The sequence below is a fragment of the Myzus persicae genome, unplaced genomic scaffold (genome assembly GCF_001856785.1).
Source record: "Myzus persicae strain clone G006 unplaced genomic scaffold, MPER_G0061.0, whole genome shotgun sequence".
Classification (NCBI taxonomy): Eukaryota; Metazoa; Arthropoda; class Insecta; order Hemiptera; family Aphididae; genus Myzus; species Myzus persicae.
This window is the reverse complement of record NW_019102056.1, coordinates 14,365-72,325: the sequence shown is the minus strand read 5'-3', so window position 1 is coordinate 72,325 and position 57,961 is coordinate 14,365. Positions and strand designations below refer to the sequence as shown.

The following is a 57,961-nucleotide window of genomic DNA, read 5'->3' as shown; positions in this document are numbered from 1 at the left end:
GGATTTGCCTAAAGTCAAATGTGACTACGCTCCTCGGTATAGCAACAATAATTTTGTCCATGAAAAATAATTGGGTTTCTATATTTAAAAAACCTTCCGTTTCGAATAGTCGATAATCCTGAAAATGGGCAACAATCGAACGCTGTAATAATAATCATTTATGATTTATGTTACAGCAATCTGGAGAGGAACACAAACATGTTAGAGGTTACAATGGGTACGTCAATAAAAATAATTTTAAAAAATCCAAGTTATTATTCTACAGAAAATGTATTTAATGATTTTAATATTTGCCCCTTGTTCACTGTAAAATAAATGGCAAATTTTATATTTTATGGAATAATTGATATTAGAATAATATAACGATAACGACAATAAAATACAGTGAAATTTCTATCGAACAAAGTTCCATCTAACAAGACTTTCTGTTTAACTAAATATTTTTGAGAACCAAATTGTTTCAATTCGTATATTTGACAAATTTCTGTAAAATACAAATTTTCGTAATACTAGTGAGGTTTGACTTATACTACTTATTTATTTAAGACAAATATTTATTTGATTTATGAATTCAACAATAATTAAGATGGATGTAGTAAACAAGTAGAAAAATAATAATATGATTCTAAATATGATATGATATATTATCTTATATTTATTATATAATATAATATATACATATGCAAACAAACAGTTTTTCATTACATTACACACATCTTCTTTAAGCTAATTGCTAAAATTGAAAATATTGAATTATTAATTCTTTTAATTTTCTTAAGGTATTTGAAAACTTGTATTATAATTTCATGAACTGGACCTTTACAAATACATACATATACATACTTATATTAACAGTAAAATTAAATTATTTAAAAACATACATTATTCAAAGTTGAAAGTTCATCAATATTATAAAAAAGAAACTAAATTTAAAAAAATGTTTATGGTTAAAATAAACCACCATTCAATGAAATCATTATTTATGATATGTGGAACAGATGCAGCTACTCGTTTAGTTCTGTAGATGTTGAATATCAATTGACATGACGACATCAGATTTATTTTATTATTAATATGCTTATTAAATGTACACCTTGTCTGTATACCTGCCATATTATTAACTTACAACCTACTTCGGGTCTCATTGTATAGATGGTTTCTTTCAAATAAAAATTATAAATACCTACTAGTTACAATACACCAGTATTATATTAGAATATTAAATTACCTATTGGCTATTCAATATTAATTCATTGCCATTCATTTACATCTTACAATGAAATATATAAGTTTAAATTTTGAACATTTATACGTAATATTTTTATGATATACTAGATATTTATCAATATGCGTCAAATACAGTGTCGTTAAAAAAAATCTATCTTTTGTAAGTATTATTAGTTACATAAAATGTTTTAAATTATAAATCGTTGTTAAAATATTAAGACAAATAAAATTCTTAGAAATTATATTACTACCAAGATTTCCCTACCATTGACAACTATTTTTAAAGTAATTTTATTGTAAATCAGATGAAAATTACTGACGATTTAATATTATATAAATTACTATATTAAATGAAGGACATAAATATATTAATACAAGTATTACAATTATTATTTAAATTTATTTGTGTACGTCATGTAAATATTTTAACCGTCAACACTCATTATTCCGTATAATATTAACGTTATTATTAATTAATTACTTTAATTTATTACTAAACAACATTTAACTATTTTTCGTATTATTGTTTTGAATGCCAATCCAAACTTTTTTTTTTTACATCCCGAATTTCCGAAACAGATATTTATTTGATCATTTTGATTTTTAAATTGTAAAAATAATATTTTACTTTAGAATATGAAATTTAAAAAAACGAATGAGTGGATATCGCTCTGCTCTACATTGTGTGTCTAGAAGGTCGTAGTAATAGATGGTATTAAAGTTAAATTCAATGATATAAAATCATTGCATACGAAAAACGATTCTGAGTATGTCAGTCTAGGATATTTTATATTGTTATTACTTATTGTTAATACGGTAGCCGGTAAGTAGAATTAATATTATTCTTGAATTATCAGTGATGCTGGAAAAATATTATGTATACTTATGAAAAATTTGGCTGTTTTTGTAACCAAATTACAACAGAATGACTAAAATCGTTATTCTTTGTGTTAATATGTAATTTCCTCTACATTTTAACTTAAAATAACTATAAAAAATCTGGGTTTACGTTTATTTTTAGATTTTTTGGTTACAGAATTAACTACTTACATGGAATCTTGTCAATCTTGTCAATCCTTCGCTATAAAATTTGAACATTTAATACATTTTTAACTACAAAAATATCATTTTTCAATTTGAGAAATGTTGTCAAAATTTGAACTTTAAATGATTGTAAAACAAAAACGAGCGTTCATTTTTAATATTTTTCAATTGATATTGTAATAATATATCAAGAGTCGTGTATTACATTTTCACGATTTTTGACCCAACAAATAAAATTTTATTGACTTTTGTAGAAAAAAAAATTAATCAAAAATTAATATTGAAAATGTACTTTAGCAGCTCACAACAAGTCAAAATATTTTGAACACTTTATCAAGTATATGAATTGATAAAATAAACATATGGCGTAAATTTCAAGTATCTACAGTGATTTGTTTTTGAATTACAACAAAATAAGAAAATCACCATATGAGAAGTCTAGTCAATGTTGTACAAATTTCAACTTCAAATGCTCTTAAAAATGTAATTTCACTTTCCGGTAGAATTTTTTTTTTTTTATATATGTGGACAAAAATTTGTATGTTATTTTCTAACTTAATATAATATGCACATTTTCTTTAAGTTTATCGAAACAAATAATCAAACATTTCATATATGCCTGTAAATAGTTCAACATGTATCAAAATATTTTGAAAATTGTATGGTGTATAGAATATACTAACAAAAATATTCAGTGAAAATGTCATGTATCTATGGTCATTTTTTTTTTTTATAGTTACACTAAAAACCAAAATCGATTTTTTCAAAAACTGGTTTTACTTAAATATTCCCGCTTTTCCTTCATTTTTTGTTTGTTTTTCCTGTCGCTTTTGAAAACTATTGAGAACTCTCCCGAATGCCCCAACAAGATTCACTTTCCTACAAGAAAAGTTGCTGTTTAAGAAAATCGAAGCACTTTTACTGCCCCAATTCGTGATGACAGACACAAAAATTTAATTGATAAACAAAAAAAAACACGTCATTGTAAAATCAATACATTCATCTCTCCGCTGAGAATCTAAAATGAAGTTGTTACTTAAAAAAATAAAAACCATACATCGATAACAGTAGTAATAAATAGGTACATTATTTTTTTTTTTAATATGATTCAAGAATAAATTTGAACTTTGAAAAAAAACTTTTTACTTTTTGATTATATTATGACTAATATGTTCTTATTTAGTATTTACTATTTATAAATATCATAATTACGTTAAATTAAAAAAGGTCTTTATATAAAAGACCATATTAATTTTGAATAACAAATAGCACTGAATATTTTTTTTTTAAATACTTACATATTTTAAAATATTTACTACACTGAATTTCATTTAAACAGGATAGGTTGTGCAAGTACAAGAATTACAGTTGAATAGATTATAATTATACCCATGTATCCTTTATAAGGTAATTAATACCTATAACTGAATTGTATAACTGTATAGTATATAATATAACTGAATACTAATATTTAAATTAATCTTAACATATATTAACTTACTGAAAAATTAAAAGGTTTAAAAATTATATTATTTAATTTTAAAAAACTCATGTAATAAATATTAATCCACCACTACAATAATAATTACATATTAAAATTCCATGTTTGTATTTTGTATATTATTCAAAATAATTTGTATATTATCTACTATTTATTTATTTTATTTTATACTCATACTTTGTAAGCTATAACAATTACTCATACTTACAATACTGTGATGACTATAAAACAATAAAAATTAAATTGCATTATTTATTACATATGTGTTATTTTCGTCAGTACACATTTTACAGTTTACACTAATAATTATTAGTTGTTCATACTTTTAATCTGTTAATAAACTATCTCTTACTAAGTAGCCTATTAAAACAAAATAATATAGAGACTTATCATTCTATAGATGTGTTATTGTTTATTCAGTACGGATAGATAAAATTGAATTCTAATCTGCACCTAAACCATAATATTATATATTTGTCCTATTATTATACTAAACATAAACACAACAAATACAAGTACAACTTTCATTTTGCCAGAGAACAACAAAACCTTCTTTAGTATCATAATATATTTACATATTATTATAATATGTGTTATTATATTGGGCGATATAAACGCAAGACTGAAATGGTAACAATTATCACCATATGTCTCCAGCTTGTCACAGATGACACTTGTTTTACTTCTTATAGGTGTGTCCACGACCATGAACGATTTGACACTCGAGTTAATTTATACAAGATTACATAAGTGAAGCTACAACTATTAGATCAATATGAGCTGTTGAGCAGTATTGTTCATACCGATTAGTTGATTTGGAGACACACATGATGTATGTAAAAAGAAAGGTGGATGTGTAATGTGTATATTGTGTGTCATAAGTACAAGGCGTTTTTTATACAAAAATAAATTTTTATTTAATTAAAAAAATAAAAATTGTATGAAAATACTATAAATTATTTGAATTTAAATTAATGGAATCATAACTGAATTTAATAAGCCGATGCACTGGGAGGCTTTTTGTAAGCTGATGCACTTTGGCTTTGGTAACCTTGTGGTGACTTATACAATTGACTGGCGGAGGAAGATTGTCCGTAAGATTGTTCACTTGCTTCCGCACCATATCCAGATGGGCCCTGTGGTTTTTGATAGCTTGGTTGTTTTGGTGCTGAAGTGGATGATTGTCCGTAAGAGCTGGGGGCAGAAGTCTGTCCGTAAGATCCAGAAGCGGATGTTTGTCCATAAGATCCAGGAGCGGATGTTTGTCCGTAAGATCCAGGAGCAGAAGTCTGTCCGTAAGATCCAGAAGCGGATGTTTGTCCATAAGATCCAGGGGCAGATGTCTGGCCATAAGATCCAGGAGCAGATGTCTGGCCATAAGATCCAGGAGCAGATGTCTGGCCATAGGCACCTGATTCTTTTCCATATGAAGACGAAGCACCATTTTGTCCATAAGTAGACTGTTGTTGTTGGTATGCTTGTTGTGCAGCTTCCTCGGCGGCATTCTGTTCTAACGATTGAAGAATTTCAGCTGGTATTGGTGGTGGTGTAGGTAAATGAGAGCCTTTGGGAACAAATCCATTTTCATCAGCTGTGTAAGTCACTGTAATGAGTTGTCCATCTTCTCCGGGATAACTGAAAGATCCATAGACAGATTGAATACCTTCTGGGCCACCTGGCTTAAGTTGACCATACTCAGATACAGAAATACCATTGCCGGTTTCGTAACTAGAAAAATATTTATGTTATTAAATGGTTATTATTGATTATTATCTTTAAAATATTACCTGTATGAGTAAGAACCATCACCAAGATTTGGTTGGTTAGACTGAGACAGAATAGGGATAACTTCAGGTGATCCAGCGATGTTGCCTGGTGCAAAAGCGTTGTATCCATTATTACCTGGCTTGTAAGGATCGACTGGTGCACTAACGGGTGCACTTGGTCCTTTAACCTCAGGTGGTCCGGCGATATTGCCTGGTGCAAAAGCGTTGTATCCATTATTACCTGGCTTGTAAGCATCGACGGGCGCACTTGATCCTTTAACACTTTCGTATTCAGATCCAGATTTTTGGTATAATGTAGACGATACAGGTTTCGGGCGGGAACGTTGGCCATATGATGATTGAGAGGCTTGTGATTGGTATTGTGATGATGGTGCAGATGACTGGTATTGTGATTGCGATCCAGATGATTGGTATGATGGTGCAGCAGTGGATTTTGAACCGTACGATGCGGATGAAGGTTGATAACTGGATTTTGCACTTTGTGAATATGTCTGTGCAGCTGGTGTAGATTGATAAGAAGAAGCAGCAGTACCAGATTGGTAAGATGCAGCACCAGACTGGTAATTAGATTGTCCAGCTTGAGAGTATAGCTGTGAGTTCAGAGCGGAAGATTGGTAAGACCCAGAACTAGATGGGTAACCAGACTGTGCACCTTGAGAGAATGCTGGTGATGCTGGAGCCGATTGGTATGAACCAGCACCAGATTGGTAACCAGACTGTGGGTTTTGCGAGTATGATGATACAGCTGGAGCAGATTGGTAAGATCCAGCGCCAGACTGATAACCTGACTGTCCAGCTTTTGAGTATTGTAAACTTGCTGGAGTGGACTGATAAGAAGAGGCACCAGACTGGTAGCCAGACTGGTAGCCAGACTGTGCACCAGATCCTGCGCCAGATTGGTAACCAGAGAATGCATTCGTTTTGTATGCGGGGGCTGAGGTTGATTGTTGATACGATCCAGAAGTAGATTGATATCCAGCAGCTCCGCTACCTTGATATCCAGTTGGAGATCCAGATGAGTATGCTGAAACTTCAGGGGATTTTTGGTAACTACCAAAATTTCCTTGATAAGGTGAAGGAGAAGAAGGTGTGCCCGGAGATCCATAACCAGAAGATGCTTCAGACTCATAGCCTTGTGGATGAGCCGCCGCAAAAGCGACAAATGCAATAAATAAAAACTGGAAAACAATTTTTGATACACATTAAAATATATTTTAGTATAATAACAAAAATAACACATATTGTATACATAATTATACTTTAAGTATAAATTAATTTTAAAAATCCTACTGTCTGATACACTTATCAAAATTAATATTTACCATAGACTACTAAAAAACATAGAGAAATCTTACATCGTTATCAATAAAAATGTTTCCAGTTAAAAATATTGATATACTATAACTTTTTTAATTTATTTTTAAATTTATTTCTGACAGTCAAAAAGTTACGAACAAAGTTAGTTGGTATTTAAAAAAATTACTCATTTTGTATGCTTGCAATATTATTTTAATAATCAAACTATTTATGAATTAAAATTCCATTTTTATGCAATTAGACAATTCTTAAAATAATGTTTACACATTACTAATTACTTTATTTTTTAAACAATTTAATTTCTGAACTTGATCTATCTGAAAAATTTTATTAGCCGGTATTAATGAATAATAGTCTAGTCTAGAAAAGGTCATTAAAAATAGTAATCAATGAATTCCAGTATACGGTTTAAAATGTTTAAATAAAAAAAAACAAATTAAAGTGTTTGTTGTATACATAAATTTAATATCCTTCTTGGCTACCTACCTTCTTAATTATAACTTTACATTATATATATTATGATTATAACAATGTGTAGCTACAAAAAATTAATAAAAATGTGAAATTTCTATAGGTACCTATTAAATAATATTTTAAGTAAAATAAAATATGCACATATAAAAAAAAAATACCAATAAAACATTTTTTTGTCTTATGCTAATATAGTCAGTTTATTTATAGTATTAAAATATTAATAGTAATTATTAAATAGAGGGTTTAGGATAGTATAATCATCTTAGTGTGTATGTTTTTTAAAATTTATATTTTGAATAAATTGTTTTTGCATGCGATTTGAATACCTACCTTAATTTAAATATTTAACCCAACAGCGATATTATTGAAATAAACAATAAGCAAAATATAAACAATTGTATGCGTTTAAAATCCATTGAATTTTATAAATCCTACTCTACTGGATGAATTCAAATTTCACCACAGAAAAAAATACCACAATTTATTTGTATGTTCATTTCGGAATAGCATAATTCTAAAAACATTTAATTATGTATTTAATTTTTGTTCTACTATGGGCCATAAAAACTTTCAAGTAAAGTTATCTTAATCGTAATTATTTTTATAAAAATTGAAGAGAGTAAACGAATTAATTTTAAAAAAAATTCTTTAAAGTATGTGGCTGAAAGTACCTATGTAAAATACGTTTAATGGTTATCTTTCAACGAGTTATACACAGGCTACAAGACTATACTATAGAAACTAAGTGTTAAGACTTTAAAATGTCCGGTTTTTATAATAATAACTCAAAACCAATTCTTTTAATGTATAACTGTTTGTTTCAAGCAGAAAACTTTACCGTAATGTGAAACATTATGAGCATAAGTATACCTAGGTACACTACTACACTATAAGCACAATAATGTTCAGCGAGAAGTACGGTGTACGTATTATTGTATGAAATGGCTGCAAACGAACGACGGAATATATTTCGCGTTTTTACTTCCTGTTTACGAGAACCGAGCACAACACTGCAGTTAAGATTATAATATAAAATTATGTTTGAAAATATGTAATGTGCCCGTACGCTAAGGAGTAGCTGCCGTGTAGGTGTTCCGGCGGTACTATGCATACGTACCCACGTGTGTTATTGTAATACATTGAATATAATAATATTGCTTACCATCTTCATGTTGTCGGTGCGAAATTGCTTGTATGGTGTGTTGTACTCGAAGTCGCAAGTCTCTGAAATCCAATAGACGACGATAACTGAACTGACGATGGATCGGTACCCGACGTCTATATATATGACGATGAGTCGGGACGATTGCCGAATAGCAGCTATGGTATACGGTTCGCTAGCGCGAAGGAGGTGATGTTCGGCGGCGGCGGCGGCAGTGGCGCTGCCCCTACCCCGGTGACGCCCTGTGGCCAATCCGATTTTGACTTGTGAAGAGAGTAATGTAATTTTTTTTATTACGATTATTATTATGATTATTTTTTATGACGTGCCGCCGACACGACGACGTCGGCCAAAGACTAATTAGAACGGCCGCGCGCGCGCGTGTGTGTGTGTGTGTGTGTGTGTGTGTGTGTGTGTGACAGGTGTAGGACGATAATATAATAATATTACATATGTGCGTACCAATATCGCATAATAATATTCTGCCTTGATCATCCGATTGATCAATGGGTATATGATGTCTGACGACGACAGCTCATATATGACCCAGTTCGATGCTGCTCACGATGATGACACCAGGCCGTTTTTTTATGATTTACACGTACACTATATACCTAGTGCGTACTATATACACCACGCGCGTGTTAGAGGATTGCCTCGGCCGTGGATAATCATAATGATATGATCGTCGACGCATTCCGATAACGCCTGGGTGATCGATAAACGTATTCAGTCGGATATTTTCACGGCTTGGTGTTTCGGAACGTGGCTCAAGTCGCCAAAATATGTTATCAAAAATAACGGTCTTAATAACGACTTGGCAGCCCACATAATATTATTATCTCGCCCACGGCCCATGTCGACCGGAACGCGCAAAAATGATGTTTGTTTGTATTTTTATTTCAATTCGTAGATCGTAGCCAGATTAACCACGCCATAACGATTGGAAAATATGTATTTCAAGTATAATATGCAGACTGCAGCGTATTTATCGACTTTTCGTGAGGTAAACAAACCATAATATAGTGATATTTAAATTAATTTATTTCTTATTCTCTCTATTTTTAAACTTTTAATGAGTGGCAACATAATATTATAATAATATTTCTCTTTTTTCTCGTTAACAAACATAACCAAACGCTCATTTATTAATTTGATGAGAAATCGAAATGTTGATGTTTTGTTTTTTGCAAAAGTTTTTGTAACCATTGTTCTTTTTTGGAGTACCTATGTGGCTATGTCATAGTACTAGTGTAATATAAAATATATGAGTATAATGTTACACAATAAGGATGGTTGAAATAAAAATGCAATAGTTGCACACTGACGATGGCTTTTCGAAAAACTTATTTCCATGCGAATGGATCTGATTTCGTATTAACGCATTTTAAAAACCGGTTACATTAGTAAGTTATTAAATCAGAGATGTCAATGTATGATAATCGGTAACATGGAAACGATTATTTAATAAAATAATATCATAATATTATAATATTGCCATAGAAACGATAGTTTCCGGTTAAATAGGCATTGTCCTGGTCGAAATTCTTAGGCTAATCAATCGTATGTGCATACTATAAACACAAATCTGTTTGGATCTTGCATACATTAAAACGATTCATTTCCACCCATTAACCTGATAAAAAAACACATTTTCGTGGAAATACTATGATATATGAAATTTGGACGTTTGTGTTTTTTGGAAAATATAAATTGATACAATGTATATAATATATTATGCCATAGGTACTATGTACAAAAATGATATGAATGATATAAACACGAGCACTGTTCAATGCTCACACACATATTATAGTAACTTATAATAACCTCTTCGAAGCAACTTAGGTGTAATAGCTGTAGACATGTCATATTAGCAGTTGGTGATTATCCTAATGATTTCTACTACACATGTATAATGGTACTAACGTCTTTCAATTAAGATCGTAAATAAAAGGAAATTACATAGGTCATAGATTAATTTTATTATTATTGTCGACCGGGCAAAAACAAATTATTTTAACAGACACTGTAATCGTTAAGCCGAACAACACAGACAATAATTCATGTTTCACATCGAAATAATACTTAAATAATGCGGTCATTTTTTTCAAATTACCAAAAAACATGTATTTTCACATTAACAATTTAATGTTAAATCACGGATACTATATTCTTCTATTTAAAAAATCAGTATGAATATTATATAGCCGTGGCCTTCAATCTCGGCCCTAATCTCGCTTCGCCCATATATCGACGAAGGGTAGAATATATTTTATCTGTATAGTATAGGTACTGGTACTTTTAAAAATTGAAATGAAAATGCACTGCACTAAAAAAACGATCCTTAGTGGAGTATAATTTTAGATAGCTATTGACAGCTTTTATAAGGTACTTTTAGAGTTACTACATTGAGAAAATTACACCTACAAAATATCACAACTTCATTGTGTTTTTTATTTGTGAATTCTAATGCAACTTTTGAAACATTTCTCTGACCTAAAAATGTTCACTGAAAAATGTAATAAAAATAAACATTATTGTAAGATTACGCATACCTACATTTCTTTAAATTATATGAAATAATGTATAACTATATAAGTACCCATATAACTCACTATTATAGGCTCTGCTAAACACGAAAACTGATAACCATAAAGGGATAAGATGAAAAATAGCACAGTCCCAAATCCACGCAATAATTATTTCGCTTGTATTTATTAGTGAGCACGGACTATACGTACATCTTAATATACAAATATTTTTAAATTTGATAAATATTTATTAATTTGATAATATTTAATCTTTATACAGATATTACAAAAACAAGTGGCTTGATGGGTTTTTATTATAAGATTTCAGGTTACTTAAAAGATTTAAAATAAATTACTTATTAATACAAACATTTTTTTTTAATTTGTCTATGACCTACAACTTTACATAAGTACGCATATTTCAGTTCCATGCGCATCATTATCAATCAAGAATATTACTCATTCTTCCGGCACAATAACGTGATCAATGGCAATTACGTCGATGATTATCATCACTAATATAAAAAGCTTAAGGATAGCATTGAACAAATATTACAGGTATGGAACGTATTCAAATTATATTGCGAATTGACGATGACGTAATATTACCTGTTAGATACATAAAGATAGTTTTAATTACTGTTTAAAATTAAGTGAAATTCTGATGTTGGAAACGCACCGAAATGGTGGCAGGAGTTCTAAAATCTTTCGAGATAAAAGGACTTCTCGCGATTATTGTTGAAGCATAGAAAAATTAAACATAAATCAGTTCGAAAGTTACCTTCGAAATCGCGTGGTCAATTAATCAATAAAATAAATATATCAATAAATATATATATTATATATAATATATCAATCTTAGAAATATTATTTACAACAATATTATACGATGGTAGGATTAAGGTTAAAAGTTTCAGTGCAGAAATGTATTTTTTCATGTCAACTACTCAACTCGATATGGATATTTTACCGTGAAAAGTCGTGACATAAAAAAAATTAATCATTAATAAACACTTATGGGATTATTTTTGATATATCCTCCTCGATCATTACCGTTCTCTATAGTACACCGAAGGTTTTAATTTTTACGTTTTATGCTTTTACAAACTAAACTCATTTTAACTGCAAATAGGTACAACTCAACACACTTTGCACAACAAATCAGCTACAACCGTTTCGTATTTTATAAATTGGTATAATTTTACATCCATATGCATTATACATATTACATATATTTATATGCTTGAGCACAATATTATAACCAACCTTTTGTCATATATTTTTTTAAATAACTTAATTCTTGTTTTATAGATTAAAAAATTTCGTATTACTTCGTGTTTCTAATTGCTTCAATACATTATTGCGATGAGGAGTTTGAGTATGAACTTTAAAATAATAAATACATGAAAACATTGAAATGATGTATTTTTATGAATAGCAGTAGGTATTGATACATGATTATAAAACAATACATCGATGATAAATTCATAACAATCCACTCTATAATTTATTCCACACAAACGTCGAAAGTGCAAGAGGTCATATTATAACACAATTTATACTATGCTATTAAGTATTATTTACCTAAAACTTACATGGGCCTTGAAAAATGTTACCAAATTGAGGATTGTTATCTACTGTGTAAGATCGTGTTTTCATATTAAATATTCCAAACCAAACGTGAAAGCTATGTAAATATATATTGATTTTTATTCGATCAAATTACTAAAGAAAAGTAAATATATAATGAAAAAATTATAGATATACAATGCACACGAATATTACAGTTTGTATTGCTTTATAAATACGATTAAACATTATATTATAGTCTGCCAGTCTGAAGCTTTCAATTGCTGTAGGTAGTTATAAGCTAAAGTCTATAAAGCTACATTAAAAATAAACAAGTAAATACTATCTTAATTGTGGTACCTTTCAAACACTTGTTTGGTTGATGTTCACTTAATACCTATATGATACGTCTTAATATAAAACATTTTTGGATCCATACACTACTAAATCTCCTATGATTTAAATGTTAATACTTCACATCCCTTTCGAAACATATAAGTATTTATAAATGTCAAATAATGTTGAATTATTTAAATATTAAAGATGAATTGTGTGATAGTATCACATAATAGTATAAACAATTAACAATATTATTTTGAATTACTTTTATTCAAATATAAAACTTGATTAACTATTCGTCTATTACCTATAAATATAAGTTAACGCCTAATAATACTTATATATACGAAACACGTGACATATGTTCACTGCAGAGTTACATTTTTAGTACAGTGAAATGGTTATCATTTCCCGTCACCGACATAGACTTCAATACAATATAATACGAGTACTGTTTGTAGATTACTCATTCGGCATCGGGATATTTGCGTATAATTATGATGTAACTATTGCAAGCATACTGAATCAGCTATTGTTTAAAACCATGTTTCACAATACATTTAAAATTTTAAATGAATAAAATAATCTGTTAAAACATTATGGAACTCTGATATCATTGGAAAAGCCGGGTAAACGACAATACGACTCTTAATGTGTACACTCTATAAAAAGTCTTTATACAAAGTATATATTGCTTGAATGAAAAAGTTTTTATGAATATTCATCGACAACTAATGCAGTTGACTTGCACTGTCAATTTCAACTAAACACATTTTTATGATAATTCATTGTCATCATCAAGTACTATTCTCCCAGCAGAATGTAATATAATAACAATAAAATGTTAAGTATGAGTTAACAAATAATTCATATTTTTACGATAATACGTTAAAATAACAATCCATTCATAATAGTTGGTGTTAACGTCATATGTTAGCATTATAATTTAAAACATAATCAATCAAACAAACAAACGAATGATGAAACACGTTAATAATCCTTGACAACAATTTTTAAATCAATTTCTTGATATAACTTCTTCGCTATTTTCATGAATCAATTCAATACTATCATTTTTAGTTTGAAAGGAAATTAAACTTAAGTCCATACTGATTATGAAATATTAAAATTTAATACATACTAATATTCTTCTTTATTAACTATATGATTAATAACAATCACTTAATGGGAATACAAATTATAAGAATCTTATAATCGTGACTTCAAGTTGACCAAAATCATAAGCATTTTATAATATTATAGAATTGCGACAGCTTAAAATCTCTTATTTTGAAACCTTAATAATTTTAAACTATCAAAGTTCAAAACTAAAACTTTATAAATTAAATGTATCTACATAAGATCCTTTATAAATAAATTCAATGTTATACTAATATAACTTTATGAAGTGTACAATTAAAAAAATATATTTATTTTATAGGTAATAATTATTTTACTCATCATTAATACAAATTTTAAATTCGATCAAACACCTAAGGTTTCAATTATTTTTTTAACAGTTGGATGCTTGTTAGTTTCTTGTCTTTAAAATATTTAAAATTTAAATGGATACAAAATATTATTATGTAATAATGTACAATTCATTAAACTTATAGGTATTTTAATTTATTATCAATCTAATGAAATATACCTACGAGTATATTAAATGCATATTGCAAGTTATTAACTAGTTCACCTTAACGTAAATCACATTTACAGGCTTACAGCAATGGATGAGATACTAATTAGTTTCATGAAAACTATATTTGGAAAACCAAAATTACAATAAAAATTATATGTATAGGTAATACATTGTTTTATAAGTTATAACTTTAGTACAAAAATAATACCAGCAGATAAAAATTTAATTATATTTAATCTATTTTTTTTATTAGCTGCTAGTTTAAACTATTATAGCTCCACAATTAAATTAAGTATTTAATCGTTAAACGTTATTATATTGTGTGTCCGTGATAAATGATCATAATATTCACAAATGGTTCATAAGTCAAAACCATAAGTAATATAAAGTAATATTAGAAAATATTTGTATATATTATACAACATTTAATTAAACATTAACCAACTTTCAGTTCATTAAATCGACAGTTTTTATTTTATTGGCACGACGACGTAACGCGTCATATTTATTTAACGAACCATCTCTCGATTGCGATCAACGACCACTTTCAAAATCGACGTTATGTGTGAGTTTTATTTAAATGTGTGCTTGTGAGTTTGTTTTTATGCGAATAACTCAGTTGGTATCTGGTACACCGAAGGTACATCAAAATAAAAATTTAAAAAGACCGTGAGCAAAATTGGCCATCTTAGCGAATAAGTAGTTTTGACTCGATGAATAATATGACGAGTAAGGTATAAATAAAACACGTGCATAAGAAGTACAATCCGTCTGTCTATAATTAACATGACGGTCGAAGGTGTCTAAATAATAATAACGACATCAGAAGTCCATTTATTAATTGCTATAGATGTTATTTATTTCACTCAGCAGTCGGTCGGTGGATATACCAAACGAGCTTCCTGCGGTGCGCAGTGATCGAGTGATCGTCACGTACAAGCACGCGATATGTATCATTACCTACGCCATTATAAACACTATAATATTAAAGACTTTGACGTGTCCCTCCCCTCCCCCCTTTGTCGCTCCTCTCTCCCCCGCTGCGTGTTGATAGCAGGTACACGACTATCGCCGAGGCCGGATAATCGCCGACCGTCGTTGGTCTGCGATATCTCGGTGTTTTGATTGTATGGACGGTAGCATCACATTATAATATTAAGTATACCTGATCATCGTCGCAAAGTGGCCCGTGCTTGGCGTGCTTAGGAAGAGCTTTATCACCCCCCCCCCCCCCCCACACCACGCTATCCACCGGTGTATTATTTTCTAATTAATTACTCGACTTTCCTGATGCTGTACAGTGTACAAGTGCTGTTAACAAATAAAGTTATAGGTATATTATAGGTATAAGTACAGTATAGTTAGTTAGTAATGGGTACAAGTGAAGAGGTAGTTAATATTGAAAAATATATCAACAAATTGGTCATTTGAAGAAAAATAAAAAAGCAAAAAAAGGCTATTGGGAGTGATATATATCACCAAGATCACCCCTCTCCCTCAGCCGTAAATGTGCCAATGGTCAGTCCTAACAAAGTGACAGGGCTCACATTGGTTCGATTCCCTATTTACGCCTGTCCTAATATGACGTATTGTATATTATGCTGCGAAAAAACACACACATCAACCAATATCACCATCGGTTGGATTTCGAACGTCATATTAATAATAATAATAACAATAATAATAACGACACAGATATCTCGCAGGCTCGCTGCAGCTCATCGTCGTTGCGATCGAGGGGGGGGGCGGATAACAGAAAGAAAGAAATCTCGTACCATTACGATGCGATTATTATTATTTCTCTGCATATTAATATATTTATGGCGGAGGAGTAGAACGGACCTGCTGCAGCAGATATATTGTGCTCTTCGTCTTGTGAAACACCTTGTCGATCATCTCGCACGCTCGACGCGGTTCGGCCCCGGTAAAATTAGCGAATATACCTGCGCCGAACAGCCGCCACTCGACACAATCGGGACGAGTACGAGCGCGAGCAACGTGGTATAAAGGTTGCGTGACATCGATAGCATGTGCTCTTGTAATACGTGATAAAAAAAATAAAATTAAAACGCCGATCGGTACGTGTAAGTGCTCACACTTAGTGTTTAATAATAGCAATAATTGTAGTAATAATAATACGCGTATATCAACTATATGTTGTATCAAGAGAACTGGTTTTTTTTTTTTTAATTATTATTATCATTATTCTGAAGGTGTCGAATGCACGAGCCCCGTACGCGCATGACGTAATAATATTATAAATAAGTCGTCTCGATACCGAGTGCATAGGAAATTGGGTTTCGTTATATAGCTATACATAATATTTAGAGCACCTGATAGTACTCTGTAATTAATTATACTAAGCACAATACACATCAATTGAAAAAATAAAAGTAAAAAATCGTGCGGACAGTACGGCACGGGACCGAGTATGACGTATACTCTATATTATTATATTATGGAGTACTTACGCCCCAACATAACATAATATTATATTAATAGTGTGGTGGCCAGTGTATAGGTACCTAAGTCAAAAGTTGTTTAGTTTTAGTTACGCCCGGGACAATATGATTTCTTATGGTAAAAGTCAAAGTCGTTGTAGACGATGCACTTGTGGTTTATTTATTTATTTTTTATATAATACTAGCTGTACGCGTTGCCGTGGAGATAACTGAATCCCCGAGTTGGGCAATTCACCAGTGGGGGATAGTGCAATGAGTAACTTTTTTTTCTCGCGTGAACCAATTGCAAGCAAAAGTAAACGAACACGTGGTTATGATTTTAATATTATTATTTATTAATAGCGGAGAAGCCACCCCTTGGTTCGACCTATTGTCCAAACCTTCCTTGAATCGTTAAAATCAATCGAGTGCTTTTTGATTCTATAAACCTCAGCCATAAACTTTGCCTTTTGTAAATGATAGATTAATAGCTCTTACCCGCGACTTCAACTCTGATACTCTTACAACCCATTTGAAACCCCAAATAATGTGTGTAGACAATTTATTGGTGCCTTCTGGTCAAAAACTATGGATTTACATATACGCCATTTATAAATACAATATAATCCTACAAAATTGAAATCGATCATTTCCGTTTTGCTTCAGTTGAAATATTCTCAATATTATCTTTCGTCTAATTCTTTTTTTTGGCATATAAACCTGTAACTCAGTTGTAACTCATTGTAACTCAATTTTACATTCATGTATTAGCCTTTATATCAAAATATCGATATTGAATACATAGTATAAAATGAAGTCGTCGCACAAATTTTGACATATAGGCTTATAATGTTATTATATAATACAATAAATACAGAAAATTATATCCAATCATCATAGCTGTTTTATTATCCGAAACTCATGGAAATCCCATGCGTAAAAAACAAAACAATATTTGATTTTCGTGAGCTGAAACAAAATGCATGTGTTAGGTATAGTGTATGGCTATAGTGGCTTTTATAGTTAACCGGGTTGAAAAATAAAGTTACTCAGAGTTTTAACTTTTAAGAAATCTATCGGTACCTATAACTTTAATTGAAAACGGTTCAGTATAGACGCACAGTTTTTGAGTCTGTAGAGGACGAATAAATAAACATTAATTTTTTATATATACTAGAATATTATGTAATGTAGTAAGATTTGATTAAAATACTCTATTAGCGTTTTAAATTGTGCAAAATTCAAACTATCTCAAGGCGCGAACCTTAATCATATGAGTTGTACTACGCACTAATGTTCTGATGGTCCGATTCGATATGGTCGTTAAAAAGATTTTTTTTAAACCGCCGTTCAAAGACGTCAGAAATTTCGCTATTACCCTGGCCCCCCTGACCTTGTGCGTCATTTCATTCCATATATACGCATATATACCTACTGGATGATTCTGTTGAATTGAAATTCTGAATATTACGAAAATTACTATCGTTATTGAAATTCTTTTTTATTTAATATTCTGTAAAGTCGTTACAAATTACATTTTTTTTTTTTTGCAATCGTTTTTTACTTTTTTGATTTCATAAAACTAAGTAGAAAATTTTTCTGAAAGTGTATATATTCGATATGGTTCTCCAAGTATGCTAACCCCTATATTCCTTTTATAATTAATTTATTAAAATTCTATTTATGGAATTTTTAGTGTACGGACTACAGGACAATATTTTTTTTTTTTTATTATTATTATTATTGACTGGTAGTTAATACTTAATACTATAGTTATAGCTCAACTATCAATTATTCCAGGACTATAATTTCAAATAATTTTATACTCATATCATGTGCTCATGTTTAAATGGAAACTTCTTTTTTTTTTTAGATGATAATCACCTTTTTTCTATACATTGTTAGTCAATTTTTTTTTTTGGATGTGAAACATCTATTGGTGCTCTTTGCAGGTTATAATACTGACTCGCATAGCGCAATGGCAAACGTATCATGATGCAAAACAAATAATGATACAAATTGTAACCAATAGCAACCATTTAAAGCATTTATAAGCAAAAAAAAATAATAATAATATTAATAATTTATAGTTTTGCAACCCCAATATTAATCTATCAACATTTTACAATTTGTTAAAATTTCAGATAAGTTGTGCATAAAAAAATACTTGATCCAATATTACATTTATTTTTGTAGAACAATTTTTAAGGACTATTATCCTTAGTATATAATATCCATTACATCGATTTGTCTAAATAGTCTTAAAACGATTTAATACCCATTTAAATTTACAACATTGTCAACCTTTATTTTTATTTTTATAATCGAATATGAAGTCTAATAATAATATCATTTAAAACTGATTTGTCAAACCCTCCAAAATATAATCTACTATAATTTTTGTTATAGGAGTTTTTACTCTAAGATTGCACAAGAATTCCAAAACCGATTATACGTGAATGTGTTTTGTGTATGTTGCGTGAGGGCCAAATAAGAGAATGAACAAACAGTGCGCTGACATAACACTTGACTTGACTTGACTTGACAATATTCAATGAAAAAAAGGTTGTTTATCATTCGAAAAAAACGAAGTTTGTAATTTTGTATCACCACAGGAATCTCCTTAAATGGTGTAAAATTATAAATACATACTAATTTCGAAATAAATATGACCTTAAGTATAACTGCTTGAAAATTTAAAAATCAGAATTTAAATAAATTCATTATTATATGGCAAATAACGGGGATAAGCTTACAAATAATGAAACTGTGATTGATTTTTTATGACTTACAAGACGTGGTTAAAGTTTAGATGAAGAGAGGCAGACCAAATTTTTAGAAGGCACCCTTGGTCAAAAAATAAAACTTACTAAATAATTAGTGATAACAGTAGAAAATATAATGTACACTAGATACCGATTTTCAAAAATTTGGTTTTGTAATAATTTCAAATTGTGTACAAAAAAAAAAAATATTTCCCTAAACGTTAATTTTCGTGTTAATCGGGGTAGAAAGAAAGGTTCTATTTGTATTTTATACTGCCCGATTTAGGTACAGTCCACCCACTGTTTAATATTATAAAACTCACGCTATTAAATAATTATCAAAACGGATACAATAATAAAACATTATTGTTATACAATTAACGGGCACGCCTAATAGGCACTAGGTACCTACATCATCCTAGAAAGGCATCATGCCCACTCCATTAATAGTGTGACCATTTTTTTTCGCACTCGCATCTCCGCAGTTATTATGTGCTCGTCATCAACAACGTTGCGTAGCAGGTGAGTGTATAATATTTTATAGAAAAGAATTAGATGCGAATATTCAAGTACCCATTGATCACGCTCGCAGTGATCGAATTTATTGATTTATGTTAAATATTTTCACACGAATACGCTAGACGACAATCGTCGTACAAACCATCATATTATTATAAAGACGTATACACAAATACACAATACTACACAGCTAATCGACAGTACATTTACGTATATTATATTATAATATAGTATCATATGTATATATTTTAGGTGGGTACTAATTATTAAAATATAATAAATTACATATAATATAAAAAAATCAGAAAAAAAAGATCGCGGAATAAGACGAAGGTTCGAACAGTTGTTGGTAAACTTGCAGACGACGACGAAGCCTAGTACTTGGGCGGTCCCAGTGTTCGTTGCATAGGGGGCAACTGGAAGTACCGTCCTTGTTGGTTGTTCGGAACGTACCACATTTGCTGCGGCTCAATGCTGAACTGACGTACAGTTCCGGGCCGTTGCTGCTGGTTGAAAATCGGTCGCTGCTGGTTGAAAGGCAGTTGTTGTTGGTTAAAAGGTGGTTGCTGGACCGGCCTCGCGTTGAACTGAGGCTGCAGCTGCTGTTGCTGCTGTTGCTGTTGATATCCCCCGGGCACCAGCCTTTGCAATACTGGCACGACCTTTGGCTGAGTCTGGACAGCCTGGGGCATCGTCTGCAGGACGGGCACGACGGATGGCGCAGACGATCTGGGAGGTTCGAACCTCTGCATGGTGGACTGCTGTTGTTGCTGTTGTTGCTGTTGCTGCTGTTGTTGCTGTTGCTGCTGTTGTTGCTGTTGCTGCTGTTGCTGCTGTTGCTGCTGCTGTTGTGGTGTAGGTCCCGAAGACGGGTAGGCCGATTGCAGTTCCGGAACGGGTTGGCCTTGGAACTGTTGGTAATAGTCTTGGGGATTACCGGCCGACGGGCCTTGCGATTGGTCGGCCGCCGCGACCGATGCTTGTACGATCATCTCCAGTGGCTTTTCAGTTGGCCCTTGGCCCACGAACAACACATTCTGCGACTGTTCCGCCAAGTCGTTGGCCGCTTGACCAGCGCTGACCTGTTCGGTCGCCGATGGCACTTGTGGCTGCTCCGATGACCGCACTTGTGGCTGCTCCGATGATCGCACTTGTGGCAGCTCCGAAACTGTTTGAAGCTGTTGCTCCGACCGCGCTTGACCGTCATCGTCCGACGAATCGGAGTTGGTCGACCTAAACTGGGGCCGGGCGAAGGCGGTCGTCTGGGCGACGTTTTTGTACGCCAAATTTTTGGGCAAGTTGGACGCCGCTGGTGGACCAACGGGCAAATGAGCTCCGTATGCTCGGAACCCTTCTACTCCTGCGGTGTACGTCACCTCTATCGGTAATCCTTCCGGAGAGATGTACTTGTACGAGCCGACCACCGAGTTCGCTTCGTCTTCAGTTCCCTTGTTCAACATAACGCCGCGTTCTTCCGCGAAAATGCCATTTCCGGTTTCATATCTGCAGCATATAAAATGTACATCATATATATATATATATTGTGGGCGTGTATAGGCATAAACCAACACGAATGAAATGAACAGGATTAGAAACTGAACAAATAATATGCAACTACTATATCTTACGGCGACATTCATGCGAGAATAAAATAATCAACAAGTAGGTGGCATATGTAATGATATAGATATTCTCGCGGGGTAGCAGATAAAAATAAATACATTTAGTGGAATATATAGGATAACTCCTGAATCCTGCCACCATATAATGTGAATTAAATATAACTGCAGTACCTATATAGGCACTCAATAAAAATATGTCTCATTACTTTTCTTGGCCATTTTATTTTATTGTAAACAACCAAGTTTATAGGACATGTCTGAGAAAGTGGCAGAGTAGTATAAGTACATAATAATCATTATATTATGAGCTCCATGCAATCAATATCTTTTAAATGTTTAAATTTTACTCACTAACATTAATTTTACGGAACATAAAATAAAATTTAGACTCAGTTCCTACCTAATATAATATTATTATTATTATTATAAGCACTTACAAAAATACGGTGGTTCAAAATATAAGTTTAGTGGGTCAAAATTAAGATCTTGGCTTAAAATTTTAAAAAAGCTTATTGGCACACAAAAGTTTAAATTTTATATGATTTTTGAGTACGAAAGTTACAAATATACTAGTTGTCTACATATTTTGAGAGAAATAATAATAAGACAGTTCAAGTATATAATAATACAGGTATATTTTAATACTTGTCTGTATATTACGTGGGGGCAAAAATATATCATACTTGGAATTGATATGTTATAACTTATAGACGATCAATAATTTATACCAGTTTATTATTTATTAGACAACTTTTTTCCATTGCCTACTTTTGACGCGCTAACCTTATGATTTAGAATTATATGCATCGGTCGTCAAGTATAACTCACATCAATCAAATAAGCAAAATTAAGAATGGTTAAGACTTTTTAAATATGCTCCTCAGTCTATTAGCTCTTATTTATTTATCTATGTACAATTTACTTAACTGATAACTGATTTTAGGTCTAAATCCTATTTATTATCAGACATTTATATATTACAGCTCAAATAATAGTTAGATATCCCTGCCTATTACATGGAAAATAATTAACATTACTGCTTGACAGAGATAAGTCAATTCAAACTTGAAAAGTTTGAACTTACACAAATGAACATCAAAACTGTGTTGAAAATATATTCTGCGGCAATGTATATATATAGTATTGTTATAAGTTACAACGGATTTTCAAGGTTATTACATTTTTATTATGTAAAATATGTTCTACAATTGTTATGAAGTTATTATTTTTCCTGTTATGATAATATTATGAAAACTATTTTATACTTAATTCATAAATAACTAATATTTGCTAATTTGATTTATCCTAAATCTTAATCATAAAATCCCACGATAGAAAAATGATTCCTCATTCGTATCTAGCAATGCGATTCCTCAATACTCATGTTTTAATGTTTATTTCATCTAACCAACCGTAACCTCTAAATTGTAAAACACTCTATTAGGTACGGTCAACTTCCCACGCCGTAGTAATTTTCAATTGATACAAAAGGATTTTAAAAATTTCAAGATCTATGTACATAGGTCCTTCATATCTACTAGGTACTGCAAGGATTGAATATTTTTTTATACGATCTTAAAATAGGTTATGATTTTTATAGGGAATTTATTAATAAACGATGTTAACTGTTAAATAATACCACTCTTATATGGCTTAGGTATTTTATGTTTTTGTTCACATATTTATAATATTTTAAAATACATTATAAAAAATAAAATATATGAATTAAAAAAAATCACTATATAACACTACATTTAAGTCATATCTATTATCCACTATCCATATAAATACTTCTTTTTTTATAATGTGCAACAAGCAGTTAACCAAATGTATGGAATCAAACTGGTACAGGGCCAAGAAAAATTGCATCTTTTTAATTTATTGACTATGGTCTATGTGGTGATTAAATAAAATCATACAATTAATTTTTAAATCTCACTTGAAGTTATAATCACCATCCAATGAATTTTCTCTGGCATACATGTATATTGGTACAAAATCTGGCTTTAACTCATTAGCTACTTGTTGTTGGGATTTTTTTGCAGGTGAAGAATTCAATGTCTGTGGTTTTTGTTTTAATGGATCAGCTGCCACTGACAAACACGTCACGATCAAACCGATCAAGGTATATTTCTGAAAGTAAATTAAACTCTAATACTAATGTTATACAATATACTTGATGTACAAAATACATATAGTACGATTATGAGCCAACTATTATTATTTATAAGTTACACCCCCTTATGACTTAGTTTTAAAAGTTAATAAATCGGATATTAGATGATTATCTTGTTTAAAGTGGTATAATTATTATAATGAAAGTTAAAATAATTCCAATAAAATGTGTTGAAGTGTTGATTATGATATAAATATAAATTATAATATTTATAAATAGATGTAATTAAAAAAAATTATACACAAATAAAAATAATAATTCAACACCATATTGTATATGACTTCATCAATATGATAATATATCATGTATGTAATACAAATCAGGAATATTATAATATTAAACGACGAAAACCTTCGTAAAAAAATGACGATACTTTTAATTATTGTTTAGAACAAAAAATTATTATTACTTAGTAGTAACTTTTACGAAAAAAAGTAGCTGGTAAAATGTCCAAACGAAAATCAAAAACGCATTTTACTCATAAACACAATATTAATAAACATAAAATTACTAAAGTTAAAAAAATATTACTCACCAGAAGCTCCATAGTTTTTGTGTGATATTTTCGAACCATTTTGGAACTGCGAGAGAAAGATTATTGCTTTTACTTTCTTCTCGTCGAGCCTATTTATGTAAACTCACGGCCAAGGTTATGTTACAAGTTCATTTTACATCCGAGTACCTGGAATGGGTAGGGTGGAACCACTTCCTTCGATGAATTTTTAGGCCTATGGTCGCGATGCATTACTTTGGCCGGCCGAAAGAAGTAGGAAACTTGAAACTACAGAAACGTGTGGGCATTATGCAATAACTAGATATATTCATCAGCCACGTCCAGCCCAGAGGTTAACGACACTCAATTATTATTGTTGCCCACTAGACTCCGAAATCATATATCTTAATCCCGCGGCGATTATTATTATGAAGAAAAACTGGTAATCGCCGATATTCCGCGGTATATGTTCCACGTCCGTTTTGAGTGTTGTATTTGATGTATAGATATAGTATTTAACGTGGTGGATAGGTTATAGGCAGGTGCATTGCAGTAAATTATTATTGTAGTACATAACACGAGTCAGTTTTTTAATTAAAATTTAAGACACAATGTTTTGTCGTACCATTGAAATCAATTACTTTTACTTTGTACGTTTCGTAAATAGTGCGCATGATTCTCAATTTTCGATACCTATACCATCTGAATATCTGGTAACAATAATATTAAACTGTTCAACGATGTTAGAAATCCTAGGCAAGGCATAATATGTACATTTTACTTAATCTTGTGTAATATTATAAAATCGTTTGTTTACAAAATTTAACGTTTAGGATTAATAGCCTCAAGCGTCGATCTACAATTATAGAAATCGTATCGTAATATCCACTTATTAAAACATTTTTTTTCTCTTTTATTACCACGAACACATACGTTGCGTTGAAACTCGCTCCTATCATAATCATCTTCGTTTATGTTCTTAGAAGAAGTACCGCACATTTAAAATAACGTGACGACCTGATTTGCTTAATATAGTGACGATGCAAAACGAATAGATTTATTACACATATATTTTATTATTATTATATTCGTTACATTAAAATTGAAAACGTCTCAAAACGTTTCTATAGTCACATACTCACTTTATCTTGTATTATTCAATTATAGCTAACTTATTATTTTTAATTTTCACTTTCAAAAACGATTTTTTGTAAAACATTCTGATACTCAGAAGCTATTTGAAGGATAACGATTTTTCAACTACCTTATACATTTAGCTAAACATACTTATTGGTTATTGATGATAAATAATTACGACGATACTAATTTATTATAGAAACTCGTATCAATCTTAACAACATTTAGTTAGTCATCTAGGTAGAAATGTAGAATACTCATCAATCGTAGCTTCTACTGTGATTCTTAAAAAGTATCTGAAATATATATTATGTTATATGATGTTGCTTAACAACCGTCATAAAATCTAAATCATGATAGACCAACTTTTTAGATTCATGCCACATTGAAACAATAAAACGTGAATTAAAATACGTATAGGTATGTGTATATTATGCTGAATTGTAAAAATGATCACGTTTTACATAAAAAAAAAAACCACACAGAGGCGTATTTTGGGTAGGGCAGACATATGGGGTTTGGTAAGTTCCCACACGAAACACAGCAAGTAAACGAATCATACATAAGGTCCTATAGGAAAAAACCCAGTAGGTACGTTGTACACTCATACGAGAGTTCCAACATGTAGATAAAATTAAATATGCATTATTTTCTGCAGTATATTGTACGTTTTGTGTGTCATAATATAATAACTTAAAACATTTTGGAGGTACCTAACATAATCTGAACTATACAGACTCATTTTTATTGCCTACCTATTATGATACAAAAATTTATCATGGACAATCCATTTTTGGAGTACTTATACTGGTGCTCGTTGACTGTTAAAAGTTGGATAGTTGAGATGCTATTTATTCTCAATACAAAAACAAACAATTTTAATTTCATCAACTACATTGAATTTGTCAGTCCCAACTCCTAAATCTGAATAAAGTGGGAAAAAAGTTGGTTTTAGTTTCAAAATATTGTCATTGTTGTGTAAGACTATATTTTTAATCCTAAGAAATGACATCATTTAAGTGATTTTTTTTTATTAATAGGTGTATAGGAACTTACACGTAGGGGTGTATTTTTCGTGTAGTAACTTACGGGTGAGTTTTACCTGTTATGTGTGGTTTGGGAACTTATACATTGCCCAGACGTATACACATTTAGTCCATCCTTATTGGTTTTCTAAAAGAATTGATAGTATTCAGACAGTCAGGTCAGATCTTTTTGGGCTGCTTATACTGAAATAGGTTGGGCCGGGTAGCTAACAAGCTGAGAAATAATAGAGATGAATACGCAGTAATATACTTCAACGATCTATATGTGATATATATTTAAATACCTATTTAGTAATTATTTTGTTAAATAAAAAGAGAAATTCTATGTTTGATATTGTAATTATTATTTATCTATTATAATATTATCAATCAAGAAATTACAATACTAAAAGTTTTACCTTAAAAAATTATTATTAAAATGTGCTAATATCTACTCATTATCTTTATCTATCAATGTTTGATTTAAACCGATTCATATTTTCTAATAAAAATTGAGCTAGTGTAAATATAAATTAAAACGATTTCTTTAGACGTCATATTGGGTACCTTTGGAATTTAATTTTTTTTTGTTGCAATATAATTATTATTATGAAACATGGTTTCATAGCACAATTGAAAGTGGCCGGCCCTCTTCAAATCCACTACATACTGTACTTATTATAGTGCTACATGTCTGACTATTGATATTGAGAAGTTTAACAATAGGTGCATGACAAGAGACACGAGTAATACTTAAGCCAGTGTCAATAACTGAACAAACATACAGTTTGCATTCATACCTACATATTATATAATACAATAAACTGTTTGTCTGTTTAAGTTTTAATACTATAGACTTATACGTTATAGGTTGGTACTAGGAACGCAGTTATTTACACAGTTATTCTTATTCTGCAGCCCGCCGTATTTATCGTATAAGTAACAAAAAATAAACAAAATCGTATGATTCATATAAAACTATTACCTATTTTTAAAATTATATTGCAGTAAAATGCAATTTATATTATTTAAAAAACTGTATTATATTATGGACCATGAAAATATATTTAAAAAATGTATTTTAGACTTTGAGAGCATATCAATATTGATTTAATTTTAAATTCGTAAGTTCAATTCGTGACTTTCGAATCATTACAAATAATTTAACTTCATAATTAATGCTTATTGTAGTAGGTTGACGTGGTGTTACTGTGTTAGATAATATAGCTTATTAGGTAAATATAATTTCCAGCAAAAACATATTCATAAATGTCTGTTTTTCTGACCGGCTACCGACGAAATTCATTTGTAATAAATTCCATTTTGTATTGGTACAAAATGTGTACATATCTACTATTTAGCAATAACATTTATATTTTAAATGAAATTTGCATTTTTCCCCGAAATCACATCTCAAAATGATGAAGAATATTATAAACAGACATTTGTAAACGACTCTAGAGATCGAAAAGATTAAACCTATTTCCACGAGCCAGGACTACTATATACCTAACGATTACCGTCGTAGATAATATTTTCTAAGGAATAAAGTTTCGAGTCGAACGCGAGTTATATAATAATATCATTAATATTTAAAACACTAAATTACCTATACGCAACAATCGTTTGTCCCCTTGACGTGTAAGCTCGAAAGACCCCCTAATTTAGGACCACGCATATTCGACGGGCAATAATGGTATGATGGTAATTTTATGACGCTATGCACCTATATCCGAGCGTGTATAATATATATTTATGCCTAGGTAAAAATTAAAACCAACGTTGCCGTTGTCCTTGAGATCTTCTGTAAAATAATAATAATCAAATCACATAATCGGATCGAGAAAAACTGTGATATATAAATATATATATAATGCACAAACGACGTCCGTGTCGTTTATTCGTGTAGGTACTTTCAAGTAGTGTTTGGACAGCCTACGCGCGTACATAACATTATTATTATATTATTATCGACACACACCGAATGCACCGCCACCTGTCCTTATGACGCAACTGCTTCGACGGGGGAGAACAACTTGGGTTACACGGGTGCACGACTGTTTGAATGTTTACGCATTTTACCGCGTCGAATATTATTAATTTAGACTTTGAATGAGTACGGCTAATTACCTTCTATTTTTTTTTTCACGTAATACACGACGTACCTACCTATATAATATACTGTAGACGAGCACCTCGTATGTTGTATATATAGTGTATCGCCTACGTTGTTATTACAGCATTCACTATTATAATATATTATACTGTCTATAGGCACTATAATGTGTTCGCGGTCAAAGTCTTAGAACGAGTAGAGACACGTCCAGTCGTCCGTTGTACAGCAGCTGCAGTCCCGCAGTGCAATATTATTATGCATCCGATGTACAATCGGGCCGCCGGCTGGCTGTTGAATTCTGGCGCACCAAACATCCATCAGGCGCGTGTTTCTCGTGAGATTGAGAATATTGTGAAAACTGCAGAAAATAAAAAATTATACTAAAAAACTGGATTTAGTCTTTCGCCGGGAGCGATAATGATAACGTTTGGTACGGAACATAAATCGTAATATTCTAATTATTCGAATCGCGGCACTCGTAAAATCCATTATTGTTTTGACAGCATTACAAGTTATAAATGCATTTTGAGTGGCACCTTTAATTTATTTTCAAAACAAGAGTTCACAACATATATCCGAATCATAACTATTTTTATTGCTGTTAATATCTCCATAACAGTACCTACATAGGTAGCTATATTATCCACACGGTATAATATTTTATCACCCATATCGAAGTTTTCGTTTCGCACTTAACACTGATGTCTATATAACTACCTGTTAAAAATAATATTGGATTTACCACCTACATAATTAAATCTAAATCATCCTCATGGTCGTGATGTTCTAAATACGAAATTTAATAAAGATACAAGGATACACTTTAAATTATAATAAGAACGATGCTTAACACACCCATAAACCAATCATAAGAAGTTTCGAAATTATGAACAAAATTATAACAATAAATAGGTGTATACATATTAGGATGACTAGCGAATTCTTAGCCAAAGTTATAGATAAGCGCGGGCTTAGGTTAAAAGGCGAAATTATACAAATTATAATATTTATATTAATAGTTAGGTTTATGATAAACGGGGTGATTTTTTAAACATGCTCATCCCCATTTTCCCCTATAATAGTAGTAGAGTACATTTATTCAAATTCTGATTTTAAAATTTTTAAGTATACCTAAAGACGATATTTTAAAATTTCTGATACCTAGCTATGTTTTGTACTACTTAAGAAGTGCCCTATGGCAGTACAAACTTCTATTTTTCGAATGAGGACCCTCCTTTTTTACTGCAAATTATTTAGCGCATGATTTTCTTAAAAATGTTGATGTATCTAAATACAAACCTAATAAGTGGTTTCTGAATTATTAAAATGTTTAAACTTACTAAGGATAGTAATCCTTAAAAACTATTTTATAAAAATAAAAACTATATGTAATAATAGATGCAGTATTTATTATAGTTGGATCATTTTTACAAATTATTTATATTAATAAACCAATATAAATTACCTACTAACTTCTTCAAATCGTCTAAGCCCCCATATCTACTTAACTCATAGACATATTACCCTTATTCCTTAGTGCACAAAGTCATACAGCTCAAAAACTACTCTCTAAAATTTTTATTTAGAAACATCAAAATTCTCAAAAAAGAATTGAAATTTTGAATGTTCATATTTGAAAAACAGAAATTTGTATTGTCGCAGAATCATTTCTAAGTGGTACAACAAATCTCAAGAATTAAAAAATATGGTCTTCGAGTGTATTTAAAAATGTCAAAAATCAGAATTTGAATAAATGCATAATTTAAGTATGAAAATGAGGTGAGCAAAATCTCCCTGTGCATACATATAGTATTAAAGTATAATGTTTAACGCTATGTATGACGAATATTGTATGATGCACAATATACATAATGTATCTACATGATACCTATTTACTTATAGTGGAATTATATTACTAAACAATTTTTTTACCTATCGTCCATATAGGTAGGTACTATGTAGGTACTTCATCGTGGCATAATGATGAATAATATCAAACAATAAACTTGCGATAAAAAATATTTTAATGTCGTTGTACCTATATTTATACGAGTATTGAATGCAACAACCAATACACTCAAATTGTAAATGTTTTTGAAAATTAAAATGTCGATTCATACCTATTTAACAACCGGAAGATCTTTATGACTTATGTATAAAATAATAATAATAATAAACTAATATCAAATATGTTACACCCTTTGTCAGTAATACCCATATTAATATATATATGTGGGTATATAATCCTTATGTTAAAATATGTGTTGTAAAAACATTTAATGGGGCAACAAATTTAAAATCAACAGAACGTGCATAATATTATATTAATTTACTGCGACTGCTATATATTTTTTCCAATACGCCATAAGACTAAGAAATAGCTGTAATATAGCCAATACAGTATTTCACCATCGTGGCCTATAATTTAAAATATCTGTGTTAATATAATATATTATCATATGAAGATAAATGTTCACTCAAACAAGTGTATGTACTTACCTAGTTCAATAATTATTCATATGCACATACAAATAGTATATAATATAATTATACGAGTTTATTAAATTATGTAAACGCGTTAAACGTCAAACTGTTTATAGACTGCTGCAATAAATAACTGTGACTTAATTTATCCTAAATTTAAATACCGATCGTTTTTAGTTATCATCAATCGTAGTATAAACGAGGAATATTTAAGTGTAAATGACGAAATGGAATGAGTAGAGAACGACAGCTGCAGGGATAGTTGATGGTTTCATATATTATAAATAAAATACATACTAATATTCGCAATATTCTATGGTCACCGTAGCTAATACAGGTAATATAATATTATAAACAAAATATTATTTTTGTACCCATAAGATAAATAATATGTAATATTTATAAGAAGAAAATTACTCGCATTAGTTGTACACGATAACTACTAACTCAGTAATTCTTCGTGCAATTTCTCTATTTTAATTACAAAAAATAAAAAATAAAACTGACTTGTACATTTTAACTTACCTAAGGTACAAATTTCAAAATAAATTATGACTATATTTTTTCATTTTAAAGAAGTACACGCATAGTTCAGTAAATTGTATATATATTGTACATATATAATGTCAATATATTATGATTAATCGCAAAATAGTTACATTGTTAGAAACATTACATTCATACACACTTTAAAGATAGATGTATACCTAATTCTAAAAGGTTTTTAATATTTAAGTTTAAAATAAATAAACAAATGTTTGAAGCGTTAAATTATAAGTCTTAAAAGTTAAAACTCGGTACATAATACGAATTAAATTTTGAAAATTCAAAAGTTATCTAATATTAATAGTTAATACACTTAAAAATTGCAAAAACGTTGAAAAATAATATCACAAATGTCTAACTACGTAAGAGACTAGGTTTCATAGAGAAACTAGTGCTGCTCAGAACCGTTTTTCAAATGCAAATGGTTATAGTGCAAACCACTTACCACTAAATCACGGCTCTGCCAGTGGTGAATATTGGTAAATTATTATAGCTGACACGGATTAAAAATTAAAAACATATATTTACCAATCAAAACATAAATTGTAGAAGATTATTCATTTTTATGAATTTTACTTTTAAGTAATTAATAATTTAATTAAATTCTACAGTTATACAACTCTTCCTAAAATAAAAAAGTGTATAGGTAGTATAGGTACCTCTATATATTATATTTAAATAAACGCAAGCGGTCATGTATAATGTTATAAGATTATTTTAACTAGGTAACACATTCTGATTTTCAATCACTTGATGGTTGTAATTTGTTCAAACTTATAATAAAAATTAATAATTTACATTTATATATTTTTTCTAAAATAGCTGTATTAGGTTATCAAAAATGTTCTCATGCAATATCCAAATAAGCAAAATTATGATATGTGTGAGTATAATAATATATAATATAATTATTTTATTATATAATATTACACATGACAACATAAACCTATATTGTCGGTGGTTTAATCATATCATTCCTATCGAACTTTCATAATATTATATTCAGTATTATATTATTCTATAGATTTATATCTGCTTATTAAATGTATGCCATTTAAATCTGTGTAAATCTACGTCCTCCTTATTTAACTAATTTAAATACTGTTATCGCGAAGTTTAATAGTTGTGATACATTTTATTTATACTTATCGAAATAAAATAACGGCCATTTGTATGGTTATAGCCGCATGTCCACGTCGATAAAATGTTCTAACAGTGGTAGGTATATCTATATTAAAAAATGAACTCAACTCGTCATGTCATACTTATGCATTATACATATCACATAATACGATGTAGCCGCATAAAAAAAAGAGTAGGCAACTAATATTAATATGAATAAACTCGTGACCGCAAACATGTTTCATCACGTGACACTAAATAACGATTAAATTTCGAAGAACTGTATCTATCGTTTACTATGGGTCATTGCTACGATATCCTCAGTCACATATATATTTACTATTCACCGGGGGGTATAATATTCTATGGAATTGTAATGTTCAAATATCTATACTTTGAATTCATCATGGGTTAATATAGACAGTTGGCTGGGCCGTCAGGAACCCGAGAACATTCCCTGCAGTGGGTCGCTATCAAAAAACTTGTAAATGTAATATAACATAATATAAGGTTCCTCATACAGATTGTCTTTAGAGAAAACTGGAGAGTAAAAAAAAGTTCAAAAAGTCAAATTCATTTTTTATAAGTGTTTGAAGTTATATATGAGATATTCACCCGTAAATTAACGAATTATAGTACAATGATTTTCTTATTTTGTTGTAATTCAAAAACTATTAACCGTAGGTTTGCTATTTTCATAAAATGTTTATTTTATCATTTAAAAAGAATACAATTTTCAAAATATTTTGACTAGTTTTGAGTTATGTATAAACATTTGAAATTTGAAATTTTTTTAGTTATTTTCCTAAAAATATCAATAAAATAAAATGTTTCATAGATATTAGAAATCTGAAGGCACGTCCAAACAGTAATAGTTGTGCCCATAGTTACTCTATGGGCACATCAGAGGACGCACACCGGTAAGAAACTATAGCTGTTTCACATGCGCAATAAGTTTTTTCGCTGAAAGTGACGATTAAGACAAACCACCGACAGATTCATTCAGGTGATATGCCGTACGAGTACAATGGTTTTGATAAGTCTATCCGTCAACGTGGTTGAATAGAATAAAAGTTGAGTATCTTTATCAAGCTATCTATTTTTTTTTAATAATACCTTGTAATATTCTGTTTATAATTCTTTCATTATCTCATTAAAATATTAAATAAAAGTTGCAAAAATGTTAATGATTTTTCAGAAACTTTAGTTGGTTCATACTCAGGATGATAACATTTTCATGTCACGAAAAATTCTCACTTAAATATTTTAATGTAGCGAACTGATATATACAAAAATAATTTTCAATACATTAGCAAAATTATCTCAAAAATTTGACAGACCTTCTTCACTCACAACCGGTTTTCGTGCAATGATTTTGTATCATTGAGTTATAATTCAACACATCTATTACAGTGATTCTCTAGACATCTAATATAAAACAGAGCATTACCCATTTACCCAATTTATTTTTTAGTTAAACTAATAATAAAACAAAACCGATTTTTTCAAAAACTTATTTTAAAATAAAATCCTTAAATTTTTTGTTTTTCCAGACGCTTTTAAAAATTACTAAAAACTTTCAATTTTGACCTCTCGAATGCACACACTAGATTTATTTTCCAACCAAAAAAGGTACTAAAGTTGAAAATCGAAGCATTATTATTTCTATTACTTATCGTGTACAAAGACACAAATAAAAAAAATAAAAAAACACACATCATTGTAAAATCAATACATTCATCGCCCCGTTTAGAATCTAAAATATTCTATAATATGTTGTATAGTTTAAGATAGAAAAATTAAATGTTAAATTAAGAGTGATAGTTACAAATGACGGCAAAATTAGGACCACTTGAACTGTAATTTTCCCTAGCCGATTATACATTTGCATAGCGATATCATGATTAAGTTATGTGCTTGGTAGGAGGAGGGAGTGGAGAATTGACAAACGATTTATCATAAATAATTGTGGGAGCTTAGCCTTGATATTTTTGAGGGGGCTTAATTCAAATTTGGAGTAGAATAGAGTTCATTATAATGAGTATAACATTATACCGGATACGTAACTCGATGTATTTATATAGTAATATTATTATATTAATTTAATATTTATCAAGCAATAATTTTTTGTTTCGACCATTTTTAATGAAATTATTGTTCTGAAATAAAACTACAGTGTAAGTTATAATTTGACCAGTCATAAAACTATATGAGATAATCTATATACAACTCCTCTTTTTCGTAATGCAGTAGTTTTCTAACCACATAATTTTAAAATCGGTACAGACAACGGATAGACCAAAATGTGCGATGCACGACAGCAATAAAAATCATACTAAGCACTACAGTACATAATATATAATTATGTATACCTACTAAACATCACACAAACGAAATCTGAGAGTATTCGAGTGCATATAGTCTATTATAGGTATATAATATACATTATATTCCGGGGGACACGCTGGATGCTAGAAAAAAACGATTTGGCCCATTTGAAGGTCAATTCGTGAAGATTATCCATGATATATTATATATATACATAACGAATTTAAGATATTATTATGTTTTTTTTAATATTTAAATATAACGTATACAATATATGTATATATATATAATAATTTGTAATAAAATATACGTCATCGGCTCGACGGTCGTGCGAACTGCAGTTAAAACTTGTTAATCATCGGATATGGCGTGCACGGTGCAGCCTGGTATAGAAACACACGCGTGTACACATTAACATACGATATTATACACGATATATCATTAAAAAAAATAATAATAATAAGAATATTCGTTCTGATAATATATATATATATGGACCGGTCGGTTTGAAAACAAAAAAACCGGCCTAGCCCGAATTTTATTATTTGATAAAAAAAATAAATAAAAAAACAAAGACTACACGAGTATCACCTATAGGTATAGGTGCACATGACGTATAGGCACCGGTCCAACGATGTACGCGAAGAAAAAAAATATGTAAGCTTCTTTAAAAAGCAAAAGTAAATCAATCCGGTTACGTTCGCCTACGCCGCATACGACCGTTCTATATAATAAACATTACTACATATATTATACATATATATATAATATATATATATTTGTTATACAATATGTCCGACCTCAGGACGTACACGCCGCAGCCGTAAGGAGTGATTAATTTGCGTCCGATCTTCCGGCGCGCACAAAACCGAATCAAGCCGAGCAGATCGTTTAAGCTTAGTAGGTAGGTATAGCATGTCATCGTATATGCAGCATAATATTATACGGCGTGCACGGCCGACGAGCAAAATCGAACCGAAAAAAAAAAAATAAACACACGTTATTGTACATTATTATCGTGTATATAGATAATATGTATTATTGTGTTCGATCGGATTCACTATACCTACACAGGGTACCCATAAATATTGGAGGAGAACGCGATATGTCGTGTACCCATACGAGCTGCAGCTGCAATGTATACACGAGTGCATATAACAGCCAACGTGCTGCATATACGGCTCGGCAATTCAAAACTTAGCTGTAAAGTAGTATTATTTACTGTACAACCGCGATATAAATTTACTGAGCAGACTACCTACGTAATATGGCCGACGGAAAATTCGATTCGCTTTAGGTATATATAACGTTACCGTCTTATTATAATATATACCGTACCTAGATGGTGCCTGTATACATATTATATATATTGCAATACGGCTGAAAAAACATATTAACCGAGAGCTCGAACACAACTCGACTGAGGCTTTTACAACATTTTATTGTATACCTACTGTTTGCAGTTAACCACAAAAGCATTATGACCTGTGGGACGCGTAGAATTTAAAAAAAAAAATGTATACCTGGCCAGTACGTACTCTTAATAATATGCTGAACGATGAAATGCATCGTTTTATTTTATTGAAATCGAGCTGCAACACCGAGGTTATGAATTTTCACAGAGTTTACCGTGGTTACAACTTATAAGTAGGTGCGGTAACTGCAGGCAAATGCCTACTTATATTTCAAAACTTGTATACGAATATAACACGCTACTGCAACAGTAAAATTAACATAAGTACTTACCTACTGGCGCTTTATTTAATATTGATTGCAAATAAAGTCGTACTTATTCGTCTACGTTTGCATTAATTTTCTCAGTGGGCATAGGTACTAAAAATTGTTTAGTTTAAGTGTATAACATATAAAAAATAGTACATACATAAATACATTGTTCTACGCAACTTAATCACGATTCGTCAGCTACGTGTCTGTAAAACTATGCACATTTTACACTTAACGTGCATTTCCTACTTGTGTGTGTTTTTTTTTATGTATTCTACATTTCCTGTTGTTCGTTGAGTCAATTAGGAAATTTAAAAGAACTATTCAGATTATTTGTAATTTTTACGCTATTCTAGTTTTTATGCGTCTGTTATTTTGTAAAGATTTATTTTTCGGTGAATATATTGCATTATTTTGTCAATTATTTTTGTTTCTTTAATATTTATTCATATTCAAAAGATGTTTAATAATGATAGATGCCTATTTAGTCTTATTTGTCCTCAAAAAAATTATTACTATTATTATTGTTATTATATAGTTAGATACATTTAGATAGATGCCTATTTAGTCTTATTTGTCCCCAAAAAAATTATTACTACTATTATTGTTATTATATAGTTAGGTTGTTAGGTACATTTACAATTTGGGGATACAGTGAAACTTTTCCAAACATTCACCTCACAATAGCGGACGTTTTCTTAAGACTAACTACAAACTTTCTACTATCTGAATCCTCTAAATTGCGGATATCTCCGAATAATGGAAACAATTTCAGCGACCGAGAGTGTCCGGTATTTAGAGGTTTCACTGCATATAGCATGTCTATCTATGTGTAATCATTCTGTATGAAATGCTTCTGAAAATGTGATTCAAGTCATAAACACCCAACTAAATTAATATTTTTAATAACTACTTTGGAATGTTTTACAGTGAAATTCTGATCGTGATTCCAATCTTAGACCGTGAACTACCTCAGTGTCACACAGAACATAAAAGTTCAAACTAAATATAGGATAATAAATTATGAGCTAGGTATCTATTTAACCAATTCAGAGATTTCGAAATTAATGGTTGCACTTATTACAATATTATTTGATATTTTGTAGCCATGTATTATAGGTTAGGTATATACATTCTTGTAAAGTGTATACTATAGAATATAGTTATTAGATAAACAATATTTGAAACACTCTATAATTATTCTTTACAATTTATATTTTTTTCTAAATAAATATGGTTTTTCCTGTCAAACAAATTAAGTACAAATATATCTAAGCAAACAATGACGAAGTAACAACAGTTATAATTTCTGCAATAAATGTAGGTACAGACTCTACTACACATAAGTAAACATTCTACTTACTTAATTTATAAAATTAGGTAATTAACTGTCAAAAATTAAATTTTAAATTTTTGAGATATTAGGAATTCGTACAATAGTAGATAATGTGAAAAATGATCTAAAGATACTCAATTATTCGTTACTTTTAGGTTTAACTTTTTACAAAATTACAAAAATATGAGATGAAATCAGCATGCCTGCATGTGAATATAATTTGGCTGTCCATCTCCATTAGAGTTTTTGAATTTTAATTTTGTATGAGGAAACTAACAATGTTGTATCAATGCAGGTTATATAAACAATACAGTAAGTTATATCCCTAACGCTATTAAAATATGGCTAGGTCATTTTGGGGAAGGGCATGATCTTGAAGGATCGTCTATAGTCAAAACATTGAACTCTTAACTATATCTTCCAGTGCGATTTTTTTTTAAACTATTTTATGAGTAAGTAACTAGTTAACAATTGAAAATATCGGATCAGTGTATATACAATGGCAAACAAAAGATACTTCGGAGCTTAATATGATTTGAATCAATAATTTTTAACCATATGTCCAATCGAATACTGAAAACATAAATCGACATTAGTCATTACTCACAACACAGAACCTTGTATAGTAACTATAGTCACCTAACAGTCAAATAACAGATTGTCATTATTATTATTATAGTAGGTACCTTATAATGCTTACCTGGCTATCTACTTGTAAATGGCATCACTAATCGGTAATTAATAATTATTAATGAATTATATTGGCATTTTCATTTGGTACAATTGGTGCATTCATCGATATGGATGATAAAAAATTATGATTGATGAATGTACAAATTCGTCATGTTTACCTATCAATTCAGCTATATCGAAGACACACGTTGTAACTTAGTATCATAATTTTCTGTTTTTACATTTCTGTACGATTGGCAATTAGCATTCCATTAACATACACTCTAACGATGTCACCGCTTACAATTATTTATGACGTTTAAAGAAAAAAAATCTACCATTCAACCGGTTATCAACTATACCTATATATTATATACTATATAGTTTATAGTATATACTATTCAGTTTTCTAGACGTTATAATAATTAAAATCATATTAATCAAGTGTGTAGTGTGTTGCATTGTTTATTATTTTGAGGCATATTTTAGCTATTTGTTTGATATTATTTTATGACCAAAATAAAATATCATATTACATGAAAGTATGTTTATTTATTATTCGTTTGATTGAAGTGGCTTTATTGGAAATAGGTTAAGTTATTCAAACAAAACAAACAGCACATATCTTACTACTACCTACTACTATTACTATATAAATAAACTGTGCTCACTAGACAAAACTAAAGTAGTCAACATTAGGTAGGTACGGACAAGCGTTAAACGAAGAAATGTTTCATTTTATTTTTATTTCATCTTCATAATTACCAAAAACCAAAAATTTACAAACGCACTATATATTAGTAAATGTCAACGTTCAGCAAAATCCATATTATTTAGTTGTAACTCTTAAGATAATTGTTCCTACTGCAATATACCTATCCCATAGGTGTAACATCCCATCATTTATTATGAATGGTTTAATAATTTTTATATTATTTGACAAAACATTTTCTTACGATCAAGTTCTGCGTATGTACCATAATATTATTGCCTACTGCACAGTACACACTTGGAAATGAATGCAGCATGTATCGTGCACGACGTCTAATCGAAAAACGCTCAGTTCTCTTGTTTTTATACTTATTTCTTTTTTTTATCCGGGTTTGTCGGAAATTCCAAAACAAACATTTTTTTTTTTAATGTACCTACATATATATATATATACGATTTACTAATGACGGCTACGTCGTGATCGAAAGAAAACGACTCGCCGTGCGATAATGTCGGTTGTGAACAGTGCACATACGATATACGAATACCAGCAGACTGTGCACTAGTCACCAACCATAGGGCCGCCGCCGGGGCACATTAGATTAATGGTTTTTCCCGCAAGTCTCGCACGACAAGGCCACTATCTGCAGTATACGTCAGTAAGAAATCCGTGATTCTCCTGTCGAATTTGGATAGTGTACGAGGGAAGAATGGGTGAATAATTAAAAATATATTACCAGCGCCACCGATTTATTTACCGCGGACTGTAAGATGTTATTAAATTTAAAACATTAATATTAAAAACCTATACGATGTCATGAAACTGGATTTAAAAAGCTTGCATTTTTAAGCTGGCATTAAACACATTATGGCACTTTATGGACTTATGGTTCATTAAATCATTTTAAATTTTTTTTTTTTCTAATTCACCCATTTATTTAGTTATACTTAAAGATTGCTACTCAATTAATGGCTACTTATATGACTACGTAATACTTTGTGTGTTATACATAATTCAGTTTTTGTGTTTTAAACTCATATTTTGATAGTTTTAAATTTTAACTGAAGAACCATATTAATAACAAACTGAAAATAGCATTATATTATATTCAAGGGCACATAAAATATTAACCGATTGAATTACTGTATTTTAGATTCTGGTGGAACAATGAAAGTATTCATTTTAATATTTTACATCTGTTTTTCTTGTGTTGCTGCTACATAGATAACCGTGGTACTAAAGTAGTTCAAAATCAAAGTAAAAATTGAAAATTCTCAGTATTTTTCTTTATAATTTGGAGAAAAAATTAAGAAATAACGGGAATTTTTTCGCAAAACCAGTTTTTGACCAAATCTATTCGGTTATTTTGTTGTAATTCAAAACCGAATAACCGTAAGTACGTAAATAATTAAAATTTGTATACAAACATTATTATAATAATTAATAATATACTAAGCACTATGTTTTCGGCAAAAATTAATTCAACCATGAACCTACCATATAACTAATTAAAAAAGTGAAGTTTTTGCTCTCACAGGACACTCCTTAAATGGTACAAAAATATCAATTATTCGAAAATATGGTATTTAAGAAGATATAATTAGAAATTCCAAATATCAGATTTTAAATAATTGCATTATTAAAAAAAAACTGGGTAATCATGCTCAGTGAATCACCCTATATAATAATATATACTCATATAATATAAATATATCTTTGTATCTAGAACCAATCTAGATAATATTTTGTAATTCAAATGTATATACCTACATTATACATATACCTATTACCTATCTGTTATTTAATAACTGTTCTAAAAAGCCTCAGCCCGTATATTCATAATAAAGAAAAATAAATCCATATAGCCATATATAGAGGGCTGACAGACTGTCTCACTCAGAATCATTTTTCGTATACCTACAATGATTTATCGTGATCTCTTGGTGATATACCAGCAATGATATTTTGCACAGTGGGTATCATTAAATTCTAATTTAACACATTATTAAGTGACATATTTAATGATGTTAGTTCAATATTAAGTTTAATACTATTTTTTGGAAGTAGCGTCACTGGACGCTCCCTTTCCTCAAGTTGTCACGTCTAGTACTAATGTCTCACATTTACTTATTGTATTATTATGTATACAGATTGTAAATATCTTTTAAAAAAAATATATTATTTTTTCTTAGTTTACCAAGACGTATCAAATACATAACTACCTAATCATTTTGTTTAACTGATTTTAGATTTATAAATATAAGTACATAGGTATTGAACACGATTATAAAGAAATATATATAGTTCATAATCATGATGTTGAAATATTAATAGAAAATAAAACTAAAAATTAGCCATCCAGTAATAGTTAAATAATTAATTGTAAACATAACTATTTATTTATTTATCTATATATTTTCCACCCGATGTGCCATAGGAAAACATTTATGATAAGTATATAATAATCATTGATATTAAAATATGCAATTCATTAGTTTCATTAACTATAGCAACAGGCACAATAAGATTATGAGCTATATAAACTAGATTATTTCGTAAAAAAATTGTAATATACAATAAACATAATGTCATAATGATAACATACATACTACATATATATGTATATGTGTATAGTAATTATAATACCAATAGTGTCATTTACTATTTAGTAATTATTACTTAATTACTATTAACCATTAAATAATAAATAATTATATTCAATGATATAGTAGTATAATTTTTTATTATGAAACGTATGGCGCTATCTAGCTAAGGTTAAAGTTATTTGCAATCTACGAAGGACGGAATATATTTTGCATTCGGAGCTTGGGATAGGCAACTTAAAATACTAGTGTTAGACTAGTATTTTTTAATAATTTTTAGTATGGTATAGCCAGTATGGGTTGTCATTTGAAAATCAAAAGTTGATAGTGGTTTACCTAATAAATATAAGGGTGAAAAATATTTTAAATGAATACAAATGGAGAAAAGCAACTACAATAAAAAAAAAAAAATAGAAAAAACTCAATACTTTTCAAAATAATGAGTATTCAACGATAAAACAATCATCCTGTATTGCCTGAACATTCGTGATAAAATTATTACGTAAATATATACCTATAAATATTTAAACTGATCAAAAAATCAAAGCTAAATTTACAATTGATAATTTTAGGTTTGGAAATATTTAGATATCAACCACAAATATATTATAAAAGATACTTCATAAGAAGAAACAGACTGTCTTGTGACTATTTGAGACTTGATTAGTATGCAGTGAAAAGAGCTCACTCATGATTAGTAAAGTAATTATAGAGTAAGTTGTAATTTCAAGTCATTATTACAAAACAATTATATTTTTATCTTTACAACATACTAAGTACAGTTTTAATTTCATATTCCAAAGCAGAATATTTTTCTAAGTATTTCTATACAGAAAATCGAATTTAGGAAGATTTTAGAAAAATATTCTGCTTTTAAATATAAAAAAAAACTGTATTTTGTCATTCAAAAAAGTAAGACATGAAAAATGTTTGCCAAAAACATTTATACTTTTTGAAATAATAACTGTTCACTGAACAGATTCATTTGATAATATTGTACAATCTACCAGTTACCATATCACGACTTGCCCATGGTTATCTATGTACATTATTTTACCTATTATAATAATTTTTTTTATTTCATGACAGTATGACACTATTGTAGAATTTAACTTACTTTCGAAATTTATTGTATGCTTTAGAGAACAGGGTCCCAGACGAGATCTGCAGCGCGCGACGATTTTTTGTTTATTGCCTATAACCTATACATTGGATGTAGATGCTCGATGCTCACGCAAACATCGCGCCAACACGCAGACGCACAGTGCACCAATGAACCATACTAACTGCTATTTGGTAGTGCCGTCACTACGAATAAGTTTTTTCTTTCTTTTATGTTTGTTTCTATAATATTATGGTTTAATAGAATGTCAATCTAAAAAAAAAATCTATTCGTTTAAAACATTTAATCTTTTTCGGGGAGAAAGTAGATAGGTACATGGAAAAGAGTTACAACCCTACTACAACTGTATACAAAAGCAGTGTAATATATTAACATAATGATTTTTTAGAAAATAAATAATAGATTATAAGTTTGTATTAATTTGTATAATAACGTACAATAATTTACTTACAAAGATGAACTAAAAGACCAATCTACTGAATTTCAAAATGTTATTAAAGAGTTTTTCATAGGACATAGTACATTTCATACTTTCATAGTACACCCATAATAACTTCATGAATAGAAAACAAAATAATAACAATAAAAAATTTGTTTATACGACATCCAAAATCGGAACGTCTAGAATACGCACTGTTAAAAAATTACAAAATAAAATATATCAATACAGTTAATTAGACTTATATTCAATCTAGGTTATGTTTTTATTATCTCGTATGGAATAACAAAACACTCAGAGATACATTAAAAGAAATCTCTCAAATAATACATGCGATAACATAACGTAATATTACATAAATAGGGCAATAACTAGTGATGGGAATAATCGAATGATTTCGATAATCGAGTAATTATTAGTAATTGAGATATTCACTCGATTAAAATAATCGAAATATTATTTCGTCATGGTCGAGATATTCATTCGATTAAAATAATCAAAACATTAAACATTATTGATTAAAAATCAACCAATATTCAATTTATTAATACAAAATTAAAAACATGGTTAATACAAATTCATAATTACACTTTTTTTTTTATTATTATTGATCACTTTATCGCGTTAATCGTCGTCATTGTATGCACTATGTTGTATAGGTGTCCAATCTAGGTGATATTCTTAAGTCTAAGAGAAAGTTTCAGAATCATATACGATATCTAATTCCATATAATATAATTATCTATAATAACTGATGATAGTTAAAACTCAATATCATAATAGAAAATTAGCTATAAGTAGATTACAACTTTTAACTTTTGTAGGTAAGGATCTCGTTAGAGACGTATTATAGTGACAGTATAACATTATACGTTATTGTGAGTAACTTTATTTCACCTTCTTCAACAAGTCGTTAATTTTAATTATACAATTATTCAAGTATATTTTAAGTAAGTACATAATTATATAATTTTTGACTAATTTAATAAAAATTAATTAAGAAGAATAATTGCAATAACATTTTTGTGTTCTATCGTTCTAAGAATTCAAGTGTAAGATCAGATATTTTTAGTTAACTGACGAGTAGAATAAAATAATACTCAAATTACTAGTATTTTATTAGTAACTACTAACTACTAATTAAATGTAATTACTGCTATCATTCGATTATTTTTCCTAATTAAAGAGTTACTCGATTATTCCCATCACTAGCAATAACCCAGCACGCAAGTACGTCCCCCGCCGCCAGACGCGGAGACAAACGCAAGTAACTTACTTCTAATAAAGCGAGAGAAAAAAGATTGTAAGGGACGGCGCGAACGCAGTCCCAGCTACCAAAAATTATGCGTCCGAGGTATCCACATTAGGGATACTCGCAGGGGTCAACCCAATCGATGTGCAATGATCGGGCCTCACCCTGGAGGAACCGCCTGATTGATCACGGTTGACCTCCACGCCAGGTAAGTATGCTAGTTCGGCCTGCTGGCAGACCTTATATGACATCCAAGGTTCGGCCGACATAAGCAGAATGCTAAATTTTACGTCGCGAGTTCCCTCACCGGGACTGTGACCACAGACTCGAAACCGTGTCCAGTACCTTTGTTGGCAAGACCATATCGTCCGAAAGAACCGATAACATCGTTTTCAGGGCCCAGAAATCCCAGTTCCGAGCTAATGCCCATCGGCCGCCGACCAGTTCCAAGCGATCGCTGATGGCCGCGCTCTCTAACGGCCGACCGCGGCGACGAAGACATCAGCTCATTCAGCTCCGAAACGGTTCGCGTTTATAGTACACGCAACGACAGCCGCCCTAACTCGGCAAAATGTCAGTACAATTGAATTCAAATATTATAATAACTCAATATCCGGACATCCGATAAACGACGGTGACGTGCGTCCAGTTCGAAACTGATTTAGTGAGACACACCGAACTATGTAATCAGCTCTGCTCGTGCAATTCGCGATGTTCGCATAGAGTACCAAGTATGATAATAATGTGCTGTAATAGTGAAATGGCTGCACGGGTAATGTGTACTATAATAATGACAAAAATTAATTATTTTAATATTTTAATACGACTGTAAATGTCATAAACGTTTTTAAACGTGATTTTCACGGTCTTCCGTCGAATATCGCGGCAAACATATCGTTCGATAGATGTCGATACACGTAGCGACGTATATTGTGCAGCCATCTAGTGGCAGAGTGGGAAACCAGTGTCCAAGCAAAACGTTTTTCTGGTAACATTCTCGATTTTTAGGAAACCGACTTTCATATTCATCGTGCGCCAACGATAAATATCCGCTAATTTGTATAGGCTGAAAGTCTAAAAACGTAATTTAATTTAATTAATCAACACTTTAATTGAAATCAAATGGAATCGATAACTTATGTGTCATTGAAATATATTAAATTGTGAAGAATTATTTTACTCTTCACGGTCAATCTAATTGTTATTTTTAGTAACTGTTATAGGTAAATTATGCCTATATCTTAAATATGTAATTGAAATCCAAAAATGTAATTCTATTGCAAAGGGGCCTCTATTTGCAGAGGTTTCTACAAATATTTCCAGTTTCATAATATAATAAGTGTATGGAAAATGTTCTACGTGATTGTACTGCCTAGTGCCTAATAATAATATCATCCAACATTTGATATCCTTCAAATATACATTTTTACCCAACTCAATCACATTAATGCTCGCAAGTTGACAGAATATTGAATATCACAATGTATCATACAAGTGTAACTTTCTGATCAACAAGAATGCAAAAACAGCAAACACAGACATGCACAGACCTCTCTGGTAGGATTGGGGACAGAACTAGAGGAAAATAATTTAATAAATATCAGTTACAGTTCAACTTATAAGATTGCCTTGTATTTGCAGCAATTTATACATTATATTTTTAATGCCTACTTTATTTGAAAAAAAAACATCTAGGAACAGCTACAGCTGTCCATCCTACCACTCCTATTCACTCACCTATGATTGCAAAAACTACTTTATAGTTACTTTGTAACTACAGATGCTACTCTCTTCAAAAATGCACTTTTTCACAACTCAAAACAAAGAAAAATATTCAGTACAGGTGGATATAACAACCAGATTAGTGTGCATTATATTATAATATAAGAAACAAGATAAATCCAACAAACTACAAGAAACAGAAATATCTGATGGTTGGTGCAAATATTTGTCATATTTTATAATAGGTAGGTAATAACTAATAATATAAGTATTAGCGAGTATGTATATATTCCACAACTGGATAATATTAAATATAGTCTTGATTTATTTAAAATTATAGAATTTGTTTTCATGAAAAAAAATGATGTCTAGGAAATTATGGGAAAAAACATATAAGTCCATTTCAGGTCAAGTTCATAGGCATAATACATGAATAGAATATAGATGAGCCAACAGTCTATACATAATAATATATTATATTACATACAAGTCCAACATGACAGTATATTTCACAGAATTCAATGTTGTAAATAAGTAGGTATAATTTTCAATAAAAAAATCCAAACCAAAAGGTTGTCAAAAAGATTGTATCAAAAAGATCATCCTAAAAAAATTTCAAAAAATGGACTTGTCTGAATTTTCCAGCAAGCACTTCAACGAGGATAATGACTTATATGGCAATGAAAAAACTGAACAAGTCGTCGTTTACTTATTCTACTGTCTACTAATCAACTAAAACATTTTAATAAAAACCGAAAAACTAAAATAATTACTACAAACTTCAATCCGCCGCCGAAAACGTTCGCAACGATTTGGCGGAGACTGATAGCGAGACCTGTGGGCTGTGGTCGACGGGCGGCTGTCCAAAACACGCAAATCACAGCCGGCAGATGGCGCCGACGAACATCATCGTATTGAGACGCGGGCGGCCAATAGGCCGTGGCCTGCGTTCCGGCCGCGGGAAACGTACACAGCTTGTGGCCGGAGTTCCGAACGCCGTGGCCCAGAGCCGGGAACGCGGTCTGGGGTGCAGTTTGCAGTTTTCGGACCTGAAGCCGTTAGCTCTGTGCGTCATTATCGATGATGCACCGTGCACTTCCGCAACAGTCCCGCGGAAGCCTGCCGTTATAAGTACGACGTCCGTGCACCCGCGCGGCATACTTACTTGGCGTCGAGGTTAACCGTGATCAACGAGGCGGTTCCTCCAGGACGAGACTTGCCCATTGCACACCGGGCTGGTTGACCCCTGCGAGTATTCCTAATGCGAATACCTCGGACGCGTAATTTTTGGTAGCGGGGATCGCGTTCGCGCGTCCCACCTAATCTCTAATGTGGAAAATAACAAGCTTATTAATAGTTGACATCTTGGAAACAATACTATCAATCAAATTCAAATAATGCAGTGCAACAATGTGCTCACTAAATACCTCTTTCATAACAAAATATTACAATTGTTAAACTTGGGTTGGAAATCACAATATATACTTCATAAGAGTTATCACGAAAGTACAGATAATACAATAATATTTATAAAATAACGTATTTTCGTTTCCCTTTAGTCGTGGTATGTTAATAGAGGGAAAAAACGAGGTGTAGTTGGGTTACTATTTAATTTTCACCTGGTTAATACATTATAGTTTAGTATACCTAGTGATTGCTGATTGCGCATCTTTAAATAACTGTTTTGTTAAAAATATACTAATCATTCCTTTTTGATCCACGATCTAACGTATAACTTGTTTCTACCTTTAGTTAATTTGAGAGAATACCTATCGATTCATATAAACATAATATTATTATTGTCTTAAACAATTTAATATCTATCTAAATGTACATTTTTTTTTCTAAGTCAAATAATAATGTGATGTATTAATAATAATCTGATAAATTACACCTTAAAAAGTATTATCCTCTAGAAAAATCATGAAGAACGATTTTATGTGAATACGTTTAATAGTCGCAAGTGGGTCTTAGAAAAATAATAAAAATATTCAGTGACATATTATACATCAAACTAACTGGAAATATCTGAGTTGTTACATTACATCCCTTAACTAATTATTATATTATATTGACTAGAAAATTAAATAAAATCGTTTTTACAAAAGTCGATGATTAACTATGTAATATCCAATTCGAAGATGATATTATTGCTCTGCAACATTGTCAATTTATTTTTTAAAGATAGAAATTAACAATTATAGTAGTAATCAAATATTAGAGTTTACATAATTTCATAAGCAATTTTACTGCACAGTTAAATAGAAATAGTTGAACAAATTTTTAGACACTTATTTTATGGCTTGCCATAATTTATTAATGACCATAATAATGTTATATATATTTTAAATGATTAAAAGTAGTATTTTTCAGCATTAAAATGGCAATTTGTATGTTACTGAACTTTATTTCAAATAAACATGTAATGACACTAGTGACTAGTGCAAATATTCGTAATATTACCAATAAGTCTTTTTAATACTAATGAAATACAAAACTTCAGCTCATGAATTACATCTAATATAAATATATACATTATGTTACTCACAAGATATTTGTCAATTATTCTTAAAGTAAAAAAAAAAATATATTATGTATTAAAAAAATAATTATGGGCAGTATCTATATTTAACACACAAAATACTTTTTCTAGCTCTTTTCAAACACACAGCTTCAAGCATTGTTGTCCATGAACTGCACATCTGACATGAGGTAAATTGTTTCGGGCAGAGGTTTTGGTTGAGGTGATAATAGAGTTAACATTTGTCGTGAGGTGTCAACATTTGTTCTAAAGAGATATAAAAAAATGTATTAAAATAGTTGTACATTTAGCTGTTGTAATATATTAAGTGTTTCCAAGCAATACTTACACACAGACAAAACCAGCAACACTAGTCCTAACAACGTCTTCTTCTACCATTGTACTGAAACTCAGAGCTAACACATGATGCATCATATTTGGCCCTGTAAAATTTGTCAAAAGTATTCTCATTAAATAACACTGTATGCAATGGACTAGTTGATTTTGACATTTACCTGGAGTAACAGGTTCAAGTTTTGTCTCTAAATCAGTTTTTTGCATGTCTAATGGCATCAATGTATTAGGAATAGGTGGTGCTCCAATTCTGTATACTTTTATGTCGGAAAACCTAACTTCACAGGTGTGTGGATGTAGTACATTTCTAGGAGTACCGTAAAAGAACTCTCGAATCCGTGCCTCTCTACCTTCCAATCTAAACTTATTACTCCTTTCAACTACCTAATTATAAAATAAATCAAATTTATAGCAATACATCATAATATAATTGTAATATACAATACATTTTTTTTAAATGTGTACAAATTTAATATGCTAAAATCTTTAATACAAATTCAAAATAAGTTAAATTAAATTTTTCTACATGACAATGATTAAACTAAATTAACTTTTATTTTGATTAAACATTTTTGAAAATATTCCATATTATAACTGTTAGTATAAAATATTTTATTTTATTGTTACATTATTTATGATCACATTGACAATATTCCAATTTTTATAAGATAAGTCTTAACCATACACTAAAGAGTGTCTTATATTTATGTTACATGCCAGAACTGACTAAGCTGCCAGGTTATAAAATAAGCTGCCTAGTCAGTTCTGGTATATAATACTAGGATAGCTAGTAAATTCAGAGCAGTGTATGTCGTACCGCAGGAGGCGATCTATAGTATTTATAATCAATACTTTTACAAATAAATTTTCATTTAATACATTCAAAAAAAAAGAAAAACTTGTCAAAGACAGAATTTATTGCAACACACAAAAATATTCACTTTGGTTGCTTTTCTTTGACAGAAATAAATATTATTTTATATACTGTAAGCCAGGACCAACAATAATAGTTCACATCTTGTTTTTTTATAGATTTGATTTATTTGGGATCCTTATTAGGAAAGTTTCACTGCAATAACAAATAACAAGTCTCATTGTGACTATAGCGGTTTAACACTGGATGTTCTTATTTCTACATAATTTTTCCCTCTACAAGACAAATAATATAAGTAGGTCTGCCCAACACAACTTAAAATCATATAAAGGCGATCACAACTGCCAAAAAACAAGCATTTTCTTCTGAATAATTTGGGATTTACCCTTAAAAAGAAAAATATCTGACTATTCCATTGAGAATTTTCCATGGTATTTTATCGAAGATATAAAAGTGGGTGGGTGACAAATTCAAATTTTTCTTAAGAAACAGATATTTTAGAAATGTATTGTAAAATCCATATAAAAAGTAAATCCTACAAATTTATGTTGAAGGGAATTGGTTTGTTGACCTATGCTTAACGCATACAATTTTATTAGACCAAACTATTCATATTATTTTGTCTTGCAGCCTATTATAAAGGTAAACAGAATTAACCAACGAGTAACATAACATAATAATAATCTTATTAGTTATACATACTCCACCACTTTTTGGTAAAAGAACAACTTTGACAAATACTGGCATATCTCTCACAAGTTCGTTGTATAATCGTTCTTGATCAAGCACAAGAATAACATCAACTTCAAAAGCAAGTGCAATATGAGTCAAATGCTGGTAACCTTTGCCTTTTACCCAACCGCATGTGTTGATTATTAATCCAGAACAGTTAACTGCAAAAACATAATTATAATATATTAATTACTAAGTATATATTCTTACACTAATTATCACAAAAGTACAACATAGAAAAAACTATTTTGGGCGGGACAACTACATTACCACTGTATTTATAGCAGAATTGCTAAAATTCCACTATGCATAGGGAAGAACTTTCTGTTTTGTAGTTTTTATTTTTTTGACAGCCCTAACCAATAATTTAATGAAATAAAACAAATAAAACAAATAAAACCTAATATTCTTAAATTGATAACTTTTACTCTACCTATTTATGTTTTCAACATTTTAAAAAGGCTACGACACAGATAAAGTTCTTCCCCATCAATTGTGGAATTTTATTTAACTTATTTTACTGTAAATATAGAAGTTATGCCGACAAAACAGCTTTGCTATGTTGTACATACAACACATATGGGTGTAGTGTCCTCTTAATAAATATTTACATAATATGCTTTTAAATAATTTTTCTAAGTATATAATAAATATAATGATATAAAAAAAATATTCAAAAGTTCAAATAATATTTAATGGATAAAAATTACTTCTAGGATTTTCATCCATTCGTTGATGAATAACTTCTGCCATACGAGATATTAGAGTGTTGTACAAAGTTGAATTAATACTCATGTTTGTATGCCCATAATGATAGACTAGTGGAGCTGCTTGAGAGAAACTTTCTTCTACTTCAGCTGGTCTTTCTACCATGACTGCTCCTATAAATTATTGTTTTCATTAGAACTATTGTCAATTATGATTTATAATGAATTTAAAATAATAAAATCTATACAAACCAATTGTTCCTGGAACTGATATTTGTCCCTGACCCGGATCCAAGTCAACATAGATTGGTCTACGACCAAGAGCATTCATTCGTGCACTGTAGTTCAGTAATATTCTACAAAGAGTAGATTTACCCACATCAGTTGGACCGACCACCATTGTAACAGGACCTCTTATCTTTTCTTTTTCTGATTTTACTCTGAGTTGTTCTAATGATGCATGGCAATTTAAATAAAACATCTAAAAGATTAGACACGGTTAAAATATGTACACAGTTGTTCCTCCAGCTGATAAGTATTAAAATATACTAGCTATTTTTCAATTTCTGACTCTCAACAATTATTTTAAATTTTGAATGAAGCAAAAAATAAATGGCTAAAATAAATTGATATACCATTTAATATGGAAAAATGTATCTTTAAGAGGAAGACATTGCCTTTGTTCAGTCTGATCTTGGTGCATTATAGAATAGTTGCGTTCAATACAACCAATCATGTGTTGTTAGCTTTAATATAAGAGTTAATTGAAGTTAAAAGAAATTATTTCTGTAAGGCATTGGCTTTTTATAATATTTTAATTTTTGTATAATACATACAAGCATTTAATGTGTAATATTTTACATACTTATAAGCAGGACTTGTAAGTTCATGCATCTGCATATTTTTTTTGCTACACAGAAAAACACGCTAAATGAGATACAAATCCATTTTATAACAATAGTAATAATAATATGAAGTTTAATAGTGCATGTTTTTGCATGTTTTGGGTGTAAAGGCTTATTTAGCATACAATCGTTTTTTTAGTTTATATTTTTTAGAAAAATATTTGAAATGTTTCTTGTTTCTTATTTACTTTCCCGTTTACTGAATGATAGTGTTTTGATTTATTTTTATTTTTGTGTGACTACTTAGTATTCTAGTATTATCCTATTTAGATTGTATGCATTTTACTTAGTACCGAGGAAACAATTTTATCGCTACCACTACCATCCTCCGCCGTCGAAACGATACCTGTACAGGCATGTACACGTGTACAATGTTTCTTACCAACCCGCATCTACAATTCTGTTCACTGGTACAGCATGGTTTTCTTGCACACGCCAGTCGCCAATGAGTTGTTTAAATGTACGAGTCGTGAAAATGTCAAATGACTAATATTTCATTCCAAATGTTTTCACTGTAGGTGCAGGATAATGGTGTACAAAAATTAGACAGAAAATGACTACCTAATTAAAATTGATAAAGATGACAAATCTATATGATCATATGAACTTCACAAGTATTAATTTTATTAATTTTGATTATTAAATGTATAAAAATTAAAAGGAATAAAATACTTTTAAAATTAATGGATTTATTCTTATTATTTTAAAATTTATAAATTTTTTACATAATGCATATTATTTTAAGTGCATAATTTAAAAATGTAAGGGCATTTAAATGCATATTTTCGAACTTTTTAGTGCATATTTTGCCAATTTTTAGTGCATGAGTGCATGCTTATTTGTGCTTTTTTTAGTGCGTGAACTTAAGAGCCCTACTTATAAGTCATAAAATGCATCAAAATGTAAATATTATAAAAAAATGAACAAACAAACAAGGGTACTGTTTTAAACTTCAAGTTTGAAAATAATGTTATTCACATTTATTATTAAACCTAACTTCACAAAATAGGTTCTACTAATCTACTGAATGCAAATTTAGTATGCTTACATTATACATGCATCAGATAGAAAACAAAGAATCTGCTAACACCCTCTTAAATTTAAGATTAAACAGAAATATATCCATTTTGATAAAAAGATTTACCAATAGATAAATTTAATTATTTATACATTTATTATAAGTTGACCTTACAATGAAATTGTTAAGTAAATTTGAAGAAAAATGCATAATAATATGTATGTGAGTAAATGTTTTATAAACAATTGATTCATTATCATACATAAACATCATAATATAGTAAAAATGAATAATAAATAGTAGAAATTATAAATCTCTATTAAGTATATTATTTTAAAAATATCATTATTCTCACCATAGGGGTCTCTTTGGATATATAACTAATTCCTTTTTTTCCTCGTAATTTTAATGAACACCCTTGCCATGTAAACACTGCAATTTTTGCACCAAAATAAAATGTATACGATTTGCCTTTCACTAATTCTGTTCCAAAAATTTCTGCTAGTCCAGTTTTCAACTAAAAAAATAAAACAATCACCATAAATATATTTTTTTTTTGTTGATCAAAAAAGACATCGGCAACAAAGGCCATTAGTCATATAAGTTACATTGATTACATTTTTCAATGAATAATACTACATATTTTATATATAGGACTATAGAAGATACTTACTTCTAACACAACTGTTTCATTTTTGTTTTCGACTTCAAACCTTAGTTCATTGTCAGGTTCCAATTGGAATTCCTGATCTTCAATTTGAACTTCTACACTCTCTGACATGATTAAAGTCTTTGTTTATTCAATACTTCAAAGCACTGAAAACACACACAAAAACACAATTAAAATCAGAGTTTTAAATATAACAAGAAGATAAACAAATCGCTATTGCCGATTAGGCCAATTCTACTGAAAGACACAAATTACCTAAATACCCAAACAAACATCTTAAACAATTTGGTCCATTAATTATATCAAAAATAGACTTACAGTAAAGGCTGATCATAACACAAAACTTATTGAAGTTGAATTTTTAACTAGAGTCTTCCATACACAGTTGAAGTAAAACAAACAAATTAAAAAAGTTTAAATTACTCTTTACATCAAAATTTTAAGTTTAAACAGAAGTTAGGAAGCTCAAGCTCGTAATACGTCTATCGATAGCTATCAAAAATTAATCTGTTATCACTTATCAATGATCAGAGTCAAGCGTGTTTTGTTTATTTTGCAGTTTATACTTTATTCCATGACCCATTTTTTTTTCCAATGGCGGCAATTGATTGTTTTTGAATTTATTATTTACAATGATAGTAGGAAATTAAGGAGTCTCGCTACCGCTATTATTTAAAGGACAACATTTAGGCAATTTATTTATTTTTTTAAGACAACTTACTCATTGTTTTTACAGAATTAAAGTGAGTTCAAGTTGTCTGATTTTGATTCTGAAAAAATATTTGAATTCAGCAAAAAAATGTCTGTTGATAGTACGAAACAACGAAATACTTTCCGTTTTTAATTTTAATTATAATTTAAAAAGTTCATATTTTTAAGCTTTTAATTACCCTTTACAATAATATAAGATTTGATTTTTACAAAGTGTTCCGTACGATCCATAATCAAATGTCTATCAAATTCAAATTTTTTTCAGGGTAAGAATTGGACAGCGTAAACTAACTGAAATTTTGTCAAAACCAAATTTCATTTGAAGTAAAATTGACGGCAGTAGCGAGAACATTGGAATTTATTGTCTTCGTCTTACAAATGCGTAACGAAGCAAATACAAGTGCAACAGATTAAGTGTAACTTCGTTATTATAAAAATTAGAGTGAATAAACCTATCATAAAACTTGGAGGTAAGAACATAGTCTGTTTGCACGTGAGTTTTTTACGACAGTTCAATATTTTAGTAAATTTTGCTTATATAATATACTGTAAATCAAAAATGATCTAACTCACTTAAAAATTAAACTATCGCTAGACGGAGACAACAAATGTTAGTGTTATGTCCTCTTAAAGAAAATATCAAATTTTTTTCGTTTTCGAAGTAATTCTTATCGACCATATACATTATACTTTAATTGATCATCTTAATCCATGCTTAGCATATTTTTTACACGTTAACAAAAATTGTTTAGTTTACATAACTCAAAAGGGTTGCCAACAATTTTAATATGAGACAATATATGCCTAAAAATGTTTGATGTGAGTAATAATACTATGAAGAACAAAAAATGGAAATTCTAATTTCTAACTCAATAAATTAAATTAAATCACTCTTTTTGAAAGCCTTTTGCAGTATTGGTGTAAGAGATTTCTGTAATTGATTATTAAAATGTTAAAATAATGAACCTTTAATGTATTTTGTATTTTTGTGTACTGAAGCACTACCTAAGATACCCAAACTCCTGAAGCATATACTACATGGAAAAGTTCCATTCTTTTATGAGCATGTTTATTGCTTGTCTAATTTATGGTATAAAATAGAAATAATAATAATGTTTAGTGCATAGTTAATTATTAAAGTCTTTTAACTCATCGACTAATCAATTTCACAGGTAGCAGTAATATAAAATAACTAAGTAAGTTTTTTGTATTTATTGTATAAAAACAATAAATATCCAATCTATGAAAAGTAAATAATAATGAATAACTTAACATATTTAACAACAGGAATTTGAATTTTGAAAATTATAATTTACACGCACAATAATTGGATAACTAAAGGTGAATAATATAAAATAAATAAGCCACATAATGTATTGTATTGCATTGCTAGGTATATTTTAGACAATTATGCATCAGTCAAAGCTGCAACTCCTGGTAACACTTTTCCTGAAAAAAAAATTTAAAAATGTTTTAATAAATCAAAATATTATTATTATACTATTATATTTCTAACATTTTTATTACATAATTTGAAATTATTACAAAACAACAGTTTTTAGAGAACAAGTTTTTTTTAATAATTTTTGAATTTATAGGATGACAATATATTATTTTTAATTTCATATTCTTAATTCAATTTAATATATCAAAATTCTCAGAAAAATATTTTACTCTTGAATGAGAACTTAAACTAGCATGTTGTTGATTAAAAAAATAAAACATCGCTAACATATTTTATACTTAACAATAATAGTTAATACTTAATAATATAAATAGGCCTACTATATCCAGTTTTGTATATTTCTAATACTTTTGACAAAACTTACCTTCAAGTAGTTCAAGACTTGCACCACCGCCAGTGCTCACGTGGCTTATTTGACTCTCTGTTCCCCATTTAGCTGCACATGTAGCAGTATCACCACCACCAATTATAGTGACAGTTCCATTTTTAGTTGCCTTAACAACATCATCCATCAAGGCCTTAGTGCCAAGGGCAAATTTATCAAACTCAAAAACACCAGCAGGCCTAATAAAATAAAGAATTTATATATAATATATTCATGTACAAAAACCGAGAAAAACGTTAAAATATTTCTTATTAAGCTGGCACTACATACATTTGTTGTTCCATCTTTCAAGTGCCAAACATGGGAAATTTACATTTAGCAGATCATGTTTAGTTGCGTATTTTAAAAATTAGTAATTTACCTCTTAAAAAATGTAAATGTAAGATTATTATAACTATAAACATTTATATTAAAATTATAATGTAATGGTTATAATTAGGGCTCGGGACTTCTAGGAGTTTGCATGTTTTTAAATAATCATTAAAAACATAGCTAAGTAAAATAGAAATTTGTTTCATAGCATTACAAGTTTATATTTAAAATTTATAGTTGCATATTTTTCATATTTGACCATATTTCATTTATAAGTGCATATTTGACCATTTTTCATTTTATTAGTGCATATTTGACAATATTATTTATACGAGGAGTAAGTTTTTAGTTTT

General features: G+C 29.9%; 4 protein-coding genes across 4 annotated transcripts in view; all 4 read right to left on the bottom strand.

Annotated features, from left to right (window-relative positions):
• Positions 1 to 4,708: 4,708 nt before the first annotated feature.
• LOC111031113 (hornerin-like) lies at positions 4,709 to 8,641 on the bottom strand. Its single transcript, XM_022310912.1, has 3 exons — positions 8,513 to 8,641; positions 5,560 to 6,737; positions 4,709 to 5,500 (listed from the first exon to the last, which is right to left on the bottom strand). The coding sequence occupies exons 1-3, from the start codon at positions 8,519 to 8,521 to the stop codon at positions 4,765 to 4,767; spliced, it is 1,923 nt and encodes a 640-aa protein (XP_022166604.1). The 5' UTR covers positions 8,522 to 8,641; the 3' UTR covers positions 4,709 to 4,764.
• An 11,723-nt stretch (positions 8,642 to 20,364) lies between these two features.
• On the bottom strand, positions 20,365 to 24,787 carry LOC111031118 (probable basic-leucine zipper transcription factor R). Its single transcript, XM_022310920.1, has 3 exons — positions 24,655 to 24,787; positions 23,883 to 24,076; positions 20,365 to 21,824 (listed from the first exon to the last, which is right to left on the bottom strand). Exons 1-3 carry the CDS (start codon positions 24,691 to 24,693, stop codon positions 20,696 to 20,698), a joined length of 1,362 nt encoding a protein of 453 aa, XP_022166612.1. The 5' UTR covers positions 24,694 to 24,787; the 3' UTR covers positions 20,365 to 20,695.
• Positions 24,788 to 49,341: 24,554 nt separating this feature from the next.
• On the bottom strand, positions 49,342 to 55,249 carry LOC111031107 (protein CLP1 homolog). Its single transcript, XM_022310906.1, has 9 exons — positions 55,054 to 55,249; positions 54,739 to 54,881; positions 54,421 to 54,582; positions 52,395 to 52,623; positions 52,146 to 52,316; positions 51,406 to 51,596; positions 49,991 to 50,213; positions 49,825 to 49,918; positions 49,342 to 49,742 (listed from the first exon to the last, which is right to left on the bottom strand). Exons 2-9 carry the CDS (start codon positions 54,844 to 54,846, stop codon positions 49,628 to 49,630), a joined length of 1,293 nt encoding a protein of 430 aa, XP_022166598.1. The 5' UTR covers positions 54,847 to 54,881; positions 55,054 to 55,249; the 3' UTR covers positions 49,342 to 49,627.
• Positions 55,250 to 56,736: 1,487 nt separating this feature from the next.
• The window catches only part of LOC111031108 (probable phosphoglycerate kinase), a 6,282-nt gene continuing 5,057 nt past the window's right edge, over positions 56,737 to 57,961 (bottom strand). The window contains exons 6-7 of the mRNA XM_022310907.1: positions 57,276 to 57,475; positions 56,737 to 56,895 (exon numbers count right to left, since the gene is read on the bottom strand). Coding sequence (XP_022166599.1) covers positions 56,855 to 56,895; positions 57,276 to 57,475 — 241 coding nt within the window. The 3' untranslated portion in view covers positions 56,737 to 56,854. The remainder of the gene's footprint in view (positions 56,896 to 57,275; positions 57,476 to 57,961) is intronic.

Coding starts and splice junctions, on each gene's coding strand:
- LOC111031107 (XM_022310906.1), bottom strand. CDS start 54,846: ATGTCAGAGAGTGTAGAAGTTCAAATTGAAGATCAGGAATTCCAATTG. Junction 52,624..54,420: donor TATCCAAAGAGACCCCTATG/GTGAGAATAATG, acceptor CTAATCTTTTAG/ATGTTTTATTTAAATTGCCA. Junction 50,214..51,405: donor TTTTACCAAAAAGTGGTGGA/GTATGTATAACT, acceptor TTTTATAATTAG/GTAGTTGAAAGGAGTAATAA.
- LOC111031118 (XM_022310920.1), bottom strand. CDS start 24,693: ATGGTTCGAAAATATCACACAAAAACTATGGAGCTTCTG. Junction 24,077..24,654: donor CAAAAACTATGGAGCTTCTG/GTGAGTAATATT, acceptor ATTTACTTTCAG/AAATATACCTTGATCGGTTT. Junction 21,825..23,882: donor GATGGTGATTATAACTTCAA/GTGAGATTTAAA, acceptor TATATGCTGCAG/ATATGAAACCGGAAATGGCA.
- LOC111031113 (XM_022310912.1), bottom strand. Junction 5,501..5,559: donor GATGGTTCTTACTCATACAG/GTAATATTTTAA, acceptor ATATTTTTCTAG/TTACGAAACCGGCAATGGTA.